This window comes from Lagopus leucura, unplaced genomic scaffold, assembly GCF_019238085.1.
Source record: "Lagopus leucura isolate 7727_CA_CO unplaced genomic scaffold, USGS_WTPT01 Super-Scaffold_100123, whole genome shotgun sequence".
NCBI classification, from domain to species: domain Eukaryota; kingdom Metazoa; phylum Chordata; class Aves; order Galliformes; family Phasianidae; genus Lagopus; species Lagopus leucura.
In genome coordinates, this window is record NW_024962328.1 from 108628 (window position 1) to 172072 (window position 63445).

General features: G+C 42.3%; 7 protein-coding genes across 12 annotated transcripts in view; 6 read left to right on the forward strand and 1 right to left on the reverse strand.

Annotated features, from left to right (window-relative positions):
* The window catches only part of IL22RA1 (interleukin 22 receptor subunit alpha 1), an 8773-nt gene extending 6984 nt beyond the window's left edge, over positions 1 to 1789 (forward strand). Inside the window, exon 7 of the mRNA XM_042887853.1 lies at positions 592 to 1789. Coding sequence (XP_042743787.1) covers positions 592 to 1599 — 1008 coding nt within the window. The 3' untranslated portion in view covers positions 1600 to 1789. The remainder of the gene's footprint in view (positions 1 to 591) is intronic.
* A 5735-nt stretch (positions 1790 to 7524) lies between these two features.
* Positions 7525 to 30528, forward strand: MYOM3 (myomesin 3). The gene is made up of 36 exons (XM_042887836.1): positions 7525 to 7631; positions 7792 to 7866; positions 8520 to 8679; positions 8930 to 9087; positions 10197 to 10292; positions 10947 to 11035; positions 13121 to 13165; positions 13375 to 13515; positions 14061 to 14222; positions 14496 to 14637; positions 14727 to 14926; positions 15264 to 15317; positions 16066 to 16193; positions 16770 to 16953; positions 17752 to 17926; positions 18547 to 18668; positions 19217 to 19404; positions 19569 to 19695; positions 20163 to 20341; positions 20413 to 20527; positions 21000 to 21156; positions 21334 to 21443; positions 21914 to 21958; positions 22091 to 22227; positions 23344 to 23488; positions 24768 to 24827; positions 25190 to 25257; positions 25546 to 25656; positions 26035 to 26122; positions 26766 to 26804; positions 27341 to 27446; positions 28363 to 28526; positions 29128 to 29164; positions 29274 to 29296; positions 29382 to 29437; positions 29986 to 30528. The coding sequence occupies exons 1-36, from the start codon at positions 7525 to 7527 to the stop codon at positions 30283 to 30285; spliced, it is 4293 nt and encodes a 1430-aa protein (XP_042743770.1). The 3' UTR covers positions 30286 to 30528.
* A 2476-nt stretch (positions 30529 to 33004) lies between these two features.
* LOC122189033 (fatty acid-binding protein, liver) lies at positions 33005 to 35391 on the forward strand. Its single transcript, XM_042887810.1, has 4 exons — positions 33005 to 33141; positions 33935 to 34107; positions 34432 to 34521; positions 35281 to 35391. Exons 1-4 carry the CDS (start codon positions 33075 to 33077, stop codon positions 35329 to 35331), a joined length of 381 nt encoding a protein of 126 aa, XP_042743744.1. The 5' UTR covers positions 33005 to 33074; the 3' UTR covers positions 35332 to 35391.
* A 2394-nt stretch (positions 35392 to 37785) lies between these two features.
* Positions 37786 to 48276, forward strand: SRSF10 (serine and arginine rich splicing factor 10). 5 transcript variants are annotated; one of them, XM_042887805.1, is made up of 7 exons: positions 37786 to 37891; positions 39673 to 39777; positions 41473 to 41576; positions 43201 to 43363; positions 43679 to 43732; positions 43905 to 44006; positions 47060 to 48276. In XM_042887805.1, exons 1-7 carry the CDS (start codon positions 37827 to 37829, stop codon positions 47076 to 47078), a joined length of 612 nt encoding a protein of 203 aa, XP_042743739.1. In that variant the 5' UTR covers positions 37786 to 37826; the 3' UTR covers positions 47079 to 48276. The 5 variants fall into 5 exon arrangements, with proteins under 5 accessions (XP_042743739.1, XP_042743740.1, XP_042743741.1 ...); XM_042887806.1 differs by lacking the exon at positions 43905 to 44006; XM_042887807.1 differs by lacking the exon at positions 43905 to 44006 and having other exon boundaries at positions 43682 to 43732.
* Positions 48277 to 48728: 452 nt separating this feature from the next.
* PNRC2 (proline rich nuclear receptor coactivator 2) lies at positions 48729 to 52562 on the reverse strand. 2 transcript variants are annotated; one of them, XM_042887808.1, is made up of 3 exons: positions 52415 to 52562; positions 51579 to 51784; positions 48729 to 50882 (listed from the first exon to the last, which is right to left on the reverse strand). In XM_042887808.1, the coding sequence occupies exon 3, from the start codon at positions 50862 to 50864 to the stop codon at positions 50439 to 50441; it is 426 nt and encodes a 141-aa protein (XP_042743742.1). In that variant the 5' UTR covers positions 50865 to 50882; positions 51579 to 51784; positions 52415 to 52562; the 3' UTR covers positions 48729 to 50438. The 2 variants fall into 2 exon arrangements, with proteins under 2 accessions (XP_042743742.1, XP_042743743.1); XM_042887809.1 differs by lacking the exon at positions 52415 to 52562 and adding an exon at positions 52219 to 52300.
* A 4613-nt stretch (positions 52563 to 57175) lies between these two features.
* Positions 57176 to 58326, forward strand: CNR2 (cannabinoid receptor 2). Its single transcript, XM_042887861.1, has one exon. The coding sequence runs from the start codon at positions 57176 to 57178 to the stop codon at positions 58229 to 58231; it is 1056 nt and encodes a 351-aa protein (XP_042743795.1). The 3' UTR covers positions 58232 to 58326.
* An 834-nt stretch (positions 58327 to 59160) lies between these two features.
* FUCA1 (alpha-L-fucosidase 1) overlaps positions 59161 to 63445 on the forward strand; it is a 4809-nt gene continuing 524 nt past the window's right edge. Inside the window, exons 1-7 of the mRNA XM_042887860.1 lie at positions 59161 to 59504; positions 59896 to 60030; positions 60240 to 60377; positions 61039 to 61144; positions 61450 to 61650; positions 61861 to 62051; positions 62820 to 62919. Coding sequence (XP_042743794.1) covers positions 59161 to 59504; positions 59896 to 60030; positions 60240 to 60377; positions 61039 to 61144; positions 61450 to 61650; positions 61861 to 62051; positions 62820 to 62919 — 1215 coding nt within the window. The remainder of the gene's footprint in view (positions 59505 to 59895; positions 60031 to 60239; positions 60378 to 61038; positions 61145 to 61449; positions 61651 to 61860; positions 62052 to 62819; positions 62920 to 63445) is intronic.

A 63445-nucleotide genomic window follows, 5' to 3' on the forward strand; every position in this document is an offset into this window, starting at 1 on the left:
TAGTAAAAGAGGGATTATGGACATCTGGCAAAGAGACATGATCAGATTTTTGAGCTGCATATTTGATTGCAACTCTATACGTTCCATTTGGAAATACTCAGTTCATGTGTTTAAGTCAACTGAAAATGGAGTTGCAAGTATAAATTGATACTTTTTTTTGGCCATCTTGAAACCTACCCTCAGGTTTCGGTATCACAATGGAAAGCACGTCTGCATATTTTCTGCTGCTTGCAGGGCTGCATTTGGCCAATTATCAGAATGCATGCAATGATTTGCCATCATGTGAGTCAACAGCACTGCGCTTTCCCCACGTCCTGGATTCAGCCCAGACAGTGCTCATCACACATCATTCCTTGTATCAGCATTGCAAATGCCTGGTGGTGGTTGCTGGCTCTTATTGGTGTTTCTCCAAAGAAAATTTCATAGACTCATGGAATTGTTTGAGTTGGAATTGTTTGAGTTGGAAGGGAACCTTACAGGTCATCTGGTCCAAATCCTCTGTGATGAACGGGGAATTTTTAAGACCCTTAAGCAGATCTTCAAAGTCACAGAGTTCTTGTTGATAACTCGTTTGTCTGTCTCCTTGAATAGGACTTCAGAGGGATCTCATCCTTCCAGCCTCTAACTCTGACAGTGGAACATGTTATAAAGCCTATAAATTTATCCAAACCTTCACTTCTCATCCCCGAAGCACAGTTCCCACAAGTAGGCCAATGTTTGGACAAAGCACTGGAGCCGCCACAACCATTCCATCCATCACTGTGTACCTACCAGCAGCAAGCCAACCTACCGGTGTTCCAGGGCGCCCATCTGCTGTGCCCAGTGAGTGCAGCTTCTACTGGATATGCTCCTCAAACCTCTGAGCAAAGCACTGCCAACCTCCCCATGACCTATGGTGTGTGTGTTGATGGCATAGACCATGGCAACAAGAATAACTTCTGTCTGAACCAGTTGCTAAAGGAAGTTTTGTCAGATAGCTCTGCTGGTGGGAAGCTTGTCAGTCATACACTGGGTGAAAGCTGCAGCCCTTGGAATTACAAAGAGCAGCGGCCAAATGTGGCACTGTGGGATAGCAGTGCCATGAGAGACTCAGCTCTTGTACGTGGGAGCCCTCAGCAAATACAGAAACTGCTGTTGCAGACTGATGGGGTTGAAAGCGAAGAGCATCTGCTACAGCTGCTGCTGCCTTCAGTGGAGCAAGGAGGATGCTACAGACAACAGACAGCAGAACTGCCACTGTTACTGTCTTCAGTGACAGTTAACACAGACTGTGTTCCAGAGGATGAATCTCTGTCACGGCCATCAGTAGCCCACCTCCTCTCAGTCAGCACTGGTAACAACTTCCCTGGAGAGAACACAGAGTGGTGGGTGTCACCAGATTCAGTGTCACATTCTGAAAATAAAATGCAGTTTCAGGAAATTTGGGAAGCAGAGAAGCTACTGGAAGCACAGGAGTTAAACTGCATGAAACTGGACCGTGTCATGTCCCAGGACACCATCTCGGAGTACAGCAGTGGCATTTCTCTCAGTACACTGTTCAAAGACCTGAACTTAAAAGTACTGTGGGATCAAGCAGATGAAAACACAGAATTTTATTAAGGAGAGTTAATGATGTTAAAATCCAGGTTCTGTTTGTTTGTATGAAATAGAAGTGTGTCCTGCAAACAGCACATGCAAATAAATGTAGATAGTCTTGTCTTGTATGTAACACAGCACTGACAGTTTCCACTATGGTTCCCTCATAGACATAAGTATCTTACTAATGTAAGTACTTCCTACTGTACTATCATACTGTATCTTTTCACTTAGTACATTTTTAGTCTGCGGGTATTCCTCAGGTTGCTTATGAATTGGACTACTTTAAAGCTGAGTTAAGATTCAAGTTCTAATTCCAGATCCAGTTTCCTGAAAATTTAGCTGAGTTCACAGCAGAAACTGCATCTGCTCTTTACCAGCACCAAACCTCCAGGTCCAAAACAAACCCTCCTCTGAAGAAATTAAAGTGCAGACATATGCAAAGCTGAAAGAATTAAATATAACATACTACAGTGGAAGAAAGAAACAGAAATTGGTGTTCTACTCTCGCCATATGTGATTCTTGCAAAACAATTGGCTGCTTTGCAGAATGGACTTTGCCTTCAAAGCAGTCATTGAAACTGAGGCAACAGCTCCTAACGTGGCAGTTCTAAGAAACAGGAAGTTCTCTGCCCTGCTATGTTCTTCAGTTCTTCTAGAAAGATAAAGCCTTTTTCATCTCTACAACAGAATTATGCAGCCTTGTCCAAGTTCTAATGCATATTTTTCAGCTGCTGCTCATTTCTTTCTGATGAAATAGTTACATTCTCTTCTTTCCTTGAGAGCCTGAGGCATAAGGCAGCGAGGTTCACACCCCACATAGGTAGGAACACTGGGATTTGCACTAATCTGGGCTCAGCCTCAGGAACCCTGAATGAATTCTGAGTGCATGACAGCCAGTGACCTCCAGAGGAGAACAGGGAGGTGCTGAGCTGCTTCCTCTCATCCTTTACTACCAATGAAGAACGCACTCCATTGGAATGATGGAGAGGAATCTACAACTGCGGAGCTTTCCTTTGCTCCTGTGACCACCACACCATGTCCAGGGCTGAAATGAACCCAAACCAATTTAAAATGAGAGCCAAGTTCCCTTAGCACTGCACCTTTACCAAAAGCAAAATGGTATTTATTTGAGGGATGGAGGCAGTAATCATTTTGCACTAAGAGCAGAGTGTAGTTCAGTCTGTTGGTTTCCACTGATGTAGTGAAAAGTGCAAGTGTCTGATGACCTCAGGTTTACAGGAGAACTGAAACCAGGAAAAAGCAATTTAGAATGGGATGAGGAAGTACTCACTTGAAAAGTAATGCTAGGGAAAGGTTGACCAGAAGCAAAAATCAGGTGCTCTCTGAGAAGCTGAGACTAAATGTTAAATTCCACTTTTTTTAATGTGCAATTTTGCAAATAATCTGTGGCTGTATGAAGAGCTTGTGATGATTCAGCCCGGGATTGAAAGAGTAATCTTAGAAATGCTGGACTTTATAGGCAAAAATTCAGCCCCTGGCTCCAGCATTAGTAACAACCAAAGTATTATGGCCACGTCATATGAGATCAAAAGGTTGTCAGAGGCCCGAGGTAATGCTCTGTGCTCCTAACCCCCCTGGGGAAGCTGCATTTCAAACCAGTGATGCCCGTTCCTTTATCTGGAGTTGCCACAGGTGACATATCTTATGTCAACAACATTCCTAAGGATGCTACTCAGGGAATCATCAAATGCCACAGTGCCAATATTTTGGCTCATGTTGTGGAACACAGTTTTCTGTTCAGAGTCAGTATGGGCAGCACAGAGGGAAAGGGAAGAGAAGGGAAGGGAACTGGGTGGGCTTTAAGGTCCTTTCCAACCTCCGCCATTCTGTGATTCTATGTGGTGACCTTATTGCCTTCCACTTAATAGCTTTTCGTAATAATATCGATAGCCTTGTTTGCTTCAAAATGCATCACAGCCAACAGCTCTGGTAGGATCTAATTATCTCATTCCCATTCCATGTAAGAACACTTTTAGATAAACAGCATGGTTTCAGTGCTGTTTCAAAGGTCATGTCATGCAAGCCATCTGTACCAAACAAGAGTCTGTTCTTTGTTTCTCTTGACTTTCCCAGACAACAGCATTGATAGCTCTAGATAAAGAAAAGCAGCACCGCTTTGCAACAGAGACTGTGCTTATTCCCAGGCAGATGTCATGATGGTGACAAGTGAGCAGTTCCAGTTGTCCCAAGGATGGCAGTGCAGCAGGTGGCAGCTGTAACCCTAGAGCAGAGCATTGCTCTTTGTCTTCTCGGCTAAATCAGGGAGCTGTCACCGAGCTGCTCCCCGTGCCAGCAGCCCTGCTCCAATCAACCCGGGGAGCTTTGCGTATCACTGGAGTGAGGCTCACATTCTCCACGTCAGTTGTTTTGGCACAGGAAGGCAAACTAGCTGAAGACACTCGTAATCACAAAGTACTTTTTTGATGCATTCCTTGAGGAAAATCATACTGAAGGAACAAATAGAAAGCTCCTAATTCTGGAGATGGGATGAGGCAGAGTTGAGGGGCAGCTCTGAAAGCATTAAGACCAGGTTAGAACAGACTTTATAGCTTCCCTCTGGCATCACTGTGGCCTAAATATCACTGTTTGCGATAGGGAGGAATGATGCAGCAGAGCTGCGTGAAAGAACTTGCACAGCAGCCGGGCAGTAGCCTTACACTCACTGGTTCTTAAATCATGGAATGGCTTAGGTTGGAGGGGACCCTCAAGATCATCTCATTCCAACCCCCAGCCATGGGTTAGTTGCCCATGTGGTGCATGTAAATCTTTTTCTTTTCAGAATGAGCGTTTTTATTTTGAGAATGAGCATTTCATTTTCCCCACTGATGACACTAAGAATGACTCCCAGAATCAAGCCTTCATTTACGTGTTATGAGGAACACATAATAGTCACAGCCAGCTGAAACATAAGAGCTGGTGTTGACCCTGATCTAATAATACATTGACGTGATTTGGCTGGGGTTGCCATTCACTAAAGAGATGTCAAAATAAATGATTTCAGTCCATTATGCATTAAAGGCAGCATCAAACCAAGGGAAATTCCCAGAAGAGGTTAAAACATTCGTAATTACTTTTTGTTCCTCTGTGAGCCTCTATCCTAAAGAAGCAGAGGATAATACAATGTTCAGTTACCCAAATTTTGGAGGCACCTCTCATTCCTTGCATCACTGGCAATGGCAATAATTTGCTTGATCTAAAGATCAGTTTGCAATTAGTTGTCACTGCAGCAAACGGCTCAGGCAGCCCTGCATGGGTCTCCCCATTGTCACAGCGATGGCATGGCAGGATGCTATATTTAAGACTTGAGGATGGGCACTCCAACATGGGGAACATTCTTTTGGGGAGAGTCATTCTTAGTGTCATCAACAGGGAATAGGAAACGCTCCTTTGTCCTTTCTCTTTCGTGGAGACAGGCACTCTCACTGTAGTCTTCATAGGGTAAGTTGATATATCTGCAAATAAACTCCGGTTTACAGCAGGATTTTAAATGATTTCATAGCAGCATCTTTGTATGATCCTGTTATTTGCATTGCACCACAGAGATGGGTTGTGCTTTGTGATTGATCTGCTCTGAAGTGTTGTTGCTGTTTTTCCAGTGTTGTTCTTAGGCAACTAGTTTTTATTCATGTTTGCTCACATGAATCTATTTTGCTTCGTTGATTTGTTAAGAAAAATGCACATATTTGGATTCAAAAATGTATCTTTTAACTGCTCAGAACTCTACTGCTTTGCAACAAACACCAGATTATAGAGCACTGGAAAATTACCAGGAAGAAAAACAGAAAGCAGTATATATTAAAAATAACCTCAGAACAGTAACTGTCTGTGTATGTGGAAGCAAAGATTTGATGCCCTGCAGTCATTTTGTGGCTGAAATAGTCCTGAAGAGAGTCATATTCTGGGAAATAAAAAGATATTTCTTTCTATAAAGATCTGTTTTATTTTCCTGTATTTTGTTCTTGCCAGTGCTTCTTTGTTTCTGCCAAAGTCAACATCTGCTGAGGAAATCTGTATTTTCATCTGCATTTGGGGATATTTTGCTCTAACCAGAACAGTGCTTTGCCATGCTGCTGTGCTTCTCCATGGGCTGGTCTTGCACTAGTTGTTTACTTTGACAGAAAATCAGAATGCTTGTCAGAGATGTGGGGCAGTCATGTTTATTATGTAGTATTAAAAAGAGGTAAAGCAAAAATGCAGTGAAAAATCTGTCAAGAGAAAATTCCAAGAACAGAGTATAAGACAGGAGCAGATTGGCAAGTGTGTTTGGTATCATTCAGCACCATTACATCTCCAAAGAGGCAAAGCAGGAAGAAATGAGTGTTGAGCATTCAGAGTGGTAGCTGAGCCTCGTGCTTTTCCCATGCAGGCAGGCTTACAGGAAAACTTAGAGCTCGGAAAAGAATTCCATTGCTTCAGGTGGCAAAAATCAAAGAAATAACAATCACTGACATTTACTTACTCCTGTATATTTCCGAATCAAAGCCCGACTCCTTTCCGTAATAGTCTACAAGACAAGAAGGAAATGCATTTAGCAAATCTATTCCGGTGTTTATCTTCCCCTCAAATATGTACAATGACACTCAGCAAACTGCTCTTTTCTCTCAAAGCAACTCTTAATGTGACCTTCAAAGTGTCATCAGGCAGTAAAACATCAATTTGCTTAATGACAGAGGTCGTTCCTCATCTGGAGGGCAGCGAGTCTCCCACAGAATTTCTCTTTCAGCAGCTGTGGTTCTTTGGAGGCATTGCCCGCACCACCCAATGTTGCCCCAAGAGCTGTTGGTATCACAGCACAAAATGAGATGATTTGGAGCTGGACTCTAAGAACCAATGCACTGAAACGGGATGAAACCGAGGTGCTCTCTTACCTCTAAGCCCCAAGAAATGCACATAAAATAAGATATTTTTTCATTTTGGCAATAGCAAAGCTCACTCATAAGCACAAGACAAGTATTGCCTGTAAACAGCTGAAGTGGAAAGAAATGGAAAGGATGAGAGGGGAAGCACAGCCTCATGCTGGGTCCTGTGAGACCTCCATGATGTCTGAAGGCACAGTGAGTTATGCTGCAAGAAGCATTGAGCCCAGAGACCATTACCAATTGTTTTCAGGGAGAAACAAGTGATTCCTTGGGATTCACTCGCAGGACTGGATAAAGCATTACCCTGTTGAAGTACTCACTGTAACTGCCAGCAGCTTTGATATGCAGTTGTGTTATGTGGGGGAAGAATTGCCCTGTGTCAGCAAATGATTAATTCCAGCTAATACAGCCCCCAAGTGATTCCTGCCCACATGTTTGGTGCAGCTGCACTATATGATCCAACCTCTGCCACATTCAGGCAGGGTCAGAACACGGTGCACTTACAGTCTGAATAGCAGGGCACAGGCTATTTGGCATCCACTCCCCCCACAACATTGTTTCCAGACTGAAAATCTGCTTATATTTTAAACTTTTCATTCATAGTTCACTACCTGATGTTCTGTATTTGTTTTATCCCTAATCATCAGTGTTCCTCTCATTTCGCTTCTCATGGCTCTCCTCACTTGCCTGTATGCTATATTGGGGGTCTGAGCTAATGGAACACCCTGGAAGAATATCCAGCGGCTTTAGAGCATCAGCCTTTGGAAAACAGATCAGCCCACAGAACACCGCTTGCTTACTCTTCTGTTTAAACTTCAGCCACCTTTAAAGACTTTTTGACTTATTTGTCTGAGTTCACTTTCGGCTGATGGGTCACAAAATATCTCTTTCTTAGTTCAAATGACAGAAGGCGGTATTATATGAACTTTCATTTGCAGCATTTGAATGTCAAAGCAAAGTAAGGACATAATGTTAACTGAAGGGCACTTTGTTCAGCTGCCTTGTTTGAAAGTCACTTTATGTTTTATTCCATTCCAGCAAGAAAGTTTGCCTCTGACTTCACAGCATGGGAACTCAAACATTCTTCCACCATAGAGAGGAGGAACAAAAGGAGGAGAGGCAGCAGAGGTTGCAAATGACCTCCATGACTAGAAAGAAAAGGTTCAAAACCAGGTAAGCACAGAGCTAGGGATGGTCTGAGTAAATCAGGTCCACACGGGACTTTCTGAAGCACTGCACTCAGTTTTGAATACAAACAGCTTTGTTGAATGTTTAATTTATGAAATTATGGGCAATTGTCTGGATTCTTTTTATGTGCATCTATATCTGGAAGTGAGGAAGAAGAAACTTTCAGCCTTTCGGAGTTATCCATAGCAGCTGCCCTTGCCTTGACCTCTGAAACACCACGGTAAGTCAAAAATCGCTATAACAAAAACAAACGTTGTGTCCAATATCACCTTTCTACGGGGGTCACAGGTTCCAACTCATTCCATTGGAAGCAAAAAGACCAGGTTCAATCAAGAGGTTTTTCTTTGAAAAACGCCATCTGCAAATGCAGGAAACTAAATTATATTTCCTTGGTTCCTGTAGTGCTGAGTAACATTACCTTCCTCACAAACAAGAGCTTAGGAGAAACTGTATTTCATGGGAATAAATGGAAAATACAGATTCAAATTAACGAATAATGGCAACAGATGGAACTCCCTCCTCTTTTATAAAAAATCTTGGCACTGGTCCTGCTGTCCATCCTTCTGCGATGGCTGAACAACACAAGTAGTTAGCAGCATCTCTCCTCTCTTTAGCTCTTCTGCCAGCTCTCCATGTGTGATTAGAAGTGATTAATAGCAGATCCCTTTCATGTGCCTTTAAAGCACTAGAACTCATGGTAGCAGTGTTGGTTTCTGTGAGGCACAATTGCCTGACATCATATGACTACATATGACATTCAAATTGATATTTCTATCCTTGACACTTGTTTACTATAAAAACAACAAAACAGAAAGATCAAAATAAAAGAGCATTATCCTGACTTTTGTTAGCTTTTGACATCCTCTGTTGCAGGAATTACAAGCTAAGAAGAGAAGCTGCCATCTTAGAGCTTGAGCAGAGGGGGCAGAAGAGAGTTTGTTTTGGGAATGAGATGGAGAAGTTGGAAGAGGAGGTTATTAAGAACTGCAGACTGCTGCGTGTGAGAGCCGACCGGAGAGTGCTTCGGAGGAAGGTCAGATCAGATATCTCTATTGATAGCAGAAATGCCTACAGGGTTATAATTTCCAAGACTAACTATCATTCAGGAGAGGATACCAAACCTAATCAGGTGATGGGACCACCTCAGTACTGTCAGCAATAAGGACAAGCCCTTGCATCTCTGCCACTGAAGCATTATCACACATGTCCCTTATGTAAGAGAACTTGTGTAACTGGAAAACAATCTCTTTCCACTGCCTTTATTTAGTCTGTCCCTGTCACAGGCTGTAGAAAAGGCACGCAGGGAGAAGGAATACATTGAGCTGTGTTCGGGTCGAGCACCTATGTTCTGGATCCCCCTCAGAGTACACGCAGTCTGGGAGAGGATGGAAGTGACACTGACATGTACAGTCCTGGCTTCCCCACTGCCACAGGTGACCTGGTATGTCAGTCGATGCCAATAGCTCATGTTGCCAGCATGACTAAAAAGTATGTGTGCAAGTCAGGAGGCAACCAGAGTGGTAACATCTGTGTCCTGACAGAAGAAAGGGAGAGCTTAACAGGTCACGGAGTTTCCCAATTCCACTATTAGGACTAGTGAATATGTGAAGTACTCAGTGGGTCCTGAAGACAGTGGACAGTCTTATGGGGCTCCTTTGAGATAGCACAGACACTTTGATCTCCAGGCCTCCCTTGGTGCTATATACTCTGTCCTGTGGGCAATCTTGGGATTTAAGTGCTACGTTTACTATTAATAATCAAGGGACAGAAAGAACCGTTGATGTATTAACCATTCCTCCCATGAAAAGTTCTAAGTATGCAAACATTTGAATTATTAATGACTCTGCAGGCAAATGGTACTGGTACTGTCAGAACTCCTGATGAGGAGGACAAGAGGGAATGGCCTTAAGTTATACCAGAGGAAGTTCAGACTGGGTATTAGGAAGAATTTCTTCTCAGAAAGAGTGATGAAGCATTGGCACAGGCTGCTCAGAGAGTTGGTAGGGTCACTGTCCCTACAGGCTTTTAAGGAAAGGATGGATGTAGTATTTAGGGATATGGCTTAGTGGGTAATATTGGTGATAGGTGGATGGTTGGACTAGAGGATTTTAGAGATCTTTTCCGACCCTAATGATTTTATGATTTCAGAACTATGTCTTTGAATTATTCAAAGAACAAAGAGAGTAAGAACCTCCCACACATCTCCAGTTGACAAAAGGAAGCAAGAGACATTGTCTCAGACTCCGTCAAATGACCTGCACAGCAAAGAGCATGAGAGGAGGAAGCAACAAACCAGTGCAGAACAGCCTACAGGCAGTTTCCAAGCAGCCCTAGAGAAGAAATACATGTAAACTTAGGGTGGATTCTAGGTTAGCTGCAAGACTGTTCCAAGTTGATTTGGGATGAAAACAGTAACAGAGAGATGTGACCAGCTTTCTACTCCTCTTCTGTGCCTCTGTGGTGTTAGACATTGCTAGCTTTAAAAGGAAGTGTTAATTGCATCAGTCAGTCTCTTCATCCCTTTCTCATGTCACCTGTGTGTTCAACTAGGTATAAAAATGGAGTCCCGATTGACCTCCGTTTAGCCCCAGCAGGAAAATACAAGATCAAAAACGAGTTTGGAATGTTGACCTTGCGCATCAGCAGGTAAGGTGTATGCTCTTGTCTTTGAGGAGGTTTATTTTACTTGAATAAGACTCACTCTTCTAAAACAAACACTTTCTGTGTGCTGGAGAAAAAGAGAGCTGTTCTGGAATCTGACCCAGCTTGGCATCGTTGTGTTGTGTTTGGGCTGAGCCTTTGCCATTAGTAAGCAATCTCAACAGTTCATAATGTTAAATATTTGTTATTACCAAAATTTTACAGCCTCGTTAATTTTTACTTCTGGGTTTTTTTTGGCATGGCCAGAAGCCAGAACTTTGTCATTCGGGATGATACCATGCTCATTAAGAGCAATTCACAAAAGAAAAGGTGTACCAGTGTGATTTGGGACTGATCAACATGATTACAATTACGGCGGTTCATCAACCCTGTAACCCATGTGATAAATATTCCTGCATATCTTCACTGGAATCTGGTGTTTGATGGGTCTCTGCTTGCTTATTACATGTGATTCAAGATAAAAGAGCTGATCCCTAAGAAATTCTTCCAAGCAACAGGAAAAGCAGCTTCTCAGTGGAAAAAAAAGTGTCTGCTTCTAACTCTAGGGATTAAAGGGAACCTCTCTGAATTTGTCCTGTGAAGTACGATGACTGAAACCTAAAAAGGATGGGAATTTTTTTTTTTTTTTTTTTTTTCCAGATGCTCCATGGAAGATTCTGCTGAATACAGTGTTGTAATTGAGAATCAGTATGGCAAGGCTTACTCATTTGCTACAGTGCTTGTCAGGAGTAAGTAGAAAATGTTCCTTTGCTTTTAAAATTTTCACATTCTTGAGATTCTTTCAAATATTTTCAGTACTATATGTTATATCATTAAAAACCACCCAAGTACCCTGGAAAAAAAATAATAATTAAAAAAATTAAAATAGAAAGAAGTGAGCACTCTGTTAATGTGAAAGGAGAACACCTCTCGTTTATTAGGGACGGGAAAGCACAACTGCATGAAATACTATTAGCTACTGCCAACCAATGTGCAGTCGCAGATATAATGGCCCTTCTGTCACTTCTGGAGTCAGGCAAAATCTTCTGGATTGCATATGGACACAGCTGTCCTATCACTACACCGAAATTGTACTAAATGTAGATAGTTGGATATATCTGGACTGATATAAAACTTGTTTTGATGTAAAACAGACAAACACACACAACATACAGAATACATAGCACTCCTAGGAGTCTGGTTCACTTCTAAAGTTAAGCATGAACTTGGTGAACAATTGGTTTTCAGCGGGCTGTCTTAATGCAGTACTGCATGGAATACCATATTCGTCTCCCACAGTAGTAACCAATAGTAGTACAGCAGATGGCGCAGACTCTTTGGGGTCTGGTGCAAGCCAAACTCAAACGTGGTGAAGGAAGTAAACTATGACTGCCTGAAAAGGGAAATTATATCATGCTTTAAGAAATGTGCCACGTAATCTCACAGAATCATGATTTGGCTGTTCATACTTCCTAACTACATATATAAACATATATAGATCATAATTTTGTATCTAAAAGCCTGAATAGTCTAGGCCTACAGAACAGCAGACAACTGAATGCTTTCAGTATGAGTCCAGGGTTTCTGAACAGTTTGCAAGTGTTGTTCCTTGTGATTGTGGTGAGAGGCCCACACTTCTTTTCCCTTGACCCTGTCTAATATTATCTTAGTAATACGATTCTTCTTTTTGCTATTTGTGTTTAACCTTCTGAAAATAGAGACTATACCAAGGCATTAATCCTTCCTTCACTGGAAACATTCCTCTTCTTGCAGGCAGGCTGATCACATCTCTTCTCCTAGCCCTATGCTGTCTGGAATGTCTTTGGTGCCACGGTGAGGGTCTCTAGGCTCAGTGATTCACTATTTGCTGGGTGAAATTGGTTGGAGGGCCAGGTCCAGCAAGTGGTGGTGAATGGAGATGGATTCAGCTGGCAATGAGTCATATCAGTAGTGTTCCCCAGGGGATGGCTGGGGGGCTGGCCCTGTTTAATATCTGTATTGATGATTTGGATGAAAGAGGTGATGGCCTCAAGTTGTGCCAAGGGAGATTCAGGTTGGATATAGGGAACAAATTATTCTCAGAAAGTGTGGTGATGCATTGGCACAGGCTGCCTAGGGAGTTGAGGGGTCACGGATTCTAGAGGTGTGCTTTAAGGAAAGCATGGAAGTAATACTTAGAGACATATTTATGGACAATATTGCCAATAGGTGGATGGTTGGACTGCATGATCTCAGAGGTCTCTTCCAACCTTAACAATTCTATGATTCTTGCAGCATAACTCACTGTGCCTTCAGACATCATGGAGGTCTCACAGGACCCAGCATGAGGCTGTGCTTCCCCTCTCATCCTTTCCATTTCTTTCCACTTCAGCTGTTTACAGGCAATACTTGTCTTGTGCTTATGAGTGAGCTTTGCTATTGCCAAAATGAAAAAATATCTTATTTTATGTGCATTTCTTGGGGCTTAGAGGTAAGAGAGCACCTCGGTTTCATCCCGTTTCAGTGCACTGGTTCTTAGAGTCCAGCTCCAAATCATCTCATTTTGTGCTGTGATACCAACAGCTCTTGGGGCAACATTGGGTGGTGCGGGCAATGCCTCCAAAGAACCACAGCTGCTGAAAGAGAAATTCTGTGGGAGACTCGCTGCCCTCCAGATGAGGAACGACCTCTGTCATTAAGCAAATTGATGTTTTACTGCCTGATGACACTTTGAAGGTCACATTAAGAGTTGCTTTGAGAGAAAAGAGCAGTTTGCTGAGTGTCATTGTACATATTTGAGGGGAAGATAAACACCGGAATAGATTTGCTAAATGCATTTCCTTCTTGTCTTGTAGACTATTACGGAAAGGAGTCGGGCTTTGATTCGGAAATATACAGGAGTAAGTAAATGTCAGTGATTGTTATTTCTTTGATTTTTGCCACCTGAAGCAATGGAATTCTTTTCCGAGCTCTAAGTTTTCCTGTAAGCCTGCCTGCATGGGAAAAGCACGAGGCTCAGCCACCCTCTAAATACAAGACAAAAAATATGGTACAAGCTAGAGATCTCTGGGACATCTCTCTCATGCTGCATTTCATTTCTGTTTCATAGGATCTCTTCTTGCCAGAGAGGCAGACTTTGCCTCCTCGCTGAAACCACTATTTTCAAGAGAAAAGGAGCCTTTCACCCTCTCCTGTTACTTCACTTCTGATTTACTTGAACACCAGCGAAACATTACCTGGTTCAGAGATGGTTTGTATGCGGTAGCTACGCTTATACATATAGAATACATATACATATATGACTACACCATTTGATTTTATAGCTATATTCTAATGCTTATATGAGAGGATTAGAATTAGGGATTCATGAGCTGCTCTCAGCTCTTATCTCAATAGAGATGTTATTTATTTGCATCCTCAGGTAGAACTGCTAAATTATCTGTCAGAATTCAGTGCATCCTGTTCCCAGCTGTGAAGACTAGCTTTGACTCAGTAATTTCACTACTCTTTATTGCTTGGATTGTTCTCCAGGACAGGGACTGTTCTTTTTGATCTGTTCTTTCTGTGCACAGTGAACACAGAGGGATGGCAATAAAATAGGATCAGGGTCCATGAGTATAACTGTGAGGTATATTATCAGGAGTGTCTTGCAGATCCCTTATCTTGCTGCTCTAGTTTTGTTTCTCTGGTTTTTGATGGTGAGTTTGGTTGTATTTTATTTTTCCATTTGGAAATGCATCGATCCTCACTCCACCAGTTCAGGTGGATCTCCTTTACCCTTTTCATGCTTTACAGGTGAGTTGCTGCAGAACTCAGAACATCAGGAACTGAAGTATCAAGACCAGGAAGCTTCTCTAAGAGTGTCATGTGCTTACAAAGAAGATGAGGGGTTCTACACAATCCGTGTCCCCTCACTGGGTGGATGCAAAGAGCAAACCACTTATGTGTTTGTTCGAGGTAATAACAGGGTGCTGTCCTACTTAGAACAAAGGCTTGTCCCCTAATACTTTGGCATAAAGGAATTCACTGCCTCATTCTCAAGAAAGTCTGTCCCAATTTTGTGCTTTTTTTCTGTTACAATTAACAGAATGTCCAAATCTTACATTCAGTTGTGATTAAGATGTAAAAATACGACTTGTATTGCTGGGACACACTTAACCTTGACTCAGTAACTTAATTTTTTGATACTGAGAAGAAAGTCTTAACCAAAATAGCTTGGTGTTCCTGCAGATGCTGCAGCAGAATCAGCTGGTGCACCTGGATCCCCTCTCAATGTGAAATGCCACGACATAAATAAAGATTGCTTGATTCTTTCTTGGATAGCGCCCAGTGATGATGGAGGAAGCCCAATCCTTGGATATTTTATTGAAAGGTCTGTACTTCTATCTGTTAGAGAAAGAAACCTCATGATTGTGTTGCGGGAAATCACAAAGGAACTCCATGGGATACATTCCATTCCAGGTGTACGGCTGGGTCAGAGAACTGGGTTCCATGCAATGAAAAGCCTCTGAAAACCTGCAGATACCCCGTCCTGGGCCTTGCTGAAGGACAGGCATATCAGTTCCGAGTGAAGGCTGTCAATAAAGCGGGGATCAGTCATCCTTCAAAAAGCAGTGATCCAGTTATAATGTATGACCCCAGCAAAGGCAAGAGAGTGACAGGTGTGTACTCAAAGCAGGAAAATTTGTTCCTTCAGTACAATGTGAGGCTGCAGTACAGATGAATGCAGTTTGTCCAGATTCTCCTCATTGCTAAAAACACCAATGCAGCACCCTGCTGTGCTGTTCATTCACGAAGCCCACCTCAGTACTACTCTGGAACAGAAAACATCAAAACATTACAGATATGAAATGTCACTGAGTATGTCATGAAACATACATAGTTATGCATAAAATTATACTACACAATTCTGACCTCTATCTTTTTCATCAATCTCCAAGCATTCTGACACAGCTCTGTATCTCCTGCTGGATAACACTGTTCTGTTTGATATTACAGTTATTCCATATGATGAAGGCAGGATGATAGAAATTTTCAAGGATGACCTAGAAGGTAAGCTCAATCTATACTGGGCTGTTCCCTTAAAACTGACTGTTAGAGAGTGTATGGGAACTGCTGAGTCAAAGCCTGAACCTCTGATCGATCACCTGAGGCGAGCCATGAGTCAGCCAGAGGAGCACAGTGAAGGCAATTCACCTGTGCTGCCGGAAGGGGTGGAGCCAGGCTGCACCCCTCCTAGACCTATTTAAGAGCTGGCTACCAGGGGGGAAGGATTTCTTCTGGAGATCCCTCCTTCTGGTGTTTTGTGGTGAGCCCAGCATAAGGGTAAGCCTTCCATTTATTCTCCTTTGTTATCATAATCTACTTCACCTAATTCTCTTGTTTATTCTGTGATTGTAACATCTTAATATCCATTGATTATACAGAGAGCAAGGAGAAAACCTATCTGTAAGCTGCACAAGGATATAGAAGCTATCATAAACAGTACAAACTCTTGTGAAAATCTTGGTTTTCCTGTCTCCAAAATACTTAAAATACTTAAGTCTCCTCCTTTATACTGAAGGATCTTATTTTACACCAGGAGAAAGTAATCTGTTCTAAAGTAACATCGTTGTTTTTTTTTTGTTGTTGTTCTTTGGCACTATATCTGAAGGCTGGATCAGGCCCTGAGCACTGACGAAGCCGTGGGTGTCCTTGTTCATTGCAGAGTGGGATCAGATGGGCTTTGAGGATCCCCTCCAACTCAAATGATTCCATGATTGTATGATTCTAAAGCATATTCGGTACTGATTTCCCATAGGACACATTAAGATTCCCCTGCCACCCACCAATGTTCACGCAAGTGAGGTCAGGGAAGATTATGTGGCTTTGGCCTGGGATGAACCAGATCCGAGAGGCAGAGAATCACTCCAATATTATGTGGAAAAGGTAAGGAAATAACATCACAAAGAAAGGAGATTGCTGCTACTCCTGGACAGGAGTGTTTATTTCTCACATGGCCTGAAGCACAGGAATCATTATTGAATGCAGATAATTGCTGGTGGCTGTTTAGAGTGGACGGTAGAAATAAGCCATCACTGCACATAAGGTGGGGAGAAGCCTTGCTCTTAAAAAGACAAAGCGTCAATTAGTAAAATATAATCCACAGAATGGTAGAAGAGCGTTAACAGGAAAACTGTTTCTGCCCCATGGGCCTCCCAGGTGCAGAAAGGCAGTGAAGAACTGTACAGTAGTCCACTTTTCAATTCCCCTTTAGTCCTTTTGCTGGTTAATGAGTACCTCCTACCAATTTACTGGTACTCATTTCCCATTTGCTGTACTCATCCTGCTGCAAAAGGACCTTCTGTTTCCAAGGAAGAAAAGATAACATATGTCAACAAGAAATTGATCATTTACCCTTTTTAATAAAGGAAATACACATATTTTTCTAGGAAGACTGACTCTGTTGTCTGTCAGGAGTTTTAAGCTTTTGTGAATTGTAAATCGCTACCTTTTTCCTTACAGTTGCTTGTGGGCAGCAACTCCTGGCAAATGGTTAATCTGGATATGCCAGTTAATTCCCCAAGATTTGCATTCTTTGATCTCACTAAAGGAAAAACGTACCGTTTCCGAGTGCGGTCCATTAACAAGTATGGAATCAGTGAGCCATCCCTGCCCAGCGAACCAATCACTGCTGGAGCAAAACTCGGTAATTATTTCACTGCTATGCACTACACTAATGATGGAAGAGGAGATGTGCTACAGAGCTAATGTGTGGATTCCTCCCCGTCCCCCATGCTACCTCCTTTAAACTTCATGTTATTTTGTTACATAGCCGTTGCTTTGATGTCAGGAAACCTCTTAAAGCCTTAAATCCTCCTTCAATTACTTTGCAGTTGGTCAAAGCAGTATAAATCTGACCAAGCCACAGTAGGGGAATTACATTTAATTAAGTAAGGGATGGTGGAACCCTGTGTTTAATCCAAGTGTGCTTCCAGCACTTGGTTACATGTTGGTGTTGGAAGGAATGATACAACTGTGATTGCAGAAGCAGCTGCTTTCTAGGGCCTTCAGATAAAGAGTGGTGCTTAGAGCGCTGATTTGTTTGGGTTTCTTCCTGGGACTGATGAGACAACAGGCAGGCTCATGTCCATGCTTCCATTAGGCAGAGAGGAGTAGCTGTTTCTCTTATTTCATATTCTTGCATTAAATCTTCCCTAGTGCTCATTAATACTGTCCTTTGTTTCTCAAGAGTGAAGCAGGTCTCATTTCATAGAGGTTACATGGGTGTAACTGCTGAAGCAATGGTCTGTCAGGGGAAGGAGAACGAGGAGCAACAAACCCAAATGTGAACAGACAGGGACAGTGTTTATGGTGATTTGCTCTAATTTGTAAACAAAGCTCTGGGGAAGGTGAATAAATCAGTGAACTCGCTTAATAAACACATTTGAGTTTACCTATTCTTCTAAATAACCAACTATTTTTCTGTGCTTTTTTTCTGTTGCAGCTCCTTTACCACCACCGTCTCAGGTTTTAGCTTTCAGAGACACCAAGACATCTGTTGTTTTGCAGTGGGATAAATTAAAGGATGGTCTGGAACCTTTGGGCTACTACATATATTGTCGGGAGACTGGGACAGAAGAATGGCAAACTGTCAACAATAAGCCCATGATGTGTAATGAGTGCGTGCAGCTATTGTACTCCATTGAGATAGGGTGCAAGCTTGGATTCTTCTCTTTATGGCCAGAGTCATGTTTCAGTTAAAAAAAGAACTTCCTTCAGTGCACACACAGGCATGCACGCAAACACCAGATCGTCTTTTAGCACTAAGAGCTGCTCGTCAGCTAAAGTCCCCAGTCGCACTTTTATGTCTAAAGCCAGACTGACAGCAGCATCTGTGTGTATCATCATAGACTCTCAGTCTGCAGAAGATAGACTTTGTGGCATGACTGGTAGAACCACATTCCATTTTTTTATTTGCTTTCCAGCAGAGTATGTTAGTGTCACATGCACAGTATTTAGAAAATCTCTCTTAGTTGTGAGAGTCGCACGTCAACTGCGAAGTCCACTGAAAGTCCTATTTGTTGTACTGGCAGTGCCAGGCAGCAGTGTGACACCTTGCTATCTGACCTACGCTAACTGTCTGACCTATCAGTATCTATTTTATGTGACGCTTCAGTTTGTAATGAGAAATAAGGATTTTGCAAGGAACAGTTTCTTATTAAAATATATTGCCATCTATTCAAAAGACCTTTCATCTGTTTTCTGAACAATCAGCACAAACGGTAATTTTTTTTCCTAGATTTACTGTCCCAGGGCTGAAAGCTGGAAAGGAGTATGTCTTTTGTGTGAAATCTGTCAGTGAGGCAGGATTGAGCGAAAGCTCTCCAGAAACAGACCCTATCACTGTAAGGCCAGCAATAGGTAAGTAACAGATGTGCATGTAAATCCCTCTGAGACAAATCTGCCATGCACAGGTATTATTACACGTTATGGCAATAACACTGAGCAGATAAGCAAAGCAACAGGGAACTGATTTTCTTGTATCCCCCTGCTTCTGTTGTCATTTATGCTTGGCAAGAGTGGGCGATGTTAATTAGCATTTTGATTCAGCAATGTGTTACACTTTTAGTACTTGTTTGGCACTGGTACAAGTGATCATTTTAAATGTACTGTTATCCTGGTAGCTGCTTTTACACAGCAGAAGTCATACTATGAGATCTTGACGTAAACAGAGTCACATCAAATGTGCCAGATATTTCTCCAAGCTGATTTGTCCAATATGTACCCCCTCTTTCCCTAATCCCTAGATCGTAAGCCATTAATGTTGGAAAAGAACTCTAAGATCATCCAGTCCAACCATCCACCTACCGCAAGCGTTACCCATTTAACCATGTTTCTAAGTACTGCATCCACCCTTTCCAAACCTGCACTGAGTAGCACTGTCCTTTGTCTGTTCCTTTGCTGCTCAGCTCGCCCATCAGCACCACGTGGGTTTGTTCTGCTGAGCTGTGGGAAGACCAGCATGACCATCGGCTGGAAACCCCCGAAGCGTAAAGGAGGAACAAAGATTCTGGGTTATTTCCTGGATCAGCATGATGCATCTGAGCTGGATTGGCATGAAGTCAATAGTCAGCCAATTCCTCAGCGAGTTTACACGGTATTAATTTCAGATACAATGCTGTCCTTCTTTATGTATAGTGGGAACCATGGGATAAGGTGCTTTCTTCTATTTCCTTCAGTCCAGAACTTTCTTCATACTCTCATAAGGTTACCACCATGCAAGGCCATGCTAATATTTTCTCTGCTTTTCTGAACACGAAGATTAGCAACCTTGAAGAAGGCCATCTGTATGAATTCCGCGCATGTGCAATGAACATGGCAGGTGTTGGGGAAGTATCTGAGCCCAGCGACTTGTTCAGATGTGAGGAATGGACAATGCAAGAACCAGGTACCTCTCACAAAACGAACAGGCGGAAAAACACTTCCACATACACTAGTTCTGTTCTCACTTTTCAGTGACTCTGAGGGACTTCTCAAGACTATAGGTCTGTGTAAGGTGAGGTCCCAGTAAACAAATGCACACAAACATTTGGGATGTTCTGATTCAGATGTAGGGTACTATTTCCACACTTCACTCATAAAGCATCGAAGTACTTTTAATAGCATTGTTTAAAAAAAAAAAAAGTAAGAATATAGCTCTAATATCTTAATGTTATTATACCAAAGCTAATAACATTAAATCATGTGTGCATTTTCTTTCTAGAACGTATCTCTACAGTTAATTAGCATAGAAAGTGTTGCTTCTGGACTCACTGTTCCCAGCTTATCATAAAACTCTGCTTTCTGATTTCAAACTTGTATGATGCATCAAATCTTTTAATGCCATAGCTTGACAGCACACTCTTCCTTGAACAGGTCCTCCTTATGATGTGAAGTTCTCTGAAGTGAGAGACTCTTCCCTGATGCTGCACTGGCAAGCCCCACTGTACACAGGCGCAGGTCCAGTTACAGGCTATTATGTAGACATGTGTGAAGAAGGGACAGAGGAATGGAAGCAAATAAACAAGCAGTCCACAGCTGCCACTCATATGAAGGTCAGTATATGCACTCAGTATCCAAGCATTGCTTTGCAACATTTATTGATTCCTGTCACTGGTTCCTGCAGGTTTCAGACCTAGACACAGGGAAATGCTTTATTTTCCGAGTAAGAGCACTGAACAAGGCTGGAATTGGACCCCCTTCACTTGCCTCAGATCCAGTGGTGGCTAAAAGCAAGCCAGGTATGAAACTGAGTGATGGATTGCTATGTCTGTACATGTTATGTTGATTCCTGTGAAAAGAACCGTGCTTTATTAAATATTTGCTACGCATTCCATGGCAAGAAAAAACCCCAGTCAAAATAAAGTTTAGTAAATTAATCTGCCCAAATGAATTTACTCTAGCTGTACACTCTGGCTTTAACATCCAATGTCCAGAATCAAAGAGTCATCAAGGTTGTGTAAACTTCTAAGATCATCCAGTCCAACTGTCCACCTGCCACCAATATTGCTGACTAAGCCACGTCCCTAAGCACCGCATCCACCCTTCCCTTAAACAGCTCCAGGGATGGTAACCCCACCACTTCCTAAGCAACCTGTGCCAGTGCATTGTCTCTGGGAGAAGAAATTCTTCCTCACATCCAGCCTGAGAAGCTAAGCTGGTCTTTGTAAGTAATATTTTTGTTTACTTTTTTTCTTTCTTTCTATCATTCAGGCACAAATGAAATTGAACTCGGGGTGGATGAAGAAGGGTTCATTTATATGGCTTTTGAAGCTCCTGAAAAGAATGACTCCTCTGAATTTATCTGGTCGAAGGACTATGAAGGACCACCAGATGCTGACAGAGTTCAGACAGAAGAGAAAGGCAATAAGTGAGTAGATGATGTGCAGAGAAAAATGTCCACTTGCTCCTCAGTGTCACATACAAATGACTAAGTACTAAATTTGATGTTGCAGATGTATCAAATGTGTTGTATTCTTTAAAAAAAAAAAAGCCAATGTAACTTCTGAGTGAAAAATAAACATTTATTATTACCTTTATTTTTAAGATCTAAGCTTATATTGAAAGATCCATCAGAAAAGGATCTGGGAATATATTCAGTGGAGGTTACAGACGTAGATGATGATATCTCTGCCAGCTGCGCTTTAACACAAGAAGGTAAAAACTTATAATTAACAAGCACAAAAAAACAGTGTGCCATAATTTTCTAGTATTAGGTGTCTAAAGGAAAGCTTCTCCCAGAACAGTGGTGGTTGATGTCGCTTAATGATAGTTGTGTCATTGGAAAGATGTTTCTCGTTCCCTGACAGACAGAGGACAGTTTTGTTTTCAGGCTCCTAAGAAAAATTACGATGATCTTGGAAGTCATTTTTTCCATTCAGATTTCACACGCTGTCATAATTATCTAAAACTTCTCTACTGTATTTCTTGAGTTGATACAATCAATGTTCTCTTCAGACGGAACTAAGAGTTACCTCCACCACCTTCTCTAGTTCTCCCTGTTTGGAATGTTTTGTACTTATCTTCTTGACATAAATAAGGCTCACTGACAAATTAAATCCAATTGCTATAATGATTTTGCTTTGGTCTAATTGTACTAACCTAAACAATTATTTTTTGTATTTCAGATCTGGACAAGTTACTGAAACGTAGCCATGAAATCAGGAACCCATGTAAGTTGGATGAGTAAATAAGCCACTTCCAGACATACAGATTTTGAAAGGGGAACACTGGCAGAATCTGGGCTCAGCTGAATTCTGTGGCTTACATACAAATTCCTGTGGGCAGTTCTCTTTGTTTTCTAGTAATAAAGCTGATATCTGGATGGAATGTTGATGTTCTGGAGAAAGGAGAAGTGCGGCTGTGGCTGGAGGTTGAAAAGCTGTCACCAAATGCAGAGCTGCATTTAATCTTCAATGAGAAGGAGCTTACAAGCACACCAGTACGTTCTCGTATTTTTAATTCTGACTTACTTTCCCCTTCCTGAACAGGGATACAGACCAACTGGGCACATGCCACATTTTCTAAATTTTCATCAGGCGTCTTTGGGAGGCTCTGGGACTTGGTTTCACACTGCGCATAAACAGAAAGCCAACTGTCTGATTCTCAAGCTGTCCAGATCTAACGTCAGGCCAAAAACGGAGAAGAGAAATGGAAAGGGAAAGCAGAAGGAAAAGGGGAAAGAAAAAAGGAAAGGGGAAAAGGAAAGGAAATGAGGGTGGGGGAAAAAACACACACACACAAAAAATTAAAAGTAGGGAAAAAAAACAACAACAACTACCAAGCAAATAAAAAGCAGGGATTAAAAAAGGGATAGGAGTGTGCAAAGAACTTCAGAATTTCATTGCAATGTTTTGGGGTTTTTTTGTTGTTGACTTTTGTTGTTGATGTTATTTTTCTCTTTTAAAGCACTATGCAGTAAAACTTCCGTAGATCTTGTCCATTCTTAGAACTATATTTTCTGCACTGTTGAACTGACACAGAAATGCACGGTTACAAAGTGTTTTCCAAGCTCTTTGTAATGATATTATGTGCCTAAAGCAAACAAGGCGGTAAGGCATAATGATTGTATTCGCATGTGAGCATTAGGCAGGTTTCGGGGTGTGTGTGTATAAGGGATTCAGTAGTGCTTGCATGGTGTCAGAGGGTGGCAGAATTATTTACCATTGCCCGAACATGCAGTTACATGCCCCAGATATGTAATTACGTGCACTGCTTTCATTATACTAAAAATCACAGAGATCCTGGTAATCTGAGAAGTCTGTAAGACACAACAAGAAAGAAGACATTGTGTTATGTGGTTGTAACAGAAGTTGTCCTGGAGGAAAGTTTTGCTCTGTGCAGTTCTATTATACCCAACCACATAAAGAAACAGCAGATGAATCTCAGGATACAGAATATCAGAATGCATTGGTTCTTCATACCCGTGAGATGGGGGAAATGGATGAGGATGCACACGCAGAAGGGTTGTCTCATATCTGAGTGTTGTAGAAGACGCAGTGCTGGAATCTAGTTTTGAAAACCATTGAATTTATTATATTTGCTTTGTTTTATGCAGACACATAAAATAAACTTCGTCAAAGAAAAAGGTCTGGTTGAACTGATAATCCAGAACTTCTGTGATGACGATAAAGGAGTGTACACAGCCCGGCTGCAGGACGGAAAAGCTAAAAATCAATTCACCCTTGTTCTTCTGGATGAAAGTAAGTGAAAATTCAGTACTGAATACAGGCTGTCATGCTGAGTGGAAATTTTTCTAGGCATGTAAGGACTCCAGGGACTTCTGGCAGTTGCACTGACTGCACTGACACTGAGAACGTGGAGAGCAAATTTTAGCACACATTAAAGTCATAGAATTGTTAACGTTAACAAAGATCTCTAAGATCATCTAGTCCAACCATACAGTTTCCACCAATACTGCCCACTAAGTCCATGAATCATGTAAGAAATAATCTGAATTCCTCTTCTCTTCAACATAAACTGGAGATTCTGATGTTATAAATAGGGTCTCTGATAATAAAAAAGATCTACTGGAGGAAAATATCCAAGGGAATCTTTCGTTGCTGTTTCCCAATGTTTCACATATCATCTTGCTGTGTTGAACACTCTGTATCTTGGCAGTAAACAGACTGACAAGAATTATGATTTGTACGTATTTATCTCAGCACAGGATCAGGTTGAAAATTCAGAGTATTTAACAGCTGATTAATTGCATCAAACTGAATGCAGCAAGGAGACCAGTGTCAATTTTACCGGAAGATGAGTCCAAGCAACATGAAAAGGCTAACATAAATCACACTGGGTGAAACACATAGGGTGTATGTGCTACTACAGAGAGGCTCTTTAACTATTTAAAATTAGAAAGCAAGAAGTTTAGCACTAAAATACTTCCTATACAATATCTATCCCTATTTTTAGTTCCTGTGAACAGTTTGACCGTTTTAAATGACCTTCCAATGCTTCCATGTTCTGTGAACAGAAGTTACCCACACAAATGTCACGTTACTGGACTCTCTCAAAAAGCAGTGGGGAGAATAAAGTGTCTTTATAGAGCAATTTGGCACGTGGTAATTTCAGAGTACAAAATAAGTTTGACTTGTAAACTGTCAGTGATCATTTTTATTTACTGATGATGATGAAAAACAGTTGTCTAAAACTGAGATAAATTTTATGCTCGCTGCCCTATTTTGTTTCTTACTTTTAAAACATTTTATTTTCAGGGTTTCCAGCCTGTGTTTTTGCAAGGCCAAGCTCCTGTTTCATTTCTTAAATGTATAATGCTCAAGTCTTCAATGACACTTCTATTTTCATGACAGTAATATTACATACTGTTAATAAGTTAAGGTTCTCAGTGGGGCATTAGAAATGCCTTATAGACATATGTTACAGCTTTTAAGAGAAAGCCTTCTGTAACCACGATCTCTACAGCATTATATGAAGAAACTGTTGTTGTTGTTTTGACTTTGATTACTGCTCCTACAGGTTTTGATAAAGTTGCAAAGGAAGCTGATGCAAAACGAAGGGAATGGAAGAAAAAGCAGGGTAAGATAAGCAGAAGATTAATGACTTACCAGGACTGTGCCAAAAGGATGGCAAAACCTGAGCAAAGGCATTTCATCAAATGCTTTAAATGCTCATATCAACTTTACTACATGTATTATTTCTGTTGATTAGTTCACTGACATTTTAAGATCTGATTCCTCAGTGAATACAAGATCTGTTGCCTTAGGACATCACACAGTTACTGCTGGCTTTGTGATGTAAACTGTGTGTCTGGTGCATGTCTGGTGCATGACTGCCCCTCCTAGGCAGCACTGCTGGGGCTCAGCATGAGATGGGGGCATCCCAGTGGATCATTTTTAAGCTGTGGAGCTGCACGGCAAAATATTTATTTTCTTTTATAGGGCCGTATTTTGTAGAGAATTTGAAATGGAAGGTTACCGAGAACTGTGAAGTGCTCCTTACCTGCAAGGTATGTACATCAGTGCAACTTCGCAGTCTGAATTCCTTTAGCGTTACATTTCAGATGTGCATTTTAAGGTCTGGGAATGAACAATGCTCATTCCAATGGTTATTTGCAGACTGATGAAGGGTAAGAGACAGCAGAACTCAAACAGACTTTTTAACAGAGAGGGAAGCTCACAGTATTCTACAGCAATCCTGTAGGACTGTTGTGATGCTTCACATTAAAAAAACATCTCTGCATTTATAAAACCAGATGTTTTGGGGACCCCGACTTCTAAGTCTTGACTTTAAACAGGCAACAAATCTGAGAAAGGACACCAGCTTCCAGTGGTTCTTCAATAAGAAAGCCCGAACAGGTGGTGTGTTCGACCCAAGGACTGGGATAGGAACTCTCCATATTAAAAAGGTGAAAACAGAAAAGCAATTTGTTGGCTTTGGTGACCACACTAACTTGCAAAAAATAATTATTGACCTTGTGCTTAACAGTCTGCATGTGTTTTGGGTGATGCCAACTAAATGAAAGAAGAATTAACATTATAGCCTGATGAATTAGAAACGAGATGGTTTTTAACAGGGGCTAAAAAGGAAAGTGTGGGCTCTTCAGGTTCAGGCAACCTGTCATGGTCAGGTCATGTTCTAGAGACAAACTGGAAGAAGAAATAAAACCTCAGCTCTCTGCCTTTTTTTGTGTCCTGTTTCAAGGGCATGTGAAAATTTTGTTGAGGGTTGTAATTATTTATTTATGTTTAGTTTAACGTTATATATTTGGATATATATTTGCCAGATAACCAAAGCAGATGAGGGTCAATACAAAGCAGTTGTTTCGGATGACCGAGGAGAGGACTACACCCAACTTGATCTCATAAAAGGAAGTAGGAGAACTTAGTTTTTATATACATATGTATATACATGGTGATCATTTTAAAAATCAAAAGCATTTAATGTCAGACTGGGGTCATAAAATAAACTGTTTTTTAAAAAAAATCTCTTACTCTTCAAAAGTTATACAAAACCCAGTGAACAGATTGTTTTCAGAGGGCTTTGTGTACAATCCCTACTCTTTTTATCTATCCATGCCAGGATTCATTTGATAATCCACAAACAAATTCTCAGCCCTGGAACTTCAGCCAGTCCAAACCACTCAGAAAACAAAATTCTGTTTCCATTCTGCAGCTCCACCTGTGGATCAAAACTCACATCTGAACCACAACCACAGAATATCAGTTAAAGACAACACAAAGCACAAAAGAAATGCCATATTATTTCAGCTTCCTGCCTTAATTACAAACTGAGTGCTAACAAAGACAGGAACATCTAAATGTAGTAAGAAATGTATCTACCAGCATATTAAAATAAATCTGTGGCGCAAATTCCATATCCAGCATGATTTACAGCAGAAAAAGACAATGAATAACTGATATATTACACACATAAGAAAATTAAGTTGCCAGATGAGATGTGATTTGCTCACTGTACTGTATTTATAAGTACTTAGATATCATTATATCTTTGCAGCCTTTGAAGACCTTCTCAAGGAGCTGTGTAGGATCAGTGGTATGTCCTTTTCTCCTCGGTGACAACAGCAGGGGAAGGGGGTGGGGTGCCAGGATAAGAGCAAACAGGACGGGAGCTGCCCCTGGATCTAGAGTCAGTGTGTACCGTCTCAAGTACAACATACTGCCCTTTTAATATTACTTTGGCAGTAGAAGCACCTTTAAACTGCCAGAAAGGGCGGTCAGTAAATGTGTCCAGGGACACAAAGCCCTGTGCACTTACAAATTATTTCCATGATCTGCACGTGCCAGCAGCCTTTTCCTTGTCACGTCCTTCATTATGTGAATTTGGTTGTGCTTTTTCTGTCTGTGAGATGCCTACTATAGGTCTCCACAAGATATGATGTCATTTTTTTGCTCTCTGCTGGCTAAAAGAGGAGCCTTGCAGAGGCAGAATACCATCCAACATCCAACCAGTCGCGTTCTCCAGAGATAAATGTCAATAGGTTGCTTGGGATTTTCTTTGCATAACAAGTAAGATTGCACGGATGTTTTTGGATTCCCTCTTCAATTCCAGTCTTTCAATTACACCATCAGCTCTTTCTGCTACACCTCTGAAAATTCAGCCTACTGACGAAGGCATCAAAATCTACACAGATGTGAAGTACTACACAGACTACATGAAAACAACCTGGTTTCACAAGTGAGTCCCCTAAAGGCACTGGGAAGGGTTCTGAGGGTACTGTTGCTTGAAATTGTTTATCACAAGAACTGGGTATCTTAAGCCTCAGACCACAGTTTTTTAAGGCAATGGGAGATTTTTCAGAGTCAGGGCTGAAAATCATGATTCTCTATGAATTCTGAAACACATCTGGGAATTCCAAAATGAACGATCATGTTACAAATATTCTGGCGGTGCTGAGATACAAATAACTGGTCATCTTAACTGGAATAGTAACTTTGGTTACAAACAGGAAAGGAAGCTGTTGTTTTCTTGTTTCAAGCTCTTTATTTCTACTATTTTTATGCTTCCACAAACCACCGTGTTGCCCCACTCTGAATAACACAGCTCCCAAACATTACAAGACTCTTTCCAAACGTGAGCTCATTTAGTCTCATAACAACTTGGTAAAATAGAGAAATACTGTTTCATTACGCGCATCCTACAGACACATGGAAGGAGGCCAGTTTTAATGGTGTTTAAGGACTAAATGCATATCATAGGATCATTAGAGTTGGACTGGATTATCTTTAGAAATCTTTTCCAGCTGTCTACCTACCGCCAATACTGCCCGTGTCCTGAAGTACTGCATCTACTCCTGAACACCTCCAGGGACGGTGGCTCCACCACCTATCTGGGCAGTCTGTGCTAGTGTGTCTAATTCTTATTTAATCTCCCAAATAAAAACTATGAGGTATTTTGTAGAACCTGAGAGCTTTAGCAAGCTACCTGAAAGCATGGATGCCCAGTGAGATATTCAAGTGACTGAGTACGTAACCCTTTACAAAATGATGGTCAAGGTCCTGACTCCCACTCTGTTGTTCTAACAGGTAGAGGTCTAACAGAAAGCATGTAGGTCTACTAAACTGTATTGAAATTAAAGAATTTGTTTATTTAGGGAGAAGCGACTGGAAATTCGTGACAAACTGAAAGCTGGGAGCACAATGAATCAGATCTGGCTCCACATACTGAACCCAACAGATACAGATAAAGGAAAGTACATCCTGGAGTTATTTGATGGGAATGACTCTCACAAGCTGTCAACTGACTTGTCTGGGCAAGGTAAGCTGAATCAACACCTGCATCGCAGGAATTAGATCTCCCTGAGCTGCTTTCCAAGATTCCTTCAGATCTCTGGCAGCGCTGCTTCTCTTTCATTTGAGTTGGAGCTATGGTTCTGTGACAGCATGCTACTAAACTGGGCTAAGAACATTCAAGTGCCCAACAAAGCCAAAGGGAGGAGAAGGGATCAGTGGAAAGGACAGAAGCCTTTAGGGAGCACTGCTGAGCATAAGGCACTCCTGGGGAGGGACGTGGGAGGACAGCTGCTCCCAGGATGTGTCTGGGTCCTGGAGGCTGACAGAGCTTATGGGGGACATCCTGGAAACAACATGGCTTCAAGTTTATAAAGACTTATCCAAACTGTTCAAAAGATTTTTTCCTCCTGAGGAAAGGAAGTACGAGGCTCTATTTTATACACCTTTACAGTTTATAAATAGATTCAGATTTCCTTATGGCAGATGCTCACGCCAAGATGAGAGTTAATAACGCATAGATTTGTGCACAAATACCTGCAATTCCAGCATTGATGCGTTATATTAAACCTACTATATCAAAAGAAATAAACAGCAACGTTCCCTAAAACCATTTCATTTATTTGCAGCCTTTGAAGATGCTCTGGCTGAGCACAGAAGGCTAAAGTAAGTTCCTGCCTAAATATTTTTACAGCCAAATTGATCTATTTTGAGTGTTGTGTTCGGTACCATACCTAATAAATCATTAATTTTGTCTTTGTCTCTTCACTTTCAGAGAAGCAGCAATTGCAGAAAAGTGTAAGTAAATGAACTTCTTCTGCCAAACAAAACCAAGTGGTACATTGATAAGTAAAACTGAGGGGTCATATTTGCTCATTCCCAGGTCGTGCCAGAGTTGTTCAAGGTCTGCCAGATGTAGCCACCATCATGGAGGATAAGGTAATGTTGAGTAATCACTCGGATAACTGGACCGTAATCACTCGGATAACTGGACCTTGCACAGATGTAGGGAAATGACTGCTGGGGAGAAAACTCTTGGTTTTAAATGCTCACTGTCATTTCTGGCATTGTACTACCAAGGATGTGGAAGTGACTCAGTCGCTATTGTAAGAATTTTCTAGTTTCCCAGAAGCAGCAAGAAATATTATTAATATTAAAATAAGCACCGCTATTTACATGGATCCATGATTAGACAGCAAGTTCAACGTAACTGCAAAGTAACAAGAATAACCAAATAACGCATGCCTTTCAGGAACTGTCACTCTCATTTTAAGTAACACAGACCTAAGAAAAAGTATGTGCGCTATTTGATGAAGTTAATCTGTTCTAATCTGTTTAGAACAGAGAGATTATAGGTAAGAAGCTCCTGTGGATTTTTACTGATCTTGATTTTATTTTTTTTTTAATTATTAACATCATCACATCATCTGAATTTCCTTGCTCATTTGTGTCTTCATAATCTATCTCTACTATTTGTTTTACAACAGACCCTTTGTTTAACTTGCTGTATCTCTGGAGATCCTTACCCAGAAATCACTTGGTTCAAAAATGAGAAAATGATCATCTTTAAAGATCGGTACAGAATGGATGTGAAGGGGACAGTTGTCACGATTACGATAGAGAAAGTCTGCAATGAAGATACGGGAAAATACAGCATCTACGTTAAGAACAAATATGGCTCTGAAACAGGGCAGGTGACTGTCAGTGTCTACAAGCGTGGAGAGATACCCATTGGAATGGAAGAAAAGGAAGACCCAAGTGAGACCATAACAAGAAAGCCTAAATGAACCAGGCAACTATATCTCAGTGAATTTAGAAGGAATTTAACCCCTTTGGTTCCTTTTGAGTGTCTCCACCCTAAAATTTAGGCTCATTCCTTTATTTTTGTTTCAGTAATGTTGCAGTATTTTCACTTTTTGGTTGCTAGAAAACAATTCTCATTTGTAAGTAATTCTTAAGTTCTTTACTGTGAGAGTGGTGAGGTGCTGGAGCAGCTGCCCAGAGAGGCTGTGGATGCCCCGTCCCTGGAGGTGTTCAAGGCCAGGTTGGATGGGGCCCTGGGCAGCCTGGTCTAGTATTAAATGTGGAGGTTGGTGGTCCTGCATGTGACAGGGGGTTGGAAATTCATGATCCTTAAGGTCCTTTCCAACCCTGGCCATTCTGTGATTCTGTAAGTGTATGTGTGCACATGTACTCACTCTCATGCTCTCTTTACAGAGAAACTGCTTCCCTGTAAAAACATGTTGTGTAGGAAATACCAGAGGGTACGTGAGAACCAAGCTATTAGTATAGGGGCTTTTTTTCGTATTAAATTCTTGTATGTTACTTATTATCTTGTAGCTGAGAAACGCTTACGTCTATGTTATTAAACTTACAAAGAGTGACACCACTGTTGTCAAGTACATTCATTTTGAAATTAGTCAGAAGTTTTCTAAGTACCACGTGAACTGGGACTCCAAAGTGTTGACCTTCACAAACATGAATCGAATGGGACGAAAACAAGGCAGCGATACTCCCAAGGCTTGGAGCTTTGCAGAAGAACGCGGACAGCTTCCCTCTGGACTGGTGTGCTGTAATTGTTACACAAGAGGGCAGAGTGAAAGTCCACAGAGATGGAAGGCACTGTTCACATTGCTCTATGGTAAGGCAGATTATCACATCCTAGAATAACTCCAGTATAAGCACCCAGGCTTTGCAGTCATGTGAGCGACACCCCACACACACATACAGTGTTATCCAATACCAGGACCTCTTCCCTGCCACTCAGACAACAAGGTATTATTCTGTGTAAATGAAATTAGAAAAATTGTGCATCTTGATTTAGAATATATATATTCACAATTAAAAAAAACTAATACAGAAAAGCATTTAGACTGGTATTGCAAAGTAGCTCTGTAAACACTGTAAACATGTGAATTCCATCTCAGGTGTGTGGCATTTCTGTTTTGGTTTCTTAGTGTCAAGTTTAGCTTCCCAGAGACAACAGTGCTCTTTAGAGGACAATGAAAAGATTACTAGAAAAGCTTTATCTAACTCTTTGATTTCACACTATTGCTCAGTTTGGAAAGGACTTCTGGAGATCAACTTGTCCAAATCCTGCGCAAGCATGACTAACTACAGCAAGTTGCTAGGACTATTTTACCAATGATGAGGTTTTGTTGTTTTTTTTTTATAGCCAGAGACTATGTTACGTACATGAGGAGTCCTTGAAGAAAGTATGTTACACTTGCTGGTATATGGATAGTTTGCAGTAATAAGGAATTTCCCAAAGTCATGAGAAGCGAGCCATCTATTGACCTCCCACTAACTGTTCTGGTCTGAGCGCTGCTAGGAGAAAGAGATTTGTTTATGCATATGAATTTAAAAAAAAAATCAGGATTCTGAAAACACAACAAAACAGATGACAGCATGTATAAACGAAATGTGGTCTTGAAACCATAAGGTTGATTAATCAGAACTAGAGCACAAGTTTTCTCAGCCCAGAGCCTTGCATGCTCCTTTCTAATAAAAACCAGAAGAGAAATAGGCTTCAGCATGAACATTTCCTTCACTTCAGGCATCTAGCTCTTTGTCTGCATTTTCTTTAAAATTACATACTAAAAATAACTGTGAAATTGTAGGAAAAAGTTCAGCATTGTTTTTCCTGTTGAAATGAAAGAATTACTGATTGGTATGGAGTAATAAAAGTTAACTTAGGAAGGTCGGCAACCCCTGGGATATGGGCTCTATTTGAATTAAGCAATATAACTGCAAGATACGTAATCTAGTCAATGTCTTCCAAAATCAACAATCATTCTTGCAAGGACAACAAGGAATATCACTCACTATCTCTGGGTGAGGAATTCTTGGTGTAATTGGCGAGAAGAAAAATAATTCACGCATTCCATTTACTTCTTTAATTTTGGTCTCCAAGTAATGTTTTGTATTTAATTTTACCTTTAATGTTCCTGTGTACAGTGGCTATTGGAAAAAAAACAAACAACCCTACATTTAATACAGATTTAGATACACTTTACTGACATCTACTGGATGAAATCAAAACTGACTGCTCCAGAATGATTTTCTCTGCTATCAAGAAACTGGAGTACCACAATTCCGGAAGAAGCATCTGTGGCTTTATTTCCACCACTTAAGTTCCAACTGCTCATAGCGCATGCACTATACGCTGTCCTATCACATGACAGTAATCATCTCACATCTAAATTATGCTATTGTATCTGAAGAAATAAAAAACATATTACAAATAGAAGTTGTACACAAAAATAAAACTAATTAATCAAGGCAACACTTTGCAACTATTATGAATAATTATCTGAGTTCAGTGACCCACCAATAAACAGAACATCCCAAAAGATTTGGTCAAGGTAGGACTCTGTAGAAAGCAGAATGAACGAGAGGTTATGATCATTGAGAGCAAATATGAGATTAATAAGTGTTACTTCGCTGTTAATAATTAGCTGATCATCTCGCAGTCTGGGCTGGTGTCACCCTTTCTATAAATAGCACCCGGAGGACCAGCCAGAGCTCTGACTGTCTGCTAGCAGCACTGCCCTCACATTGCGCCTTATCATCCACAATGGCATTCAGCGGCACCTGGCAGGTCTATGCTCAAGAGAACTATGAGGAATTTCTGAAAGCTCTTGGTGAGTGTTAAGTTAAATAATTTGCTCTGTTTGTGACACGTGCTTTGCAGACATCTTTTATTATAGTATTTCTACATTGTTTTTTTCTTTTGTTTGTGTGATAAACTACTCATCAGGTAAGTCTATTATGTCTGATTTGAAAAAGAAAAGAAACGATGACAAGTTCCTTAGGAAAGAATAAGTACAAGTAATAAAGTGTCTTATTTTGGTTAACACATGATGTTATAAATACATTTAACTGTAACCAATTTGTTAATGGCTTGCAGATTTTCAGTGCTCTTTAGCAGAGGGGCACTTTCGATAGCGCTACTGATTAATGTATGTGACAGCTACTCAGTAATCTGTAAAGAATCAGCTTGGTGGTTATGATTTCATGGGTACCACGTAAATAAAAATGCACTTACCTTCTTGACAATCATGGCAAAACATTCACACTTGAGTGTTTTAAAGCATGTAATAGATACTCAGTAGAAGTAAAACTCAGTTATAGTTGAAAAGCCCAGTCCTGCAGCGCGATGCCTACACCAACCCCTTACTGCTAAAGGTGGTACTTTCAAGTCATGCTAAAGACGCACTGAAAAAGTACGTTAAGGTCATTATAGTGCCAAAATCTACACAGACTACGTGGAACGGAATGCTATGTCCATAGAGAAGTGAGGAACCCAAAACAGCATTTGCCTTCAACCTCACAGACTATTTTCTGTTATTGGTTTGTACATTCTGCACCCTGATTTGCTATTTCATACAAATACACAAATCCATAATAGAAGTCCTTTCCTGTCTTTCTTCACAGCACTGCCAGAAGACCTTATCAAAGTGGCTCGAGATATTAAGCCCATTGTTGAAATACAACAAAAAGGAGATGACTTTGTCGTGACATCAAAAACACCCAAGCAAAGTGTGACTAACTCCTTTACACTTGGAAAAGAGGCTGACATTACTACTATGGATGGCAAAAAGCTAAAGGTAATGTATTTCAGAAACAGGTGAATTTCTCCGCTCACCCTTATACTTCACTTTCTGTTCTGCAATGAGATTTGTTTTTACCATTTCCGTTAGCAAAAGTAAATAAATAAATAAATAAATAGAGCAAACGCGTGCATTTTGACCAACAGAAATTATTATTCTAAAACTCTTATTAAAATACTCCTGCTTCAATCAACAGATGCAATTACAAAGCATCGGTGTGACCTGCATTTATTTCCTATCTATGCTAGAGTCACTTCCTATCCATCTCCTAACTGAATTTCAAAATCTCCACTGTTTTCTGTTTTCAATCTGCTTTAACAGTGCACTGTGCAGTTGGTAAATGGGAAGCTTGTGTGCAAATCAGAAAAATTCTCACATGAACAAGAAGTTAAAGGAAATGAAATGGTAGAGGTAAGTGATGGAAAACTATGGTTTATTAAATGCTGAATGAAAACACGTTCTCTGTTGATCAGCTCTTCGTGTAGGGTCAATATGTTCAAAGAATACTGGCCCCCAAATGACTACATTGCTTGCAGAGCTCTTAACAGATGTGTAAATCTGCAAACTCAGAATTTTAGTATTTCAGACTAATCGCAGTGGAAAACACCAGTGTCCCTTATTATTCCTGTTATAAAAACTGGGTGCCCTGAATGACTCTCTTTTAAACAACGCTTGTACATTTAATGCATCTTTCTTAACAAGTGTTTATTAATTATTATGCTGGGGACAGTTCTAAGCACTGAAGTGTGAATGGCTTTAGCTGTTGAGCACTGCATAGGAAAACAAAAAAAAAAAGTGAAAAACACTATGCAAAAGAACCCCTTACTATTTGGGATGATGTATTTCCACTACGGGAAGTATATCTTTATGCTCCTTAAAACAGTGATTAAATGCAGCTGATAATGGCATTTATATTTAGATTACCCCTCTTCAGAACCGGTTTTGTTTAAAAAAAAGAGAAAAGAAAGAAAGCAACCAGAAACATTCTTTGATATGAACATTTTTCACATATATTTAGGCAGGCATTGTAATTTCTGTAACTAAACTCTGTAGAATGTTCTTCTGTGATAATCTGGATTTATAAATGAATTACAGAAACTTCTAATGACTTAACTATTAATAGCTATCCTGAAGTCCAAATGAAAAACAAGCTGTATTTGTCATCTACAGACTCTTACTTTTGGTGGAGTTACACTTGTCAGAAGAAGCAAGAGAGTTTAAAGACAGATCACCTTCTTTGTGACATCTTTACATACTTAAAATAAAGTGCACTTTCCATAAGGTGTGTCCATCTTTGCTATTGCTGTATAGTACAAAAAATAATGATGACTTCTACTTTTATACATAAAATCACTTCCCGTTACTGTAAGATTCTGTTTTCCCCAAGTATGCTTACAGATCTCTTCTATACCCACAACAACTGAGGTCTCCCTCTCAGACAACCAAAGCTGAACATAGTTGAAAAATGCTGATTTACCATAGTGATCATTGAGAAGGGATAGAAGCTGATATGTTTCTCACTTCCTTACCAGATTAATAAACATATTCAACGTTAACCGCTTTTTATAGGAAAGTGCCATGTTCTACTGGAAATTCTTTTCTCTCTATGCTATTCAGCAAAAAAATGAATAGATACTTGTTTAGTTGACCCACACTGGGACTGCAGTGAGAACAGCAGTAACATCCTAAACGCTGTGAAGTATTTAACAGTCATTACAGAGTGGCCCCTCGAGCCAGCCTACCTGGATCCCTCTGCATCGTCAGTGTTTGCTCTGCTTTGGCAGGGGGGTTGGACTCGATGATCTCTGGAGGTCCCTTCCAACCCCTACAATTCTGTGATTCTGTGCACCCTTTTCCTGACCTTAAATTCCATGTGAATTAACATAACTAAAAACAGCATGGAAGCCAAGACGCTGATAAACTCAGGAAGACTTTTAAAGCATCAGGACTGCGGGAGGCCATGTAAGAGTTAGGCAAATTTCTGTCTGGAAACTGCTGTGTAACTGCTGCTAACCACACAGTGACACATGACAACACAACTGTTTTCCAACAGCATGCCTGCAGAACAGTGAAAATCTTCAATGATCAAATGCTCTGTTAGTAAGTTGTAGGATACAAAATAAGAGATATGCCAGCTTGATTTCTGAATGACTTTAAATCAGATCACTGGACAGAGCGCTTCCAAAGTTACAAAACCGTAATTCTTTGCTTTTGATTTGACATAAGATAGGGTTGACGTTAAAGCAAAACACACATATGTGTGTTTCTTTTTAAAATAAACACCTTTAAAATAAAGGTCTCAGTGGTGTTCATGGACTATTCAGACATTCCCTGCACACTTGAAAAGATGCTCTTCCTATTTGAACTCCTCTCCAAAGTTCAGGCTCAGTACAGGACTGCCAGAATCGAAAGGGGCACTGCACTCCAGACTGCAGATACATCACATGTTGAAAATATCACATACTAAAGCATATTCATTCATATATGGAATATAAAGTGATGTCATTTTAATTTGAAGGCACCAAAAAATTATTAAATTCTTCACAGTTTTCAGGACGTCACATTTCCAGCAACTGTGCCCATCCTGTCAATCCAACACTCTTCTGCCTTGGGACACCAAGGATGTGGGAAAATCCTCAGCACGTTTCTGTTGGCAAAGCCACCCAAACCTGATGACTGCGGCCGAGTTGTGAGCTTTATCCTATTGCTGGCCGGTGGTACCGATCCCCATCCACGCAGCCGCCTTCTGCAGAGGGCTTCATTTGAATCTTGATGTTAGTACTATTTGGATCTTGTTGAAACTGCTCATTTGCAATTCTAAAAGCTCTAAAGGGGTAACTCTTGCAGCAGGAGTTCCTACCCTTCAACACTCTGCACCCTTCGCTGGTTTCACTGCTTATGTGTCTGCAATAGGAATTTTCCCCGTTTTACCACAGATGTTTTGTGTCACGCACTCCCACATAACTCTGGTCTCTAACGCTCTCCTGGCTCGTGTTCCTGTTCTTTTACAGCTCGCGTACAAACGCAGCCCCTTAACGTGCTGACACACGGAGCCCGTGGCGAGCAGGGAAAGGCAGGGGCTGTTCCTTTTGTGTCTGTGGGTCAGAAAACCCCTCACCACAGCAGGACGCAACACAGCCTTCATGCTGCCTGAGGTAACGAATTCAGCCACAGAATGAGTTTATCGGCACAACGACCATTAAATGTCAGCCACAGAACTACCTGCTTTATTGTTCTCGTCAAACAAACGACTTAACTGAAAAACGGCCGCTCGCCTCCGCGCAGGGCCCCCCGCACGGCCCCCTACGGCGCCCCACCCGCTGCCACTTCAACAGCGAACAAGAAGCGAAGCGCGCGCTCCTCCATCTTGGGGCGGGAAAATACAGTCCTTCCTGGAGAGGTTCAGAGCGTATGCGCGGAGCCTGCAAGTGGGAGGGGTCCTCTCCTGCATGGGCCGCGAGCGTCTGGTGGTCGCATTCTGCGCATGAGTGAGTCGAAGCCGCACGCGCAGTAAGGGCTGCGCGGGTTTTGGCGCCCGTGGCTCCTTTCTGCGCGCGTTCTTTTTCGCGCGGAGTTCTCGCCGGAAGCCCTGCGAGAAGTCTCGCGAGAGGCGGCGGGCGGGCGGCGGTGGCGCTGCGTGCTGCTTGGAGGGTCGCCTCAGCCTCGGCTCCCACCGCGCCCGGGCCCCGCCGCTCGCCGCCCCTCGTGCCGCCGCCATGTCGCGCTACCTGCGCCCTCCCAACACTTCGCTCTTCGTGCGGAACGTGGCCGACGACACCCGGTGAGTCGGAGCAGGCGCCAGCGCGGCGCGGGGGCTGCGCAGGCTTTCGCGGGCTCGCCAGGCCGTGCGGGACCGGGCCGCCCACCGCCTCCCCGCGGCGCCGCCCTCTTCTCCTCCACCTCGCGCTGATCGCTTCCCAGGGCCTTGCTGAGAACAAAGCTCGGCCGCCCCGCGGAGCGCCGCTACCCGGGGATGGGGGAGGGGGGACGCCGGCAGCCGCCAGGCTTTGCGGTCTGGACTTAAATGGGCGGTGCTGCCCGAAGGCGTAGCGGTGCCTTCGTTATGGACGTCCCCGAAATTCCGCGCGCTTCGTTCCGTTACTGCGGTAGTTGCCGCCCGCTCGTTCACGCTGGTTGTTACGGGCTGCGGCCTCCGGTGGCGCTCAGTGGGAGGGGAGAGACGGAAAACGTTTTTCTCCGTAATAATTATGTTGTAGCAAAACGTAAACGTACGTGCAGGGGCTTAGGGGAGAGATCTTCGCAATGAGCGAAAAGAATTAAAAGGAATCCATTGCACGTGGCTGTCGGAGTATTGGCGTTCTCCGTTCCGTTTCTGCGGCGCGGCGGTTCTGCTGTTGGTGATCGTGGGGTTGGTGTGGCAGTCGTTGCGAGGTCTGGCTGTGTAAATCACAAGCCTGAGCTCTCAGACCTGCTGCCCAGAAGGTTGCACAAAAGGTGTTCAGTTAACAGTGGTGTAGGCATGGCTGAATGAATTAGGAACCTCATGACCATAAAGAATATAAGTAATTTCAGATTAAAAGTGATTCTTCTTGCACGGCTTTTCTTTCTTCTTTGCCTGCAGATTATTTTCTTCTAGAAGTCATGGAAGAAGGCTCGTTTTCAAACTTCTTTTTTTAACTAACAGTGCTCCCTTTTAGGCTTTCAGTGTAAGCTTACTGTTACATGGCTCATTCCTGTTAGAGATGGTTCCATCGTGAGACCTTGAAGCTGGTTGTTACAGCTACCTTCTGCTGTCATTGATAATGTACAGTGTAGTTATTTTTCCAACAAATGTGAAAGAGAAATAAGCATCAGTAACTCCTTGATGTAATATTGTGTTTATGTGATGTGAATGTTTCCCTATTGTCCTAAAATGACACCAGAAGATATGAGTACAGATGGTCCTCTGTTGAGGAGACAGCACTTATTTCAAGTGCTGTCACAAACTTGTTGAACAGTTTTGTCTTCTGCTCTAAAGCCACATTTTTGGGACAGTTGACCTAAAGGCATGAATGGTTTCTCACTCCGGCTTTGTTCTTTGATGTGGTTGTAAGTATTGATTATTCCATAGAAGTCAGTAAGAGTGACAAAGTTATTCTTGTGCTTTTCCTTTGGACGTTACAGCTCATGTTTACACTTTGTAAAATCAATGTTAATGGTTAGTATAATAATTGTTAGATTCCTTTTTTCACTTTCTGCCCACCTTTGCATTGAACTGGCTTGGCTACTGTGTGTCACTTCTTGTCTCTGTTTACATTTATGTTGCTGAGTTGTGCTGAGCACTGATTTCAAAATACCGAGGTTATCCTAAGCATCCTGAACCGTGGTGGTGATCTTGGGCAGCCTGGCGCGTTGCTTTAGCAATGAACAGCTCATACACTTCCCCCAACGTTATTTGCTACATGCATCTTCTACCATCCAAAAAGATGAGTGATTGTAGATTTTATATATATATATATATATGTATATGTATATATATGTATATATATATATATATATATAAAATTATTTTTTAATACCTTAAATAGTGGGAAGACATGTAAGATATTTGTGATATTCTAGGTCTGAAGACTTGCGCCGTGAGTTTGGTCGTTATGGGCCTATAGTTGATGTATACGTTCCGCTTGACTTCTACACTCGTCGTCCCAGAGGATTTGCTTATGTTCAATATCCTTTCTTCAGATGGCTGATTAGTGAGGGGTGTTGAAGTTTGAAATTCAAGTTTGTGTAAGAGGTAACATATCTAAATGAAAAAGCAGTTTACTTTTGTGTTGTTTCTGATAAGTGTCTTATATGTGTCTCGTTATTTTTTTAAGATTAACTTTTCTCAAATTGTCTTTACCTTTTTGCAAAACTTAAGTCCAGTAATATATAAGCCTTATGTCACTGAAATTGATATTATGCGATTGAAATGAAAATTTATCACTGACTCAGAATTGTCTACCAGGTTTCTATTATAACTGGTACGTAAGTAAACTTGCACTTAGCAAACTGTGGCTAGTATTTATTGTTAATTTAACAAATGGGAACTGGAATCACTTGATCAAAAGCAGATTGTATAACAAATGAGGTGAACTTTCTTTAATATTGTCCCCTAATTTACTGTCCTCTGTTGTTGCCTCAGAATGTAAAGCTGTACAGTATTGGCGACCCCAAAGAGAAAGCATGAAAGAACCTTTAGAGTAGAGTTCAACAATTGAGGCAAGTAGACAAGCCAAAGACCTCTTAAGGATCAGGCTTGAAGAGAAGGGACAGTTTGGGAAAAGAAAAAATAAAGAAAAGCTGGAAGAAGGACAAGCCATAATGGGAGACAAAGCTTCGCTTTATCTGCAAAAGGGGGAAAAGGTTGTTTTTCAAAGTTAAAGATAAAGCCATCTGTCATTTTTGGCCAAGCATCTCATGACAAGTCCTTCTGACAAGCCCTTAAAGAGTTAAAGGTCAAGATGAAGTTGAATGGTGGCCAAGCTTAAAGGAGTCATACCTGATGTATCCTACAGAATAACAGTTTTTCTTCTGTTTGTCATGTAAGCAGTAATTTTGATGAATGATGCTGGTTTAGTCCATTGGCAAAACCTGTTACATTGTGAGTGCTGTCATAACTGTGGTCTGGAATGAAAGTGCATTCATTCTTTGGTAATGGAGATACTTATACCTGCCACTTGATAGTTTGTTTTCTGCGTAGATGCTGCTGCTGAACTGAGTTACTGTGAGAAGAAAGGCATCTGGCTCTTTGCCCCATAGCCGGAAGGTGTGTGAGTTAAAGTAGCAATCAGTCTCACAGATAAAAATTAGTAATTATTCTGTTCCTGAACGTTGGAGCGCAGGGGCTTCAGTGTATGCCTTTATCTCTGGCTGTTGAAGGTCTGTATGTATCTCCTTGGCATTATGTCATTTAAACGTAAAACAACCAGTGGGCAAAAAGGAAAGCATCATCCCAATTTTAAAATTAATAGATAAATATTGATTTCTATTGTTTGTGTGCCTAGCAACTTCAGAACTAAGATTTATTTTCAGTAAAGTGAATATAGTGCAGAAAGTTGAATCACCGTGAGCAAATAATGCATTTTTGAGAAGGATGCAGTTTTCTTCCTTACGAGTGGAAGAAGAAAAGTTAGGATATTGCATAGCAATTGCTTGCTGATTGGTAAGTTCGTGGCTGCATTGTGAGTTTTTAATTTTATTATAGGAAGTCTCAGGTAATTGGTGGTTAATTAAAAAAAAAAAAAAAAAAAAAACTGCAGTACTTACTGCTGTGAACAAAATATTCAGAAATAACGGCCTGTAAAACTAGAAGATAACTGATTTCTTCTCAATACTGAATCTGTAAGCTACTCAAATTCTCAAGTACCTTAACACTGCCACATTTGAAGATGTCCGCGATGCTGAAGATGCTCTCCATAATTTGGACCGAAAGTGGATTTGTGGTCGGCAGATAGAAATCCAGTTTGCACAGGGCGATCGGAAGAGTAAGTGCCTCCCTGGGTATTTCATCAGATCATGGCTTCAGCCATAATGTTTAGTGCCAGATGACATTACCCTTGTTATTAATTGTTATGATACATTATTGCTGATATATAAATAGCACCTGGTTGTGGGTTTTTTCCTTTTATCAAAGGATATTTTGTATTGAAGGCACGTTATTAATGTATCCTGGCTAATTAAAAACAGCTAGCTAAGTGTAACAGTCACCATGATCTAATTCTTGCTACTCGCTGAATGTACTTAAGAACTATCTGTGCAGCTGTCAAGCTTTTTCTTTTTTTCAGGAACACACTTTCAAAAATGTTCCCTGTCAAAATGAGTAACCCAATTTTAATGCATTGCAATGTTTATATTGTGGTTAAGTGTGTTCTTGATTCTTTGTTGATGTTTCCCAGTGCGGTCCGGTTTCCAGGATTGAGGTAAAATCTTCATTTTCATTTGGTTTCAGGAAAATTAATTTCAAAGCATCTCACTTCAACTTGAAAAATAAGTCTTGTTTTCTGAAGAAATAACTGTTATGTATTTTCTGTTACTTACGAATGTATTCATAAGTATAGGTAGATACAGATATATTAAAGAGAAGATGCTTTCAAGGAGCATAAGACATGGCTACCTACTGGTATAGAGCAGAATTATAATAGTCATGTGCAGCTAGTTAATAAAAGTGCCTTAAAGATTTTTCAGTTAAAACTATCAAAGTAGCACTTGAAACATGCACAGTTAACTTTTACTGAACTCAATGGAAATGATGCTCTGCACAGCAAGCATCTGTCCTGTATGTAAACACTGGGATTTCTTTTGAGTTTCTGAACAAAAAAATTAGCTAGTCTGTTTTAGTGTTGTTAGCAGGAGACGTTAAATCATGGAAATTGTAGCTGTCAGTACAGGTAGCGCTCTGTACAGCGTGGTGCATTTAAATCTGTGCTTTTTTTGTTAAGAAAGAAGACTTCTGATTTGTGTTCTATCTAATGATTTTAATATTAATGTTACAGGGTGAAGTGCGTTGTTATATAGGGGAGAGGGATCCTTGTAGGATCAAACCTCTCTGTGTGACTTCATCAGTTGCAGCTTCTGTATAAGTTGACTTTTAATAATTAAGACTGTGGATCAGGTTTAATGCGTGGTACTGTGTTTAATTAATTCACTGTTAGCTGCTTAGGTACATTTAGGAATGCTGGGACGTTTTGCTCATGGTTTAGTTTTTCAGGCAGCCTGTCACTCTTTCCAGGTGGCCTGAAATCGCATTACAGAAACAATTCTGTGTTTCTGGCTCTGTGAAGCATTCCGCTGTTGTTACTGTTTGTGCTGTTTTTTTCTGTCGTCCTTTGGGTTGTTTTGGTGGTGTGGGGGTTTTCTGGGGGGGTTTGTTTGCTTTCTTTCTAGGACAGTATTACTCACAAGGCAACAATGCTTTTGTCCAGCATTTAAAGCAGCAAAATGCAAGTGGCTTACTGCAATCTCTGTCCTTTTCATAAGCGCCTTTGCTAGAATCACTAATAGGTTCTCTACTAAATGTCAAATGTGTGGATAGCGGGAGTGCTGTCACTAAAAGGGAAGTAGGGTACTTAGAAAACTTTCAATGTTAAATATTGTTGTTGTTTTTTCCAGCACCAAATCAAATGAAAGCCAAGGAGGGGAGAAACCTATACAGTTCTTCTCGTTACGATGACTATGACAGATACAGGCGATCTAGGAGCCGGAGTTACGAAAGGAGACGATCTAGAAGTCGCTCTTTTGATTACAGCTATAGAAGATCATATAGTCCCAGAAAGTAAGTGTAGCGTGTGTTTGGCTTCAACAGCACACCAGTCTCTTGGAAGAAAAGCACCACATAGGCTGTTTAATTGTTAAAAATCTTGAGTATAGGCTGTTTAATTGTTAAAAATCTTGAGTTTTCTTTTTTTGTATTGTCTTGTGGAAGTTATGTGCTTGCATGCTGCATCAAATCAGACACTGAATGAAATGCTTTTGTGGTTCATCAAAAAATAACTGAAAAGCAAATGCATGCTAAAAAAAAAAAAATTAATCACTTGCATACATACATAGGTATTTGTCACTGTTTACTTTTTCTGATGTGCCTTTCTAGCAGTAGACCTACTGGAAGACCTCGTCGTAGCAGAAGCCATTCGGACAATGATAGGTAAAATAATTTTTACGCTTTTTACATTGAAAAGTAGACCATTGTATTCCCTAAATGTAGGTTTAAAAAAACGTTTCTCCTGCAAAAAAATGGTAAACAATTTTTAATGTACTAGATGTCTAAGAATAGTGTTTTTACATTCAAATCTCCTCTCTCCCCTTTATTCTGATAGGTTCAAACACCGCAATCGATCTTTTTCAAGATCTAAGTCCAATTCAAGATCACGATCCAAGTCACAGCCCAAGAAAGAAATGAAGGCTAAATCACGGTCTAGGTCTGCATCTCACACCAAATCTAGAGGCACTTCTAAAACAGATTCTAAAACACACTATAAGTCCAGCTCAAGATATGAAAAGGAGTCGAGAAAAAAAGAACCAGCTAGATCCAAATCACAGTCAAGATCACATTCTAGATCTAGGTCAAAATCCAGATCAAGGTCTTGGACTAGTCCCAAGTCCAGTGGCCACTAATAGTGAGTCCACGTTGGTTTTAGGCATGTAAGACTCATTTACACACAGTTCAGTTTACTTAAATTATCAGGAATATGATGTTGCAACAGTGCTAAAAAAATCTTTTCTTCGTCAGTTTTCCCTGTAGCAGACAACAATGGTTAAAGTTTAAAACAGTGTGGAGCAGCCACTGAGACAGAGGGAGAGAGAGAGAGAATGTCCTCTTGGTTACGTGTTATGGGCAGCTCTGAATTGATTGTGGTGTCTCAATGTATATTTTTGTAAAGATTTGCATTTTGAATGCTTAGATATCGGTGATGACTTGATTGGTCGTAATTTGCAACCTTGTCCTGTTCAAAATGTCATGCCCATAGCAATTGATACCAGTTTGTACTGAACAGTTAAACCAGCTGTTTAACATGTTCTTTAACGCTAAACGTTGTGATGAAATGGAAAACTGGACAGCTGTAGCGCAACACTGACTGCTGTGAAATGCAGACTGGTAATTTTACGTTTTCACTGTTCAGAGGCAGGTTTCTGTGTTCTCCATGCCCAGTGACAAGTAGGTTCGTAAATGGAGCTCTGTGGAGGGAGATTTTTGAAATTTCTCTGCCATCTGGAGAGGTGGTGCTAGCGCTGCATGTACTGCACGGGACACAGCTGGTCTTGGAAGCCTGGTCAGAGGCTGTGCAGCGTTGTGACTTGTCAGGAAAGGGGCTTCACTGCTCTTGGCCTGGCTGCTAATACTAAATATGTGAGGGTTGAGGGGGGGGACCTTGAAATGGAAAATTAAATTCAGATTCCAGAAAATGGCAGAGCATCTAAATATTAGGTTGTGTGTATATTTTACGCAGTTTTTGTATCTATTCTAAATTTTAGTGAGCAGTTAACCATGAAATTGCTTAGTTTTCCTGCTGTTAGATGCAAGTAGATTGTTTCAAGTTGTGTGTGTACAGTATATAAGAACTCAACTTTTATGCCAATGACTCCTGTGGTTAGTTGGTGTATTCATAGATATAAAACTGTAGCCATCTCTCTTCTTGAGTAAAAAAGGCTTGCTTTTATACATTGAGAAATATTTAGTCAAGCAAGTCTGAATCACTTCTTCCTCAGAATGGATAGTGGTTTGGTTACAAAATTTCATTTTACTTAAGAACAAGTGTTTAAAGTTGGGTATGAACAAGAGCTGCATCTCTAGCTATTTAGTTTCACTAATGCAGTGCATTTAGTAAATCGAATGTGAAAAATAACAAAACCAGTGTGTAATCTTAACAGTATTTCTCTAGAAGAAGGCAAGATATTTTGTTATGAAAATGGCTTTTGGCATTGTTTTTTTTTTTTCTCTTTGTCTTAAAAAGCCAGCATCAGACACCCGGTGTTCCATGCTGTCTGTGTAGTGAATGAAGACACAAATTTCAAAAAGATCATCTTTAGAGAAGTGTTTTAGGGTTTGGTTTTAGTGTTCAGCAGGGCCTTTCAAGAAATGCAAATGGCTTTTAAATGTTAGTGGCAGAACGTGCTTAGGGGATTGATTCTAGGAACCTTGGTACGTTTGATGGTGTTCCTAACTTTTTCCTTTACTGTTTGCAGTTACTGTTCATGTTCTGCTATGCAATCATTTATATGCACGTTCCTTTAGTTTTGTAGACTTTCCTGGATGTATAGTTTAAAAACAGCATAAAGTCTATTTAAAACTGTAGCAGTAGTGTGCAGCTCTAGCAGAGGAAAGTTGTGGGATTAAACTTTGTATTTCCTTTCTTATAGAGGCTTCTAAAAAGGTATTTTTATATGTTCTTTTTAACAAATATTGTGTACTACCTTTAAAACATCAATGTTTTGATCAAAATAACTAAAGACCCAGCTTATTTTCTGCTTGCTGTAAATTTAGCAAACATGCTGTAATAAAAAAAATGAAGGAAATACTGATCCACTGGAATTATTGTAGCTTTAGAATTTGACTCCAAAGCATGGCTAGGAAGAGCTGTGCATCCCCTATGGAGTAAAATCCTTACTATAGTATTTCAGTAAAATCAGGAATTTATCATTTGTTGCCTGAGTAAATATCATTTTCTATCTTTAAAGGGGTACTAGATGAAATAAGAATGATAAGCATATGCTTTGGTCTAACATATTGACATTTCTTTTTGATTAACTTTCATTATTACTGGCTTCTCTATGGTTTTAATTCAGATATTAGTCACATTATGAACTACTGAAAATCAGTGACTGAAGATTCACATATAACCAAATTTCTCGCAATGGCTCATCGCCGTACATTTGTCATATTAAAAAAGTGCCAGCTGAGGTTCTCTAGCAACTTGGTGCTTAGAATTCAAGCTGCCTGTGGTATATACAAGTAGTCCTTTGTCAGCTACAGAATAAAAACTATTCTGAGAATCACTTGAATGCTTAGGAAGTGTAAGAGTGGGCTTACCAGTCACTGGGCCGTGGATATCATTGTTGTGCATAGAAATGGCTTGCAACAGCAGAAAGCCCACACTTCTCAAGCTTCTATAAATGAATGTGTGCTTTTCACAACTGAAATACTGCTTAATGGTTCACCGTTCTCTTGGGAGTGTGCAGTTGTGTTTTAATCAGCAGCCTGCAGAGGATTGCTGCACCTAAAGTTCACATTAGCCCAGCCAGAACTACGGGTACAACTACAGGGAGGAAGGGAAGGAGAACATCTTTGTAGTCCAGACTGTTTCTGATTTGTGTTGAAAGAGTAATAGTGACATACCTTAATTATTGTGTCCTTATATTGTGTGCCTCAACATTTGTATATAGCACAGTTTAATTTTTTTGTTTTGAAAATCCAATTCATTGCAAGTATAATGTAGTATCTGACACTTCTGATGGTTCTTTCTTTCTCTCCCAGAGGTAGGACTAAACTTTGACTTGACTTGTGTATATGAACAAGCCAGAAAAGCCGAACACAAACCCACGATGTTTCAAGAGTGCATGAATAAAGATGTTGTCCTAGTTCTTGCTCCCATGGAAAAATTGTGAAGAAGCTGTTCTGTGGGCCTTTCAGTTGGGGACGAGTTAGCAGGATGTGGCCAAAAGGGCAGGGAATGTTTATGCATTCATGCAAGTCAAGCCACAGCCTATCTAGATAACATCTCCCTTCCTTGATGCAGGTATCCCATTCCTGCTCTAAAAAAAAACAAAACAGTAGCCTGTCTAGTGCAAGCTACCTGCAGGTTATGCACAGCTGGAATGCAAGAACATGCAGGCTGCAAAAGATCATGTATAAGCATCTTTCTTTTGGAGTCTCAAGAATGGTGGGAATTATGTTTTCTGTGGTAAGCTAGATCTTGTCATTCCTGCAAAATTTGTAGAATTGAAGTAGTATGTAAAATTCTGCTGAAAGTAATGGCTGTACTCCAAAATATTTGCAGAATATTGATTTATCTCAGCAGTAATAGAAGGCTCTATTGGAACTTCTTTTTCACTAAAAGTCCATGCACCCAACTGTTAATTAAAAATCTTAAATTTAGTGGTTAAGTAGCTGGGTGTTTAAACTAGGGACTATGGCAGACTGGTCTCTGAAAGCTAAATGTTATCCTTTCTGTGTCTTTTAAATATGTTTAAATGTGCAGTATAATGGCTTTATTCAAAGTGAAAATTTTCAATTTAAATGTTATTTTGAACTCTGCTCTTGGAAAGAGCTTTTTTTCTTTTTCCTTAATGTTTAGTCTGGGGTAACAGCTTGGAATATACTCAGAGGCCATCTGGATTGATAAACGCTGCAGCACCGCTATGATTTTTGGCAGGAGTGTTGCAGATAATTGTTTGAAGTACAAAGGAAAAATTCACACATTTTTAGGACGTAATCACCCATTAATATTTGCTGGTTTTCTCCATTTATCTTGTAACATGCTTAAAGTCTGTAGTCCATTGCTATAATAATTGTCTAGAGATGCTCTTACTGATGAGACTATAATAGGAAGGGAAAACTATGTACCCTGTAGTGTGTTTGATCAAAAGATGCTAATGTTTTATTCATACACATCCTTTCTTCTGGAGTTTTGTGTTCCATCTGTGCAAATAACCCTGTGAATTGGGAATAAAATGTAAAAGTTTTGACTATAACTTGAGAGCACCTTCTGACTTAATTAATACAGCTGTAGATTGTTGTAGATTGGTCACCAAGCACTGAAACAATCAAGGATGTTTCTCTTCTAGCTCAGCTCTTGAGCCAGCCACTTATGAGGCAACAGAAAGCAGGAGTGCAGCTCTGCTCAGTTACACATGAGCTGCATCTGCTCAGACTGGGTTGTCTTGCTTGCGAGGCGCCTTCTGGAGCAGAGCCTGACAGAACTTCAGTGGGCGCTGAAGTTTTTCTTAATTCCATTGGAATTAAGAATTGAGCTCTGTGTTCATAAATCATGCGCAAGACATGAATGACAAGGCCATCATTCAAAAAACATCCTTCACTGCTGAGTAACTTCCAGGTTCCTCTGACATTTATAGACTAGAGACATGCAGTCAGTACTTTATAGCACTCCATAAAAAGAATGCCATCCCACTTTTCCACGACCATCTTAAAATACTTTTGGGGGGGAATTTTATTTTTTTTTCCACTTCCAATTTGTACATGTGCAGTAAATGACAATTTGAAATAGAGTATACACAATTATAACAATTGTACTCTTACAGCTGTTAAGGTCCAGATCAGAAAGACTTGAGTTTAAAGACAGCCACTTCCATCACATTTTGAATTGACAGATCTGTAAGCATTCAACCAGCTGCCACCGCCTTTGAATGCAGAAAAGAACGTTAAGAAGCATTCCGTAATGTCGCCAAAATTCCCTTTTGAGTTAAACCACTTTTTCAGTTGTTACTGGATTTTTGCATAATATCAGACTCTAATTGCTACAGTTCAGTTGTTTTTATTCTAGGATCAGCTGAACTGTGACAGCACTGAAATCAATATGTTGACACTGACCCAAGAACTGAACTTCACAAATTTTAGTAAATACTGATTCATTTTGGAGGCAGTCCTTCGCTGTCATCAAACTGTCCTTTGTGACACCCAATTTGATTGTAAGCACAACATTCAGAGCATAAGTATCTTAAACTAAGCAGTTCTGTTAAATTTTATTACAAATTTCTAAATAATTATTTTTTGCACTGCATTCATTTTAAAAATGACCCCAAGACCAAGTAAAATGTACACATTCACTGTATATTAAGTCCAAGGCTACAGCCACAAATGTCCTTTTGTGTTTAACAAAATAATTTTTTAATTGTATTTTTTAGATCAGGCCACAAACTCAGCATGGTCATCTTACATTTACCAGTTTCTAAAAATACCTCTGTGCAGGAAAGCCCAGCATAAATTTACATATGCTACAAAGTATTACATTTATTTACATGGCTCTCTTTTCCCTATCAAACACTATGCGTGCCTACACAAGGTATTGTAACTTAATTATAGGGTAACCAACTTAAAGTTATCTTAAGTAACCACTCCAGCTTTCTTAAAATTAGCAAATGATACCAAAAAAAATTTTTTAGAACTTATCAGTGCATCAGAATACAAAGAATTTTTGGAAGATCTTTTCGGCAGTCACCTGGCAATGCATGCATGTCATTAATTGGCACAGTCTACCTTGCCGAGGTTCCAGTGAAATACTGCTAGAATGAGACTGAAACACAGACCTCCTTAAAGTGTTCTTCCACCTTTTCAAGAACATGTAAAAATGTTTCCTAAAACTAAATTTTAGTCGCAAAAGTTTGAGTGTCAGATCTCACAGGTATGAAAAAAATTATCTTTGCATTTCCACTGGCAGCTGGGTATAACTAGGAAATTCTGCTCAGAAGACTTTTAACTAGAAAATCTGATACTAGGTTAAAAGGCAGAGTACCTGACTAAAGCTTTCAGTGGGTTGGGTTTTTTTTGCTGCATTAAGTTCAATAAAAGCTGGTCTTCCAATACCATTAACAAAAAGGACTCTCAATTTCAATTTTTAGGGACGGTCTCATTTACTCCTACAGCAAGTGGTGACAGTTTAGGATTTAATCAAATTAAGTATTGAGAAATTCCCTATGTAACAGCAAAATCAACAAAGTACACAACTTTTGAGGTAAAACACTGGGGATTTAAACTTCCCCACCTATCCCCTTCTCTTTCATTTATACGCAGCAAGAACATCTGGTCATGTTACCTGTGCATCTGCAGTTCTGAGTAACTACTCTCAAATTTGGAGGCCTATAAATTTAAATAACTGTAAAAGATTTAAAGTTCCATCTCAAGCCTGGACTTTAAGCAGTGTTTTAAGCTGAAATGTCATTATTTCTTTATCAGAAGGTTTAAAAGAAACAGGTACCCAGTGGCTCGGAGGCTTAGGAAGAACACTTGGTGAGGGTGGTTCACTAAACTTTGCTCCAGCATAGTTCTGATTGGCTTGAGGCGAGAAAAATAGCTTACAATTTGATAAATTAGGACTCCAATTTTGATTACAGGGGAAATCAACACTGTTCTTTCCTGCCTTCTGCATGGCCTGCCATGCACCAGACAGTGAGTTGCATCCATGTCCTCTTTCTTTCTTCATATAGGTTTTCTTCATCTGTGAATTCTGGTCTTTATTCTTCTGCCTGCTTTTAAGTTGTTGATGGTTCTTGGTAATATTTCTAGACTGGGGAACCTGAACATTGAACCTCTCTCCACCACCCATTTTCAACTTAAATGTCACCTGTAAAGAAAGGGAAAAGTTTGGATTTTTCTTTTTTAAACCCAGGAAAACTGATGTGTCTTAACAATTCTGCTGCTAATGGCTGACCTGCTGGTCATCATGCATTGATCCATCCTGTATACAGACCACTCCTTTGTGTGCAGACCTATACCAATGCACACCTTTGTCTACCTATTTATGAAAAAGCTGGTCCTCTGGACAGCCCAACCACTGGACATGCCACCACTTCTTCCCTAACAAATTGTGCTACTAGGAAAATGTGAAAGTTTTACTGTTCGCAAAACACAATATCAAATGAAAAGTGTTAGTATTTAATCTTTAAGACATTTAAACCAAACCTATATTACACTTAAGTGATCTGGGTGAAATCTGCACTGATAAAGCATGCCCCAGTCTAAAAAAAGACTATTTTGATTCCTGATATTCCTAAGTAGTTATAGTCAGTCAAGGCAAAGTAGAGATCTACTTTCCAGAACCGATTTTTCTGGAAGGAGACAAGGAGGTAGCACACAGGGGCAGACCAGGGCACACCTGTGGAATACAAACTAAAAACCTAAGTGAACTGAAAACACACTCAAGTGTGGAAGGAGCCATTTGTAACTGGATGTCTGAAGGAAAACCAAGATGCCGCCACATACTTGGCACCTTGATGCTGACTCTCCTGCAGTCATCCTATTTTCTCCATGTCTCATTTACCTTTCAGTAGTCTTCTCCGATTCCACTCTCTCCAATTCTTGCCCCCTTTCTTGCTTCCAAGCCTGAAAGAGTAAGTGCTGCCTTTCACTACACTCCTTCCTTTGGCTAGGAACAGAAGTTTTCATGGGCCGATCCGCTGTATTCAGCCAGGCAGCCGAGCCCAACATCAGATTCTCGGCACTAAACTCCAAGGGGAGAAGTCGCAGCTGCATAAAAGAGAGTCTGAAATCAGGCACAAGAACAACTGTTTTCCCTTTCAAGTTTGGAACTACAAAAAAAAGTTATCAAAAGAAGATAAAATTCACAGAATTAGCAGTCAGTTGCGTCCCTCTTAGTTGTTAATGCTGAATATACATTCGAACCTGGCAGCACTGGTTTTACTTTATTTATATTAACCTAACATCACACTTAGATTTACACAGAGAACAGCGTTTTTCCTGTACAGCTGACATCTTAGTCCAATTAGCATTTTAATTAAGGAGAGACGATCAAGACCCTCATCCTTGGTCTCATGGAAAAAAAGTCAAATGCAACGGGAAGCGCCCCGCGGGAGGCCGAGGGCCGAAACCTGACGGCACGCAGCGGGCGCAGCTCGGACCGCACCGCCAACCCCCACCACTGCCTCGGGCCGCTTTCCCACCTTTGTCGGCCCGTCGTCGTTCCTCGACAGCTCTTAAACAATTTCTCGCTCGGCCCACGGCTCGCCCTCTCCTCAGCTCCGTTCTCAGGGGCCGCGTTCCCCTCTCCGCCCCCGCCCCCGCCCCGCTCCCAACAATGGCGCGGCGTCGCGAGCACAACATGGCGGCCCTCGGCCGTTCCGCAGCGCCCCGCCTTACCGACTTCTGTCCGTGCCGTCCGTCTGTAGCCACAGACGCGCGCGCAGGCCCTTCCGAACCGACCCCGCCGCTCACCGCCGTCACTTCCCCGAACCCCCGCGCAGCAAAATCCAACCACACCGCCGCTTCTCCGTCTCCCACACAAAATGGCGGTCGCTCCCGTCGCTTTTTAAAACCTCTTCCCTCTCCATGCCTCCCAGGTCACCGTGCTCCAACCAATAGTAGCGCGTTGCGTGCTCCCTACAGCCAATGAGAGACAAGTCCCGCCCACCGCCATGACGGGGCGGGGTCCGGTTCGAATCCCTGCAGCGCGGGAGCGGCGCTTGGCGCCTGCCCGGAAGCGGCTGCGCTCCGCGTTCGCACAATAGCCGGCCGGGGGCCGCTCCCTTTTCTCCTATCGTTCTATTTCCTGGCACCTACTCTTATGTCTGAGGCCTTGCGGTGGTTCTCTATTTGAAAACTACAATGCCTGCTGTAACCGAGCATTTCAGCCTCGGAAGTGCCCCAGCCACCTCAGACATGGCCTGTGCTGCACCGCTCAGCTCTGGTTGCGATCGGTGCGTTCAGGTCAGCAGAACCATCAACTCACGGGGCCCAGCCCCGCAGCACCACCTGCACTGAGCTTTCAGCAGTGGAAGAAAGGAACAGAAGCTGTGGGCACACGGAGCTCCAGGTGCTGCTGCATCCTTAAGACCCAACACAGACCTCGGTCCTCACCAGGGATCTGCCTTACTCAGCTCTTCTACCACATTTCTACAGCTGTGACAACTGAATGAGGCTCTTCCAGCCATAACGCCCTGGTCCATACCACCCGTCCCTCAGACAGGACACTGCAGGAGACAACATTTTGCATAAATGTTCCATTAAATCCTCAGAGCTTCATTAGACCCAAACTGAGATGCTCCCAGCTATTCACCATCTCGCAACTCCTGTTGGAACATACAGCAGTAAGTCACAAGAGCTCATGAAAGCCCTCAGCCCATTTAAACCAACTGACTTTTCATCCTATCAGCAGGAAAAGCATTTCCACCCTTGCAGTGCACACAGAGGAGTTCTCAGAGCAGCTCCCTTTGATGCAGGCACTGCCTATGGGGATGGAGGGTGAGCCCAGCATGCTCTGCTTCTGAGCCACAGTATGCAGAAAAAAATAATGCTGTGTTGTTTTTTTCTTTTTTTTTTTCCTCTGCGTTTCTTCAGAAGCACTGTCTTGTTGGTGCCTGGGTGTGCTGCTACGTTCAGTACTGCTAAATGAGATTGATGCACTGAACTCAGCCACCCCAGGTGATAGAAGCAGACCTTTAAGCGCAGCAGAGCAAGGGGTGCTCCAGCAGCGGTGCTGTGGTTGGTTCTATGCTTGTTCAGTGCCAGCTAACAAAACAAACAGGAGGAGGGGAAAAAAGAAAAAAAAGAAGAAAAAAAAAAAGCAGAAGGTGACTTTTGTGGGAACATAGAATTGACCACTGATCTCAGCAGTTGGCATGGAGTGGGGAGTTTCCAAGCCAGGGCTGCTCGCAGCTGTGCTAGCTGCAGATAAGGGAACAAACTCAAGCTGGAGGTGAACACAAAGTCCTCAGGCTATCACAGTTATTCTGCCAGGGCGCATCAAAGTGCAGGTCGGACCGTGCTTCTGGATGTGCTGCGGAGAAAACGTTTCTCTCCTCCGAACCGTGACAGAAGAGCAGAGCAGGCCGGGCGGGGGCGGCCGAGCGCCGCGCACCGCAGCCGCCCGCAATGGGGCAAAATCCTTCGGTTTGGGAGCAGACTCTCACATTCCCACCATTGCGATGCCCGTGGGCTTCCAAGGGCAGCTTTGCTCCGTGTCACCGCCTCCCGTCCCGGCTCTGCAGCACAGATCCTGCTGCACGGGCAGCCCCAGGCAGTGGGAGCTCCGCCCTTGTTCTCTAGGCCATGGTCTGTCCTGTCTGCAGGCCTTATTGTGTCACTTAGGCTATTATCTTTCCCTGCCATTTACAGTGAAAATACAACCTTACTCTTCTGGCATCAGCAGAGCATGTTGGTGCACAGAGAACTGGCCCCAGTGGCACAGAGGAGGATTCGTGCTGTGAATGGGGCCCAAAGGCTCACATAGCAGTTCCCCGTGTGTGACAGCTGAACATAAATTATCTGCCTTCTGACTCTTTTCCTTCCCTTCCTCTTCCATTCCCTCATAGAAATCAGGAGAAGATACTGGAGGTCTCTTGCCTCAAAATTGCGTGAGCATAGCAGAACCGGGGGAGATTGGGCACATGTGAGCATGGCTGAACAAGGTGGCATTCATGGCCAGCAGAACACAGACACAGAGGGGAAGTGGGGAAGGAAAGAACCACACGCTCACTAAAAGAATGCGAAAGAGAGCAAGAAAGGATGCAGCACAGGAGAATAACACGTCATTATGCGTGGAACCCAGATGAGAGCAGAAGAGCTGTGAAAGAAGGGGGAAGCAGTTGCAGCTGCAGGAGCTGCCCTGGGCTGGAGCTGGGAAGGCCCAGCCACAGGAAGAGGTGAGAAGCAAGCCCCAGCCCCTGGGACGTCCCATAGTGCACCATCCTTTCTCAGGGTGAAGCATCATTCGCTTACTTCGAGCCACAATGCTGATGTGGGGGAGAAGTCTGGTAATATTCAGGACTAACTGCACTGTGTAACAATTTTTGTTTTGTTTCCTTTTTTTTTTTTGTTTCTTTTCCTTTTTTTTTTTTTTTTTTGATGAATGCTTTCTTAACAAGAGCAAAAAGGAGGTAAGTGTTTCAGTGAAGACTGACTCTTTACAGCTGGTTTTAAAAAATATTTACGTTAAATATACTGGGGAGACTTCCAAATGCTTTTTAAACGTGAGTGGTGCTGAGCTCTGAGGCCAAGCACTCTGCTGATTGATGCTGCATTTGGCTCCCTGTGGGATTTCAGTGGAGCACTGCTCTGCCATGTTGTGTGCTTCGTGCTGGCACAGTGTTGCAGCTCTGCAGCAATGCACTAGTGTGCTTTGGACGCTGTTACTGCAGTCACACGTGGGCAGATAGTGACTGAAAACAAATAAAGCAAATAATCCTCAACGTGGCACTTGTGCCATAGAGTTTTTAACGTCAGGAAAATAACTGCTGGGCATTTCTTAATGTAGCCAGAGGGACTAGCCAGAGGGAACAGCTACTTCCAAAATAGTGCCAAACTGTGCAAAGAAGTAGAGCTAGGGCTGAGCAAGGCCCTGTGCCTTCCCTTGCAGTCACCAGAGTTGGAAGGAGGACTGGGGGGAGTTCAGTCCAAACTGCAGAAAGCTATCCTTGTCTGATATCCAGCCTGAGACACAGCAAATATGGGAAGAGGAGGTCTGGGCTGCCTGGCTGATGTCTACAAGCCCAGCACAGTGGCTGCATTTTGAACCTAAGGGCTTCTCTTAATTGTATCAGGTTAATGGAGGAAACTGTCCTAGAACAGTCAGTATGGTGGTTATTTTGCCACTATAACCAGTTTCTCCTGATGCAACACTGCACAGGGGACAGCGCTTTGCTTACCTACAGGCACTTGCTTTTTGTTCAAGTGGTTTCCCGTCTCCTCAGTGTAGAGTCATAGAATCATTAAGGTTGGAAAAGGCCTCCAAGATCAGCAAGTCCAACCATCCACCTGTCATTTCCCCACTAGACTGTGTCCCGTAGTACAATATCTAAACATTTCTTGAACACAGCATTGTAGTGTTCTTTGGACACTACATAAATGCAGGTATGGAGAATTTAAGAAAGGGAAAGCCGTTTGCAATTAATAGATATCAAAGTAGAGTTTGCTTAAGTGATGTCTTGGTTTGGATGGCAAGGTTTTGCTGAGAGAGTTTTGGGTCCCCAAGGGCCCTGGTGAATCCCTAGATGTGTCAAAACCCACCTGGCTGCATAGTGCACTCCTCTAGGGAGACAAGGGCTGTCAGATTTGATAATGGCATCGAGCAACTACTGCTGCAGGAAACATGAGATGCTGAAGTTGGAGTGCAATAGCTGTGGTCCTGTGTGGTTGCCCCATGCCAGAAAACCTGACGTAAGAGGAGAGCAGCTTGCTGCAATGCTAAGCCATATTTCATCCCAAGGTCCAGAACTACTCCAGTCCAATACGCCAAGAAATGCAAATCAGGATCAAAATGCTCTGGGTGTAACAAGCAACTGAATACCCTGCAGCTGCCGATGTTTGTTCCCCAATGGGCAGGTGGGAGGAAAGTGTGGGGTCAGGGTCTTCTCAGTGGGTTCTGCACAATATCACAGGCTGATGGGTGTTTGCAGCTGCTGCCAAGCACAGAAACAACAGCAGCAGTCAGAGGAGTGGGTACTCAATGGGGAAGGAAGTAATGGAGACAAGTACAAACATCTCTTGCTGCTTAAATGTGGTGGATGTGGTTTTCTAGAGTGTTGGTCACTGCTATCTGTTGTAGCCTCCAAAGACATCTGCTGTCCTTGATGAATGAGAACAAGCTCTTCAGTGTGGTAAAAATGAAGGGATCTGAATGCATTAAACTGCAGAAGTGTAGAGAAAAATGGGACTTGACTGCCACAGCATGCACTGAGTTGCTCTGCACCCCCAGCAGGCATTTCCCCATCACACTACATTTCCTTGAGAGTAGGTTGCAACAGGATCATCTCCTTTTGTGTAAAAGGAGGGATACCACCAAGGGAACTGAATTTACTAATTGCAGTGTTCCTATCCCTCACCTTCCCCTCAATCTTTTTCAGAGCATTTGGAGTACAGGAAGCCAAAACTCTCCCTGCACGTTCCTGGCTCCAGTTAAGTATAATGGATAACTGTGAGATGTATGAAAATACCTCCAAATGCATTGCGAGCTCCAAAAGCATGGAATGCTTCATGGTGCTCAGCACACAAGCACAGAAGATCAGCATTGCCACACTTTGTGGCCTCTTTGGAACACTGTGCATTTTTGAGAACTGTCTGGTGCTTTACCTGATCTTCTCCTCCTCTGGCACAAGGAGAAAGCCTTCTTACATCTTCATCAGCAGCCTGGCCTTGGCGGACCTCTTGGCCAGCATCATCTTTGTAGGAAGTTTTGTTAACTTCCATGTCTTTAATGAAACTGATTCTTCTAAAGAATTGTTCCTGCTGAAGCTGGGAGGGGTGAACACATCTTTCACGGCCTCCCTGAGCAGCTTGCTGCTAACAGCCCTGGACCGCTACATCTCCATCAGCCGCCCCTCCAAATACAAGCTGCTTGTGACGAGAAAGAGAGCGTGGACAGCGCTAGGAGTGCTCTGGCTGGGATGTGTGGCCAATGCCTTCCTGCCTCTGATGGGCTGGAACTGCTGCACACTCAACTCAGCCTGTTCCGAGCTGTTCCCTTTTGTGGACAATAATTATCTGTTCACTTGGATCTGTCTTGTCTTGATTTTGCTGGGGTGTATTGTCTGCGCTTACTCACATGTGCTGTGGAGGGCTCACCAGCATGTGGCATACATGGAGAAACACCAGGTGCATGTGGGAAAGCAGAACGCCAGGATGAGGATGGACATCATGCTGGCCAAGACCCTCGTCATGGTGCTGACCGTCCTTGTGCTGTGCTGGTTGCCGGCCCTAATTCTCATGATTTACAGCATCTTTGTAAGTCTGAACAATCACCTGCGCAAGGTGTTTGCCTTCTGCTGCACCCTCTGCCTACTCAATTCTATGGTGAACCCGATTATTTATGCCCTGCGGAGCAAGGAGCTGTATTCCTCCCTGAGGATGCACCTTTCCCGATGCAGGAGGCAGCTGAGGACCTCAAATGACAGCCCGGAAGCAGAGAGCGCTCACAGGTCCTCCATGATAGAGACCGTCTGTGAGGACATACATGCCATGTAGGGATGCAGTGCCAGGAAGTCTGAGCTCAGCTGGAGTGTGGATCATTTCTCTTTCAGATTGTTTTTATTTTCTGTCCTTGTAGAAGTCCTGGGAGATGACAGATCGGGTCATGGAGTCAGCTCCTACTGATGCTTTCTTAGACACCGGGACACAAAATGCCCAGACCTGTACAGACTGCCATTCCCAGGGCTGCCAAGACCTGGTGCCATGCCATGGTGTGCTGCACACAAAGCAGAGGGTGATGCCATACCTCGGAACAGCAAATCCTGTCTGCCTGCCAGTAGCTACCTGACATTTTTCCTTGTTCTCAGTTATGTCTGCCTCAGCATTTCACAAAATGTTGTCCCAGCCCTTTGCTTGGCACGGGCAGAGTTACACAAGCACTGCCAGCAAAGCTCTAGCAGCACATCACTGCATAGTAACAGTACACCTATTTATTCCTGCCTTGCAGACTTACAGAAACTTAAATCTCAGCCACACATTGTTGGATGTTATACAATTAAACATTAAAGAAATGTTTCAGCCTTTTCTTCCACTAGCCTCTAAGGCAACAGATTCTTTTGCAAATCACACAGAAGCAGCAGCTTTGGCTGTAAAACCTACAGGGCCCTTCACCAGCGCCCTGAGGACCACAGGGCTGCCTCAGGGACAGGCCTGCCTGTGCTGTCTGGGCACGGGAGCGAGGCCCTTGGACTCTGCTCTGGCTCAATTGGAACACGCAGGCGACGCGACCCGGGAGTGAGGGACCTCAGGGAAGCTGAAGTGCCGACCCTTCAGCCTTCCCTTCCTCCTCACAGAGTGCAGGCAGCAGTCACGGACGCGCCGCGGGGCAGAGGCGGGTGAGGAGGCGGAGGGCAGCTCTGGGTTGCGACGGCGGGAGCCTTTGCCTCGGTAGCCATGGCGGCGGCCGCGTGACGTCAGGCGGCAGCATGGTGGCGGGCGGGGTGCTGTGGCTGGCGGCCGCGCTGGGGCCGGGGCTCGCCGCGCCGCGCTACAGCCCGGACTGGGCCAGCCTGGACGCACGGCCGCTGCCCGCCTGGTTCGACCGGGTGAAGGTGGGGGTGTTCGTGCACTGGGGCGTGTTCTCCGTCCCGGCCTGGGGCTCCGAGTGGTTCTGGTGGCACTGGCGGGGGGAGCGCCGCGCCGACTACGAGCGCTTCGTGCAGCAGCGCTTCCCGCCCGCCGCCTCGTACGCGGACTTCGCGCCCCATTTCACCGCCCACGACTTCCAGCCCCGTGAGTGGGCTCGGCTCTTCCGGCGGGCCGGTGCCAGGTCAGTGCGCGGCACCGGCCGGGTGGCACCAGTGGCTGCGGTCCGTGAGGGGATGGGGCCGCGTCGGGGGGTCCGTGAGGGGATGAGACCATTTCTGGGGATCCGGAAGGGACTTGGGTCCCTGACAGCCGTGCCTGAAGTGCCACAGAGACGGCTGCTCTTACTGCTCCGCGAGACTCCGCTGGTCATCTTTTCCAGAATTAAAATCCATTTTAAAACTTTGCTATTCATGTCATCTTTTTTTAATTTTAAGGATAATGAAAAGGGCTTCAAACGAGGACCCCTCACGGTGTGGTTTCTCAGTTCCTTGCTTTCGTATTTTTGGATTTGGCAGTGAGGACTGGGGATAACTCAGCTCCTTTGTCACCCTGATCCAGAGCCTTTCCCTCAGGTACGTGGTGCTGACCACAAAGCACCATGAAGGCTTCACCAACTGGGGGTCTCCTGTGTCCTGGAACTGGAATTCTTTGGACACAGGGCCCCACCGCGACCTCGTGGGAGAGCTGGGACAGGCGCTCAGAGAGAAGTATGGCTACACTTTGCTGCTTTGTCATCTTCATGCACTGAATTCTCTTGGCTGTTCTTGGCAAACAGCAGAAAATGATGAGTTTGATATGAAAACAGTGCTTGCAAAGTCACGAAACTGTGAAATAATAATGCCAGTAATCTACTCTACACTGATTCTCAATCCCTGCTGCTGGCCTAACTCTTTCCTTTGTGTTTTCTATCCTTCAGCAACTTACGCTACGGACTATATCATTCTCTGTTAGAGTGGTTCAACCCTCTCTATCTGTCTGACAAAGAAAGCGGCTTCAAGACCCAGAACTTTGTTTTAAAGAAGACAATGCCAGAACTCTATGATCTTGTCTTAAAGTAAGCTGCAACTAGTCAGGATGCAACAGCAGTTCTTGGCTTTCACACTATCTAGAAAGATGCTAAGTAGATGCAGAGAACAGAGATGACAAATGCTAATTTTTGCCAAAGGAAATCTGTTTACTTAGCAGTAATGATTTGAGGTAATTAAAAAAGGGGTTCACGTTTGCCTTGTCTGTAATCTAACTTGTACAGTAAGATAGGGGCAGATCTTGCGTGCAAGAGAAATGCCCTTTAAAGCTGCCTTTTCTGAGAGCAGTTCTGAAAAAGCAGCAAGCTGTTTAGTAAAGTAGAAGAGCAATTTTGCTATGAATCTGCATCCCTCCTTTGATTTCCCAGTTGACCAAACTACCAGGCTTGGACACATGCTGCTCACAGTAGCCATTGTAGCAGGTAAAGGATGTGCCTCATAACTGCCTCTAAGATGCAGTCTTTTGTGTTTGGAAGAACTGCATCCTGTGCTTTGAGCCATGATAATCACTCTGCTGCTACAAGAAAGTCACTTGCAGCTTTTTCTGGAGTGGGAAGTGGTAACACGAACCTCTTGGTAATGTCAAGTGATGGGAAATGAAAGTGACTCCAGAGACAAGAAACTCTGAAGTGCTTCTTTTGGGGTAGGAGCAGATAAGCCATTCTGAAATAATGTTAATCTCTCTGTTAGGTATAAACCAGATTTGATTTGGTCAGATGGAGACTGGGAAGCTCCAGACTCATACTGGAATTCTACCTCCTTCCTTGCCTGGCTGTATAACGACAGTCCCGTCAAGGTAAAACCTTCAGCTGTCCCTCATGGCCTGCAGCACTGTATAGGTGTGGAAGGTCTGGCAGCATGGAGATATGAATGCGATCAAATGAGTAACCTTCTTGGCAGGTGCCAAACTTGTTTTATTCTTTCACCAGAATTAAAAAGTCCACATTGTGCTTTTAAGAGAAACCTCTGGGATTCAAATCCCAGGGGATAAGTACTTGGCCCACTAACTTAGATGCCTCAGGTAACTCAGGACAGATGGATGCAAGCTGAAAAAGTCCCAGACAAAACCTTCTGTTTTCTGAGCTACGTTTCTTCTTCCAGGATACTGTTGTTGTGAACGACCGTTGGTGTAATAATTGCTCCTGCCATCACGGAGGCTTCTACAACTGTGCTGACAAATACAAGCCAGGGACCCTGCCTACTCACAAGTGGGAGATGTGCTCCTCCATTGACAAGCTCTCCTGGGGTTATCGAAGCAACATGCACATTGATGAGTTAATGGATGTAGCCAGTATCATCAAGGTAAGAAATCAGAATTCAAATGAACAGGTGTGAGAGTTAACCAAGTATTAAAGATTTCTTTCATTCTGCTACATGGAAAAAGATCTGGCATGGGCTTCATACAGGCAAGTGGACCTAAAGGAGCATTTCATGAGGACAGAGCACTCCTTGAGTTTCTTTGTTGTCAGAAGTGAAGAAAATGCAATTGTGACCTTAATTTGTCTGCCACAGGAGCTAGTGCAAACTGTGAGCTTTGGAGGCAACTACCTTCTCAACGTGGGACCTACAAAAGAGGGAGTGATTGTTCCCATCTTCCAAGAAAGGCTTCTGGCCCTCGGGAGATGGCTGGGCACAAACGGGGAGGCAATTTATGAGTCAAAGCCATGGAGAGTACAGATGGAGAACAGCACAGACACCATCTGGTAAGGACTCCATTGCTCAGCTGGGCTGGGACTTCCAAAGCTGATGCTGCTTCTTAAATTTGGCATTTTCTGAAGGGTTGCCATTAGTCACAGGTGGCCTTTAGGTGATATCCTAGAGCTGGAGTGCTCACTTACTGCCACATGTAATCTAAGGAGCATCATGTGGAAAGAACGGAATAAAATTCAGATCTTCAGCCATGTTATGTGATTTAAAAAACAGTCGTTCTTTGAAAAAAAAATCCATACCATTGCTGTCAGGACTGTTTTAAGTAGTGGTGATGGCTAGTTTCTTTCAATGCATATAATCTGAAAATGCAGTAATATTTGCTTTTAGGACGTTAGATAACAGTCCTGCTCACTGTTACCCAACCATTGTACTTTCTGAGAAAAGCACAGTGAGTGAATCAATAGCCAGAAATGCTACAGAACAGAGCTTTTAGTTCTGAGTGTGCCCAAATGTGTTCAGTCTAGAAATGCAGAGCAATGACAAGATCAGCACATGGCAGCTCATCTGATGCATTGACCACAGTCTGAGGCAAGGACTGATGACATTTGCTTTTAGGCAGCATGTGTGGACTTTGTTTCTTTGTTTGGGTTTTATCAGCCAGCACTTTCTGATGGGTCCAAAGTGAGAGATTTGGAATAAGGGGAAAGTAGGTGACCCCTGTGGAGTGACGGTGGGCAAGCCGGTGTTCACATGCTGCCAGGTTGGGCCATGGTTGATTCTCTCTTGTGGGCTCTTTACCTCAGTGAACCTTCCTGCCTTAGGTACACTTCCAAAGGACCAGTTGTCTACGCCATCTTTCTGACCTGGCCTCAGAACAGTGTGTTGCAGCTGTCCGTGCCCATTCCATCCCCAGCCACACAAGTAAGGAACTTGAAGGAAAAAGACCTAATGCACTTTTGGAACCCACCTTGGGCACACATGGGCTGAGAAGGCCCAGCTTGACTTCTACAGGAGATAACATGAAGTTGTTATCCCTTCCTGATTGGTATGGGGTGCTTTCACCCACACCCTTGCAGCATCCTCTGTTATTCTTCAGGTTTGATCTCACTGTTTAACATGGAACAACAGACAGGGTGAGTTCATCTCCCATAGAATAGGTAGGAACATTTCTCCCTGCAACTGTTTGATCCTATTGACGCATGGAGGTAAAGTAAATAACAAGCCTCACACACAGAAGGGATCACTGGTATTACATCTCCAATTCAGATGAGGTACACTGACTTGCTAATTGTAAATGTAATTGTGACGCAAATGCTACTGTGCCCTTTGCTCTAAACAAACACAGGTAAAGCCTTCTCAGTTGCTTTTTTTTCTTTTTTTTTTTTTCTTTTTTTGGGGGGGGGGGTGGGGGAGGGATATGGGGTGGGGATATGGGGCCAGGGGTGGT

Bases quoted from the DNA above. Each gene is read 5' to 3' on its own strand.
- MYOM3 (XM_042887836.1), top strand. From the start codon at position 7,525: ATGGGAACTCAAACATTCTTCCACCATAGAGAGGAGGAACAAAAGGAG. The intron at 21,959-22,090 runs GTAAGTTGGATG...TTTGTTTTCTAG, and splicing joins CCATGAAATCAGGAACCCAT to TAATAAAGCTGATATCTGGA. The intron at 27,447-28,362 runs GTGAGTCCCCTA...TTGTTTATTTAG, and splicing joins AAAACAACCTGGTTTCACAA to GGAGAAGCGACTGGAAATTC.
- LOC122189033 (XM_042887810.1), top strand. From the start codon at position 33,075: ATGGCATTCAGCGGCACCTGGCAGGTCTATGCTCAAGAGAACTATGAG. The intron at 34,108-34,431 runs GTAATGTATTTC...CTGCTTTAACAG, and splicing joins TGGATGGCAAAAAGCTAAAG to TGCACTGTGCAGTTGGTAAA. The intron at 34,522-35,280 runs GTAAGTGATGGA...TGTCATCTACAG, and splicing joins AAGGAAATGAAATGGTAGAG to ACTCTTACTTTTGGTGGAGT.
- SRSF10 (XM_042887803.1), top strand. From the start codon at position 37,827: ATGTCGCGCTACCTGCGCCCTCCCAACACTTCGCTCTTCGTGCGGAAC. The intron at 39,778-41,472 runs ATATCCTTTCTT...TAACACTGCCAC, and splicing joins AGAGGATTTGCTTATGTTCA to ATTTGAAGATGTCCGCGATG. The intron at 41,577-43,200 runs GTAAGTGCCTCC...TGTTTTTTCCAG, and splicing joins TGCACAGGGCGATCGGAAGA to CACCAAATCAAATGAAAGCC.
- PNRC2 (XM_042887808.1), bottom strand. From the start codon at position 50,864: ATGGGTGGTGGAGAGAGGTTCAATGTTCAGGTTCCCCAGTCTAGAAAT.
- CNR2 (XM_042887861.1), top strand. From the start codon at position 57,176: ATGGATAACTGTGAGATGTATGAAAATACCTCCAAATGCATTGCGAGC.